Source organism: Nothobranchius furzeri, unplaced genomic scaffold, assembly GCF_043380555.1.
Source record: "Nothobranchius furzeri strain GRZ-AD unplaced genomic scaffold, NfurGRZ-RIMD1 Scf024, whole genome shotgun sequence".
Taxonomy (NCBI): domain Eukaryota; kingdom Metazoa; phylum Chordata; class Actinopteri; order Cyprinodontiformes; family Nothobranchiidae; genus Nothobranchius; species Nothobranchius furzeri.
In genome coordinates, this window is record NW_027223041.1 from 536,011 (window position 1) to 608,099 (window position 72,089).

Genomic DNA, 72,089 nt, shown 5'->3' on the forward strand with positions numbered 1-72,089 from the left:
TGATGATATCACTTTCCTAAGGGGGTCAAACCATGTCCCAAAGGTCACCGGATCTTGTGTCAATTTAAAGAAGTAGTCCAGTTACACATTTGTGAGCTTATAACTTGGCTTCTGAATTTCCTAGAGAGATCAGGTTTGTTTTAGTGTACTCCAATCAACAGCCCCTACAACCACAAAAAGGAAGGGAGTCATTAGCACTTATGGTTTGTAAATGGCAGCCAGAATTATGTTGCACGGAGCACAATTTCACATCATTCTGGGTCCATTTGTGTGAAAACAAGGTCCAATCAGGCTGAAACGTTACAAGAAGGTAGAATCTATTGAGTTGTAAGTGATCTGAACGTTTCAAGATGATTGCACATTACTATAGGTGGTCAAACCATGTCCCAAAGGTCACCGGGCCTGGTGTCACTTTAAAGAAGTAGTCCAGTTACACATTTGTGGGCTTATAACTTTTCTTCTGAATGTCCTAGAGAGGTCAGGTTTGTTTTAGAGTACTTCAATTAATAGCTCCTACAACCACAAAAAGGAATGGAGTCATTAGCACTTATGGTTCTTAAATGGCACCCAGAATTATGTTGCACGAAGCACAATTTCACATCATTCTGGGTTCATTTGTGTGAAAACAAGGTCCAATCAGGCTGAAACGTTACAAGAAGGTAGAATCTATTGAGTTGTAAGTGATCTGAACGTTTCATGATGATCGCACATTCCTATTGGGGGTCAAACCATGTCCCAAAGGTCACCGGATCTGGTGTCACTTTAAAGAAGTAGTCCAGTTACACATTTGTGGGCTTATAACTTGGCTTCTGAATATCCTAGAGAGGTCAGGTTTGTTTTAGAGTATTCCAATTAACAGCCCCTACAACCACAAAAAGGAATGGAGTCATTAGCACTTATGGTTTTTAAATGGCACCCAGAATTATGTTGCACGAAGCACAATTTCACATCATTCTGGGTTCAATTGTGTGAAAACAAGGTCCAATCAGGCTGAAACGTTACAGGAAGGTAGAATCTATTGAGTTGTAAGTGATCTGAACGTTTCATGATGATATCACTTTCCTAAGGGGGTCAAACCATGTCCCAAAGGTCACCGGATCTTGTGTCAATTTAAAGAAGTAGTCCAGTTACACATTTGTGAGCTTATAACTTGGCTTCTGAATTTCCTAGAGAGATCAGGTTTGTTTTAGTGTACTCCAATCAACAGCCCCTACAACCACAAAAAGGAAGGGAGTCATTAGCACTTATGGTTTGTAAATGGCAGCCAGAATTATGTTGCACGGAGCACAATTTCACATCATTCTGGGTCCATTTGTGTGAAAACAAGGTCCAATCAGGCTGAAACGTTACAAGAAGGTAGAATCTATTGAGTTGTAAGTGATCTGAACGTTTCAAGATGATTGCACATTACTATAGGTGGTCAAACCATGTCCCAAAGGTCACCGGGCCTGGTGTCACTTTAAAGAAGTAGTCCAGTTACACATTTGTGGGCTTATAACTTTTCTTCTGAATGTCCTAGAGAGGTCAGGTTTGTTTTAGAGTACTTCAATTAATAGCTCCTACAACCACAAAAAGGAATGGAGTCATTAGCACTTATGGTTCTTAAATGGCACCCAGAATTATGTTGCACGAAGCACAATTTCACATCATTCTGGGTTCATTTGTGTGAAAACAAGGTCCAATCAGGCTGAAACGTTACAGGAAGTTAGAATCTATTGAGTTGTAAGTGATCTGAACGTTTCATGATGATAGCACTTTCCTAAGGGGGTCAAACCATGTCCCAAAGGTCACCGGATCTGGTGTCAATTTAAAGAAGTATTCCAGTTACACATTTGTGAGCTTATAACTTGGCTTCTGAATTTCCTAGAGAGATCAGGTTTGTTTTAGTGTACTCCAATCAACAGCCCCTACAACCACAAAAAGGAAGGGAGTCATTAGCACTTATGGTTTGTAAATGGCACCCAGAATTATGTTGCACGAAGCACAATTTCACATCATTCTGGGTCCATTTGTGTGAAAACAAGGTCCAATCAGGCTGAAACTTTACAGGAAGGTAGAATCTATTGAGTTGTAAGTGATCTGAACGTTTCATGATGATCGCACATTCCTATAGGGGGTCAAACCATGTCCCAAAGGTCACCGGGCCTGGTGTCACTTTAAAGAAGTAGTCCAGTTACACCTTTTTCGGCTTATAACTTTTCTTCTGAATGTCCTAGAGAGGTCAGGTTTGTTTTAGAGTACTTCAATTAATAGCTCCTACAACCACAAAAAGAAGGGAGTCATTAGCACTTATGGTTTGTAAATGGCACCCAGAATTATGTTGCACGAAGCACAATTTCACATCATTCTGGGTCCATTTGTGTGAAAACAAGGTCCAATCAGGCTGAAACGTTACAAGAAGGTAGAATCTATTGAGTTGTAAGTGATCTGAACGTTTCAAGATGATTTCACATTACTATAGGTGGTCAAACCATGTCCCAAAGGTCACCGGGCCTGGTGTCACTTTAAAGAAGTAGTCCAGTTACACATTTGTGGGCTTATAACTTTTCTTCTGAATGTCCTAGAGAGGTCAGGTTTGTTTTAGAGTACTTCAATTAATAGCTCCTACAACCACAAAAAGGAATGGAGTCATTAGCACTTATGGTTCTTAAATGGCACCCAGAATTATGTTGCACGAAGCACAATTTCACATCATTCTGGGTTCATTTGTGTGAAAACAAGGTCCAATCAGGCTGAAACGTTGCAGGAAGGTAGAATCTATTGAGTTGTAAGTGATCTGAACGTTTCATGATGATAGAACTTTCCTAAGGGGGTCAAACCATGTCCCAAAGGTCACCGGATCTGGTGTCAATTTAAAGAAGTAGTCCAGTTACACATTTGTGGGCTTATAACTTGGCTTCTGAATGTCCTAGAGAGATCAGGTTTGTTTTAGTGTACTCCATCCAACAGCCCCTACAACCACAAAAAGGAATGGAGTCATTAGCACTTATGGTTTGTAAATGGCACCCAGAATTATGTTGCACGAAGCACAATTTCACATCATTCTGGGTCCATTTGTGTGAACACAAGGTCCAATCAGGCTGAAACGTTACAAGAAGGTAGAATCTATTGAGTTGTAAGTGATCTGAACGTTTCATGATGATCGCACATTCCTATTGGGGGTCAAACCATGTCCCAAAGGTCACCGGATCTGGTGTCACTTTAAAGAAGTAGTCCAGTTACACATTTGTGGGCTTATAACTTGGCTTCTGAATATCCTAGAGAGGTCAGGTTTGTTTTAGAGTATTCCAATTAACAGCCCCTACAACCACAAAAAGGAATGGAGTCATTAGCACTTATGGTTTGTAAATGGCACCCAGAATTATGTTGCACGAAGCACAATTTCACATCATTCTGGGTTCAATTGTGTGAAAACAAGGTCCAATCAGGCTGAAACGTTACAGGAAGTTAGAATCTATTGAGTTGTAAGTGATCTGAACATTTCATGATGATAGCACTTTCCTAAGGGGGTCAAACCATGTCCCAAAGGTCACCAGATCTGGTGTCAATTTAAAGAAGTAGTCCAGTTACACATTTGTGGGCTTATAACTTGGCTTCTGAATGTCCTAGAGAGGTCATGTTTGTTTTAGTGTACTCCAACCAACAGCCCCTACAACCACAAAAAGGAATGGAGTCATTAGCACTTATGGTTTGTAAATGGCACCCAGAATTATGCTGCACGAAGCACAATTTCACATCATTCTGGGTCCATTTGTGTGAAAACAAGGTCCAATCAGGCTGAAACGTTACAAGAAGGTAGAATCTATTGAGTTGTAAGTGATCTGAACGTTTCATGATGATCGCACATTCCTATAGGGGGTCAAACCATGTCCCAAAGGTCACCGGGCCTGGTGTCACTTTAAAGAAGTAGTCCAGTTACACCTTTTTCGGCTTATAACTTTTCTTCTGAATGTCCTAGAGAGGTCAGGTTTGTTTTAGAGTACTTCAATTAATAGCTCCTACAACCACAAAAAGAAGGGAGTCATTAGCACTTATGGTTTGTAAATGGCACCCAGAATTATGTTGCACGAAGCACAATTTCACATCATTCTGGGTCCATTTGTGTGAAAACAAGGTCCAATCAGGCTGAAACGTTACAAGAAGGTAGAATCTATTGAGTTGTAAGTGATCTGAACGTTTCAAGATGATTTCACATTACTATAGGTGGTCAAACCATGTCCCAAAGGTCACCGGGCCTGGTGTCACTTTAAAGAAGTAGTCCAGTTACACATTTGTGGGCTTATAACTTTTCTTCTGAATGTCCTAGAGAGGTCAGGTTTGTTTTAGAGTACTTCAATTAATAGCTCCTACAACCACAAAAAGGAATGGAGTCATTAGCACTTATGGTTCTTAAATGGCACCCAGAATTATGTTGCACGAAGCACAATTTCACATCATTCTGGGTTCATTTGTGTGAAAACAAGGTCCAATCAGGCTGAAACGTTGCAGGAAGGTAGAATCTATTGAGTTGTAAGTGATCTGAACGTTTCATGATGATAGCACTTTCCTAAGGGGGTCAAACCATGTCCCAAAGGTCACCGGATCTGGTGTCACTTTAAAGAAGTAGTCCAGTTACACATTTGTGGGCTTATAACTTGGCTTCTGAATATCCTAGAGAGGTCAGGTTTGTTTTAGAGTATTCCAATTAACATCCCCTACAACCACAAAAAGGAATGGAGTCATTAGCACTTATGGTTTTTAAATGGCACCCAGAATTATGTTGCACGAAGCACAATTTCACATCATTCTGGGTTCATTTGTGTGAAAACAAGGTCCAATCAGGCTGAAACGTTACAAGAAGGTAGAATCTATTGAGTTGTAAGTGATCTGAACATTTCAAGATGATTGCACATTACTATAGGTGGTCAAACCATGTCCCAAAGGTCACCGGGCCTGGTGTCACTTTAAAGAAGTAGTCCAGTTACACCTTTGTCGGCTTATAACTTTTCTTCTGAATGTCCTAGAGAGGTCAGGTTTGTTTTAGAGTACTTCAATTAATAGCTCCTACAACCACAAAAAGGAATGGAGTCATTAGCACTTATGGTTTGTAAATGGCAGCCAGAATTATGATGCACGGAGCACAATTTCACATCATTCTGGGTCCATTTGTGTGAAAACAAGGTCCAATCAGGCTGAAACGTTACAAGAAGGTAGAATCTATTGAGTTGTAAGTGATCTGAACGTTTCATGATGATAGCACTTTCCTAAGGGGGTCAAACCATGTCCCAAAGGTCACCGGGCCTGGTGTCACTTTAAAAAAGTAGTCCAGTTACAACTTTGTGGGCTTATAACTTGGCTTCTGAATATCCTCAAGAGGTCAGGTTTGTTTTAGTGTACTCCAATCAACAGCCCCTACAACCACAAAAAGGACTGGAGTCATTAGCACTTATGGTTTTTAAATGGCACCCAGAATTATGTTGCACGAAGCACAATTTCACATCATTCTGGGTTCATTTGTGTGAAAACAAGGTCCAATCGGGCTGAAACGTTACAGGAAGGTAGAATCTATTGAGTTGTAAGTGATCTGAACGTTTCATGATGATAGCACTTTCCTAAGGGGGTCAAACCATGTCCCAAAGGTCACCAGATCTGGTGTCAATTTAAAGAAGTAGTCCAGTTACACATTTGTGGGCTTATAACTTGGCTTCTGAATGTCCTAGAGAGGTCATGTTTGTTTTAGTGTACTCCAACCAACAGCCCCTACAACCACAAAAAGGAATGGAGTCATTAGCACTTATGGTTTGTAAATGGCACCCAGAATTATGCTGCACGAAGCACAATTTCACATCATTCTGGGTCCATTTGTGTGAAAACAAGGTCCAATCAGGCTGAAACGTTACAAGAAGGTAGAATCTATTGAGTTGTAAGTGATCTGAACGTTTCATGATGATCGCACATTCCTATAGGGGGTCAAACCATGTCCCAAAGGTCACCGGGCCTGGTGTCACTTTAAAGAAGTAGTCCAGTTACACCTTTGTGGGCTTATAACTTGGCTTCTGAATATCCTAAAGAGGTCAGGTTTGTTTTAGTGTACTCCAATCAACAGCCTCTACAACCACAAAAAGGAATGGAGTCATTAGCACTTATGGTTTGTAAATGGCACCCAGAATTATGTTGCACGAAGCACAATTTCACATCATTCTCGGTCCATTTGTGTGAAAACAAGGTCCAATCAGGCTGAAACGTTACAAGAAGGTAGAATCTATTGAGTTGTAAGTGATCTGAACGTTTCAAGATGATTGCACATTACTATAGGTGGTCAAACCATGTCCCAAAGGTCACCGGGCCTGGTGTCACTTTAAAGAAGTAGTCCAGTTACACATTTGTGGGCTTATAACTTTTCTTCTGAATGTCCTAGAGAGGTCAGGTTTGTTTTAGAGTACTTCAATTAATAGCTCCTAAAACCACAAAAAGGAATGGAGTCATTAGCACTTATGGTTCTTAAATGGCACCCAGAATTATGTTGCACGAAGCACAATTTCACATCATTCTGGGTTCAATTGTGTGAAAACAAGGTCCAATCAGGCTGAAACGTTACAGGAAGGTAGAATCTATTGAGTTGTAAGTGATCTGAACATTTCATGATGATATCACTTTCCTAAGGGGGTCAAACCATGTCCCAAAGGTCACCGGATCTTGTGTCAATTTAAAGAAGTAGTCCAGTTACACATTTGTGAGCTTATAACTTGGCTTCTGAATTTCCTAGAGAGATCAGGTTTGTTTTAGTGTACTCCAATCAACAGCCCCTACAACCACAAAAAGGAAGGGAGTCATTAGCACTTATGGTTTGTAAATGGCAGCCAGAATTATGTTGCACGGAGCACAATTTCACATCATTCTGGGTCCATTTGTGTGAAAACAAGGTCCAATCAGGCTGAAACGTTACAAGAAGGTAGAATCTATTGAGTTGTAAGTGATCTGAACGTTTCAAGATGATTGCACATTACTATAGGTGGTCAAACCATGTCCCAAAGGTCACCGGGCCTGGTGTCACTTTAAAGAAGTAGTCCAGTTACACATTTGTGGGCTTATAACTTTTCTTCTGAATGTCCTAGAGAGGTCAGGTTTGTTTTAGAGTACTTCAATTAATAGCTCCTACAACCACAAAAAGGAATGGAGTCATTAGCACTTATGGTTCTTAAATGGCACCCAGAATTATGTTGCACGAAGCACAATTTCACATCATTCTGGGTTCATTTGTGTGAAAACAAGGTCCAATCAGGCTGAAACGTTACAGGAAGTTAGAATCTATTGAGTTGTAAGTGATCTGAACGTTTCATGATGATAGCACTTTCCTAAGGGGGTCAAACCATGTCCCAAAGGTCACCGGATCTGGTGTCAATTTAAAGAAGTATTCCAGTTACACATTTGTGAGCTTATAACTTGGCTTCTGAATTTCCTAGAGAGATCAGGTTTGTTTTAGTGTACTCCAATCAACAGCCCCTACAACCACAAAAAGGAAGGGAGTCATTAGCACTTATGGTTTGTAAATGGCAGCCAGAATTATGTTGCACGGAGCACAATTTCACATCATTCTGGGTCCATTTGTGTGAAAACAAGGTCCAATCAGGCTGAAACGTTACAAGAAGGTAGAATCTATTGAGTTGTAAGTGATCTGAACGTTTCAAGATGATTGCACATTACTATAGGTGGTCAAACCATGTCCCAAAGGTCACCGGGCCTGGTGTCACTTTAAAGAAGTAGTCCAGTTACACATTTGTGGGCTTATAACTTTTCTTCTGAATGTCCTAGAGAGGTCAGGTTTGTTTTAGAGTACTTCAATTAATAGCTCCTACAACCACAAAAAGGAATGGAGTCATTAGCACTTATGGTTCTTAAATGGCACCCAGAATTATGTTGCACGAAGCACAATTTCACATCATTCTGGGTTCATTTGTGTGAAAACAAGGTCCAATCAGGCTGAAACGTTACAGGAAGTTAGAATCTATTGAGTTGTAAGTGATCTGAACGTTTCATAATGATAGCACTTTCCTAAGGGGGTCAAACCATGTCCCAAAGGTCACCGGATCTGGTGTCAATTTAAAGAAGTATTCCAGTTACACATTTGTGAGCTTATAACTTGGCTTCTGAATTTCCTAGAGAGATCAGGTTTGTTTTAGTGTACTCCAATCAACAGCCCCTACAACCACAAAAAGGAAGGGAGTCATTAGCACTTATGGTTTGTAAATGGCACCCAGAATTATGTTGCACGAAGCACAATTTCACATCATTCTGGGTCCATTTGTGTGAAAACAAGGTCCAATCAGGCTGAAACTTTACATGAAGGTAGAATCTATTGAGTTGTAAGTGATCTGAACGTTTCATGATGATCGCACATTCCTATAGGGGGTCAAACCATGTCCCAAAGGTCACCGGGCCTGGTGTCACTTTAAAGAAGTAGTCCAGTTACACCTTTTTCGGCTTATAACTTTTCTTCTGAATGTCCTAGAGAGGTCAGGTTTGTTTTAGAGTACTTCAATTAATAGCTCCTACAACCACAAAAAGAAGGGAGTCATTAGCACTTATGGTTTGTAAATGGCACCCAGAATTATGTTGCACGAAGCACAATTTCACATCATTCTGGGTCCATTTGTGTGAAAACAAGGTCCAATCAGGCTGAAACGTTACAAGAAGGTAGAATCTATTGAGTTGTAAGTGATCTGAACGTTTCAAGATGATTTCACATTACTATAGGTGGTCAAACCATGTCCCAAAGGTCACCGGGCCTGGTGTCACTTTAAAGAAGTAGTCCAGTTACACATTTGTGGGCTTATAACTTTTCTTCTGAATGTCCTAGAGAGGTCAGGTTTGTTTTAGAGTACTTCAATTAATAGCTCCTACAACCACAAAAAGGAATGGAGTCATTAGCACTTATGGTTCTTAAATGGCACCCAGAATTATGTTGCACGAAGCACAATTTCACATCATTCTGGGTTCATTTGTGTGAAAACAAGGTCCAATCAGGCTGAAACGTTGCAGGAAGGTAGAATCTATTGAGTTGTAAGTGATCTGAACGTTTCATGATGATAGAACTTTCCTAAGGGGGTCAAACCATGTCCCAAAGGTCACCGGATCTGGTGTCAATTTAAAGAAGTAGTCCAGTTACACATTTGTGGGCTTATAACTTGGCTTCTGAATGTCCTAGAGAGATCAGGTTTGTTTTAGTGTACTCCATCCAACAGCCCCTACAACCACAAAAAGGAATGGAGTCATTAGCACTTATGGTTTGTAAATGGCACCCAGAATTATGTTGCACGAAGCACAATTTCACATCATTCTGGGTCCATTTGTGTGAACACAAGGTCCAATCAGGCTGAAACGTTACAAGAAGGTAGAATCTATTGAGTTGTAAGTGATCTGAACGTTTCATGATGATCGCACATTCCTATTGGGGGTCAAACCATGTCCCAAAGGTCACCGGATCTGGTGTCACTTTAAAGAAGTAGTCCAGTTACACATTTGTGGGCTTATAACTTGGCTTCTGAATATCCTAGAGAGGTCAGGTTTGTTTTAGAGTATTCCAATTAACAGCCCCTACAACCACAAAAAGGAATGGAGTCATTAGCACTTATGGTTTTTAAATGGCACCCAGAATTATGTTGCACGAAGCACAATTTCACATCATTCTGGGTTCAATTGTGTGAAAACAAGGTCCAATCAGGCTGAAACGTTACAGGAAGTTAGAATCTATTGAGTTGTAAGTGATCTGAACATTTCATGATGATAGCACTTTCCTAAGGGGGTCAAATCATGTCCCAAAGGTCACCGGATCTGGTGTCAATTTAAAGAAGTAGTCCAGTTACACATTTGTGGGCTTATAACTTGGCTTCTGAATGTCCTAGTGAGATCAGGTTTGTTTTAGTGTACTCCAGTCAACAGCCCCTACAACCACAAAAAGGAATGGAGTCATTAGCACTTATGGTTTTTAAATGACACCCAGAATAATGTTGCACGAAGCACAATTTCACATCATTCTGGGTCCATTTGTGTGAAAACAAGGTCCAATCAGGCTGAAACGTTACAGGAAGGTAGAATCTATTGAGTTGTAAGTGATCTGAACATTTCATGATGATAGCACTTTCCTAAGGGGGTCAAACCATGTCCCAAAATGTCACCGGATCTGGTGTCAATTTAAAGAAGTAGTCCAATTACACATTTGTGGGCTTATAACTTGGCTTCTGAATGTCCTAGAGAAGTCAAGCTTGTTTTAGTGTACTCCAATCAACAGCCCCTACAACCACAAAAAGGAATGGAGTCATTAGCTTTTATGGTTTGTAAATGGCACCCAGAATTATGTTGCACGAAGCACAATTTCACATCATTCTGGGTCCATTTGTGTGAAAACAAGGTCCAATCAGGCTGAAACGTTACAAGAAGGTAGAATCTATTGAGTTGTAAGTGATCTGAACTTTTCATGATGATCGCACAATCCTATAGGGGGTCAAACCATGTCCCAAAGGTCACTGGGCCTGGTGTCACTTTAAAGAAGTAGTCCAGTTACACTTTTGTGGGCTTATAACTTGGCTTCTGAATATCCTAAAGAGGTCAGGTTTGTTTTAGAGTACTCCAGTTAACAGCCCCCATTACCCCAAAAAGGAATGGAGTCATAAGCACTTATGGTTTTTAAATGGAACCCAGAATTATGTTGCACGAAGCACAATTTCACATAATTCTGGGTTCATTTGTGTGAAAACAAGGTCCAATCAGGCTGAAACGTTACAAGACGGTAGAATCTAGTGAGTTGTAAGTGATCTGAACATTTCATGATGATAGCACTTTCCTAAGGGGGTCAAATCATGTCCCAAAGGTCACCGGATCTGGTGTCAATTTAAAGAAGTAGTCCAGTTACACATTTGTGGGCTTATAACTTGGCTTCTGAATGTCCTAGTGAGATCAGGTTTGTTTTAGTGTACTCCAATCAACAGCCCCTACAACCACAAAAAGGAATGGAGTCATTAGCACTTATGGTTTTTAAATGGCACCCAGAATAATGTTGCACGAAGCACAATTTCACATCATTCTGGGTTCATTTGTGTGAAAACAAGGTCCAATCAGGCTGAAACGTTACAGGAAGGTAGAATCTATTGAGTTGTAAGTGATCTGAACGTTTCATGATGATAGCACTTTCCTAAGGGGGTCAAACCATGTCCCAAAGGTCACCGGATCTGGTGTCAATTTAAAGAAGTAGTCCAGTTACACATTTGTGGGCTTATAACTTGGCTTCTGAATTTCCTAGAGAGATCAGGTTTGTTTTAGTGTACTCCAATCAACAGCCCCTACAACCACAAAAAGGAAGGGAGTCATTAGCACTTATGGTTTGTAAATGGCACCCAGAATTATGTTGCACGAAGCACAATTTCACATCATTCTGGGTCCATTTGTGTGAAAACAAGGTCCAATCAGGCTGAAACGTTACAAGAAGGTAGAATCTATTGAGTTGTAAGTGATCTGAACGTTTCATGATGATCGCACATTCCTATTGGGGGTCAAACCATGTCCCAAAGGTCACCGGATCTGGTGTCACTTTAAAGAAGTAGTCCAGTTACACATTTGTAGGCTTATAACTTGGCTTCTGAATATCCTAGAGAGGTCAGGTTTGTTTTAGAGAACTCCAATTAACAGCCCCTACAACCACAAAAAGGAATGGAGTCATTAGCACTTATTGTTTGTAAATGGCACCCAGAATTATGTTGCACGAAGCACAATTTCACTTCATTCTGGGTCCATTTGTGTGAAAACAAGGTCCAATCATGCTGAAACATTACAGGAAGGTAGAATCTATTGAGTTGTAAATGATCTGAACGTTTCATGATGATAGCACTTTCCTAAGGGGGTCAAACCATGTCCCAAAGGTCACCGGGCCTGGTGTCACTTTAAAGAAGTAGTCCAGTTACACCTTTGTGGGCTTATAACTTGGCTTCTGAATGGCCTAGAGAGGTTAGGTTTGTTTTAGTGTACTCCAATCAACAGCCCCTACAACCACAAAAGGAATGGAGTCATTAGCACTTATGGTTTTTAAATGGCACCCAGAATTATGTTGCACAAAGCACAATTTCACATCATTCCGGGTCCATTTCAAAGAAAACAGCTTCAATCAGGCTGAAATGTCACAGAAAAGTAGAATCTATTGAGTTGTAAATGATTCCTGTGTTTCATGATGATAGCAGATTCCTAAGGGCATCAAATCAGGTCATAAAGGTCACCGGATCACTTGTTCCTTGAAGGCGGGGTTCCAAACACACATTTGGGGGCTTATTACTTAGCTTCTGAATGTCTCAGAGAGGTCAGGTTTGTCTTAGTGTACTCCAATCAACAGCCCTTATTACCCCAAAAAGGAATGGAGTCATTAGCACTTATGGTTTTTAAATGGCACCCAGAATTATGTTGCACGAAGCACAATTTCACATCATTCTGGGTTCATTTGTGTGAAAACAAGGTCCAATCAGGCTGAAACGTTACAGAACGGTAGAATCTATGGAGTTGTAAGTGATCTGAACGTTTGATGATGATAGCACTTTCCTAAGGGGGTCAAACCATGTCCCAAAGGTCACCGGATCTGGTGTCAATTTAAAGAAGTAGTCCAGTTACACATTTGTGGGCTTATAACTTGGCTTCTGAATGTCCTAGAGAGATCAGGTTTGTTTTAGTGTAGTCCAACCAACATCCCCTACAACCACAAAAAGGAATGGAGTCATTAGCAATTATGGTTTGTAAATGGCACCCAGAATTATGTTGCACGAAGCACAATTTCACATCATTCTGGGTCCATTTGTGTGTAAACAAGGTCCAATCAGGCTGAAACGCTACAAGAAGGTAGAATCTATTGAGTTGTAAGTGATCTGAACGTTTCATGATGATCGCACTTTCTTATAGGGGGTCAAACCATTTCCAAAAAGGTCAACGGGCCTGGTGTCACTTTAAAGAAGTAGTCCAGTTACACCTTTGTGGGCTTATAACTTGGCTTCTGAATATCTTAAAGAGGTCAGGTTTGTTTTAGTGTACTCCAATCAACAGCTCCTACAACCACAAAAAGGAATGGAGTCATTAGCACTTATGGTTTTTAAATGGCACCCAGAATTATGTTGCACGAAGCACAATTTCACATCATTCTGGGTTCATTTGTGTGAAAACAAGGTCCAATCAGGCTGAAACGTTACAGGAAGGTAGAACCTATTGAGTTGTAAGTGATCTGAACGTTTCATGATGATAGCACTTTCCTAAGGGGGTCAAACCATGTCCCAAAGGTCACCGGATCTGGTGTCAATTTAAAGAAGTAGTCCAGTTACACATTTGTGGGCTTATAACTTGGCTTCTGAATGTCCTAGAGAGATCAGGTTTGTTTTAGTGTACTCCAACCAACAGCCCCTACAACCACAAAAAGGAATGGAGTCATTAGCACTTATGGTTTTTAAATGGCACCCAGAATTATGTTGCACGAAGCACAATTTCACATCATTCTGGGTTCATTTGTGTGAAAACAAGGTCCAATCAGGCTGAAACGTTACAGGAAGGTAGAATCTATTGAGTTGTAAGTGATCTGAACGTTTCATGATGATAGCACTTTCCTAAGGGGGTCAAACCATGTCCCAAAGGTCACCGGATCTGGTGTCAATTTAAAGAAGTAGTCCAGTTACACATTTGTGGGCTTATAACTTGGCTTCTGAATGTCCTAGAGAGATCAGGTTTGTTTTAGTGTACTCCAATCAACAGCCCCTACAACCACAAAAAGGAAGGGAGTCATTAGCACTTATGGTTTATAAATGGCACCCAGAATTATGTTGCACGAAGCACAATTTCACATCATTCTGGGTCCATTTGTGTGAAAAAAAGGTCCAATCAGGCTGAAACGTTACAAGAAGGTAGAATATATTGAGTTGTAAGTGATCTGAACATTTCATGATGATCGCACATTCCTATTGGGGGTCAAACCATGTCCCAAAGGTCACCGGATCTGGTGTCACTTTAAAGAAGTAGTCCAGTTACACATTTGTGGGCTTATAACTTGGCTTCTGAATATCCTAGAGAGGTCAGGTTTGTTTTAGAGTACTCCAATTAACAGCCCCTACAACAACAAAAAGGAATGGAGTCATTAGCACTTATGGTTTTTAAATGGCACCCAGAATTATGTTGCACGAAGCACAATTTCACATCATTCTGGGTTCATTAGTGTGAAAACAAGGTCCAATCAGGCTGAAACGTTACAGGAAGGTAGAATCTATTGAGTTGTTAGTGATCTGAACGTTTCATGATGATAGCACTTTCCTAAGGTGGTCAAACCATGTCCCAAAATGTCACCAGATCTGGTGTCAATTTAAAGAAGTAGTCCAGTTACACATTTGTGGGCTTATAACTTGGCTTCTGAATGTCCTAGAGGGATCAGGTTTGGTTTAGTGTACTCCAATCAACAGCCCCTACAACCACAAAAAGAAATGGAGTCATTAGCACTTATGGTTTGTAAATGGCACCCAGAATTATGTTGCACGAAGCACAATTTCACATCATTCTGGGTCCATTTGTGTGAAAACAAGGTCCAATCAGGCTGAAACGTTACAAGAAGGTAGAATCTATTGAGTTGTAAGTGATCTGAACGTTTCATGACGATCGCACATTCCTATAGGGGGTAAAACCATGTCCCAAAGGTCACCGGGCCTGGTGTCACTTTAAAGAAGTAGTCCAGTTACACTTTTGTGGGCTTATAACTTTTCTTCTGAATGTCCTAGAGAGGTCAGGTTTGTTTTAGAGTACTTCAATTAATAGCTCCTACAACCACAAAAAGGAATGGAGTCATTAGCACTTATGGTTTGTAAATGGCATCCAGAATTATGTTGTACGAAGCACAATTTCAAATCATTCTGGGTCCATTTGTGTGAAAACAAGGTCCAATCAGGCTGAAACATTACAGGAAGGTAGAATCTATTGAGTTGTAAGTGATCTGAACGTTTCATGCTGATAGCACTTTCCTAAGGAGGTCAAACTATGTCCCAAAGGTCACCGGATCTGGTGTCAATTTAAAGAAGTAGTCCAGTTACACATTTGTGGGCTTATAACTTGGCTTCTGAATGTCCTAGAGAGATCAGGTTTAATTTAGTGTACTCCAATAAACAGCCCCTACAACCACAAAAAGGAATGGAGTCATTAGCACTTATGGTTTGTAAATGGCACCCAGAATTATGTTGCACGAAGCACAATTTCACATCTATCTGGGTTCATTTGTGTGAAAACAAGGTCCAATCATGCTGAAACGTTACAGGAAGGTAGAATCTATTGAGTTGTAAGTGATCTGAACGTTTCATGATGATAGCACTTTCCTAAGGGGGTCAAACCATGTCCCAAAGGTCACCGGATCTGGTGTCAATTTAAAGAAGTAGTCCAGTTACACATTTGTGGGCTTATAACTTGGCTTCTGAATGTCCTAGAGAAGTCAAGCTTGTTTTAGTGTACTCCAATCAACAGCCCCTACAACCACAAAAAGGAATGGAGTCATTAGCACTTATGGTTTGTAAATGGCACCCAGAATTATGTTGCACGAAGCACAATTTCACTTCATTCTGGGTCCATTTGTGTGAAAACAAGGTCCAATCATGCTGAAACGTTACAGGAAGGTAGAATCTATTGAGTTGTAAATGATCTGAACGTTTCATGATGATAGCACTTTCCTAAGGGGGTCAAACCATGTCCCAAAGGTCACCGGGCCTGGTGTCACTTTAAAGAAGTAGTCCAGTTACACCTTTGTGGGCTTATAACTTGGCTTCTGAATGGCCTAGAGAGGTTAGGTTTGTTTTAGTGTACTCCAATCAACAGCCCCTACAACCACAAAAGGAATGGAGTCATTAGCACTTATGGTTTTTAAATGGCACCCAGAATTATGTTGCACAAAGCACAATTTCACATCATTCCGGGTCCATTTCAAAGAAAACAGCTTCAATCAGGCTGAAATGTCACAGAAAAGTAGAATCTATTGAGTTGTAAATGATTCCTGTGTTTCATGATGATAGCAGATTCCTAAGGGCATCAAATCAGGTCATAAAGGTCCCCGGATCACTTGTTCCTTGAAGGCGGGGTTCCAAACACACATTTGGGGGCTTATTACTTAGCTTCTGAATGTCTCAGAGAGGTCAGGTTTGTCTTAGTGTACTCCAATCAACAGCCCTTATTACCCCAAAAAGGAATGGAGTCATTAGCACTTATGGTTTTTAAATGGCACCCAGAATTATGTTGCACGAAGCACAATTTCACATCATTCTGGGTTCATTTGTGTGAAAACAAGGTCCAATCAGGCTGAAACGTTACAGAACGGTAGAATCTATGGAGTTGTAAGTGATCTGAACGTTTGATGATGATAGCACTTTCCTAAGGGGGTCAAACCATGTCCCAAAGGTCACCGGATCTGGTGTCAATTTAAAGAAGTAGTCCAGTTACACATTTGTGGGCTTATAACTTGGCTTCTGAATGTCCTAGAGAGATCAGGTTTGTTTTAGTGTACTCCAACCAACAGCCCCTACAACCACAAAAAGGAATGGAGTCATTAGCAATTATGGTTTGTAAATGGCACCCAGAATTATGTTGCACGAAGCACAATTTCACATCATTCTGGGTCCATTTGTGTGTAAACAAGGTCCAATCAGGCTGAAACGCTACAAGAAGGTAGAATCTATTGAGTTGTAAGTGATCTGAACGTTTCATGATGATCGCACTTTCTTATAGGGGGTCAAACCATTTCCAAAAAGGTCAACGGGCCTGGTGTCACTTTAAAGAAGTAGTCCAGTTACACCTTTGTGGGCTTATAACTTGGCTTCTGAATATCTTAAAGAGGTCAGGTTTGTTTTAGTGTACTCCAATCAACAGCTCCTACAACCACAAAAAGGAATGGAGTCATTAGCACTTATGGTTTTTAAATGGCACCCAGAATTATGTTGCACGAAGCACAATTTCACATCATTCTGGGTTCATTTGTGTGAAAACAAGGTCCAATCAGGCTGAAACGTTACAGGAAGGTAGAACCTATTGAGTTGTAAGTGATCTGAACGTTTCATGATGATAGCACTTTCCTAAGGGGGTCAAACCATGTCCCAAAGGTCACCGGATCTGGTGTCAATTTAAAGAAGTAGTCCAGTTACACATTTGTGGGCTTATAACTTGGCTTCTGAATGTCCTAGAGAGATCAGGTTTGTTTTAGTGTACTCCAACCAACAGCCCCTACAACCACAAAAAGGAATGGAGTCATTAGCACTTATGGTTTTTAAATTGCACCCAGAATTATGTTGCACGAAGCACAATTTCACATCATTCTTGGTTCATTTGTGTGAAAACAAGGTCCAATCAGGCTGAAACGTTACAGGAAGGTAGAATCTATTGAGTTGTAAGTGATCTGAACGTTTCATGATGATAGCACTTTCCTAAGGGGGTCAAACCATGTCCCAAAGGTCACCGGATCTGGTGTCAATTTAAAGAAGTAGTCCAGTTACACATTTGTGGGCTTATAACTTGGCTTCTGAATGTCCTAGAGAGATCAGGTTTGTTTTAGTGTACTCCAATCAACAGCCCCTACAACCACAAAAAGGAAGGGAGTCATTAGCACTTATGGTTTATAAATGGCACCCAGAATTATGTTGCACGAAGCACAATTTCACATCATTCTGGGTCCATTTGTGTGAAAAAAAGGTCCAATCAGGCTGAAACGTTACAAGAAGGTAGAATATATTGAGTTGTAAGTGATCTGAACATTTCATGATGATCGCACATTCCTATTGGGGGTCAAACCATGTCCCAAAGGTCACCGGATCTGGTGTCACTTTAAAGAAGTAGTCCAGTTACACATTTGTGGGCTTATAACTTGGCTTCTGAATATCCTAGAGAGGTCAGGTTTGTTTTAGAGTACTCCAATTAACAGCCCCTACAACAACAAAAAGGAATGGAGTCATTAGCACTTATGGTTTTTAAATGGCACCCAGAATTATGTTGCACGAAGCACAATTTCACATCATTCTGGGTTCATTAGTGTGAAAACAAGGTCCAATCAGGCTGAAACGTTACAGGAAGGTAGAATCTATTGAGTTGTTAGTGATCTGAACGTTTCATGATGATAGCACTTTCCTAAGGTGGTCAAACCATGTCCCAAAATGTCACCAGATCTGGTGTCAATTTAAAGAAGTAGTCCAGTTACACATTTGTGGGCTTATAACTTGGCTTCTGAATGTCCTAGAGGGATCAGGTTTGGTTTAGTGTACTCCAATCAACAGCCCCTACAACCACAAAAAGAAATGGAGTCATTAGCACTTATGGTTTGTAAATGGCACCCAGAATTATGTTGCACGAAGCACAATTTCACATCATTCTGGGTCCATTTGTGTGAAAACAAGGTCCAATCAGGCTGAAACGTTACAAGAAGGTAGAATCTATTGAGTTGTAAGTGATCTGAACGTTTCATGACGATCGCACATTCCTATAGGGGGTAAAACCATGTCCCAAAGGTCACCGGGCCTGGTGTCACTTTAAAGAAGTAGTCCAGTTACACTTTTGTGGGCTTATAACTTTTCTTCTGAATGTCCTAGAGAGGTCAGGTTTGTTTTAGAGTACTTCAATTAATAGCTCCTACAACCACAAAAAGGAATGGAGTCATTAGCACTTATGGTTTGTAAATGGCATCCAGAATTATGTTGTACGAAGCACAATTTCAAATCATTCTGGGTCCATTTGTGTGAAAACAAGGTCCAATCAGGCTGAAACATTACAGGAAGGTAGAATCTATTGAGTTGTAAATGATCTGAACGTTTCATGCTGATAGCACTTTCCTAAGGAGGTCAAACTATGTCCCAAAGGTCACCGGATCTGGTGTCAATTTAAAGAAGTAGTCCAGTTACACATTTGTGGGCTTATAACTTGGCTTCTGAATGTCCTAGAGAGATCAGGTTTAATTTAGTGTACTCCAATAAACAGCCCCTACAACCACAAAAAGGAATGGAGTCATTAGCACTTATGGTTTGTAAATGGCACCCAGAATTATGTTGCACGAAGCACAATTTCACATCATTCTGGGTTCATTTGTATGAAAACAAGGTCCAATCATGCTGAAACGTTACAGGAAGGTAGAATCTATTGAGTTGTAAGTGATCTGAACGTTTCATGATGATAGCACTTTCCTAAGGGGGTCAAACCATGTCCCAAAGGTCACCGGATCTGGTGTCAATTTAAAGAAGTAGTCCAGTTACACATTTGTGGGCTTATAACTTGGCTTCTGAATGTCCTAGAGAAGTCAAGCTTGTTTTAGTGTACTCCAATCAACAGCCCCTACAACCACAAAAAGGAATGGAGTCATTAGCACTTATGGTTTGTAAATGGCACCCAGAATAATGTTGCACGAAGCACAATTTCACATCATTCTGGGTCCATTTGTGTGAAAACAAGGTCCAATCAGGCTGAAACGTTACAGGAAGGTAGAATCTATTGAGTTGTAAGTGATCTGAACATTTCATGATGATAGCACTTTCCTAAGGGGGTCAAACCATGTCCCAAAATGTCACCGGATCTGGTGTCAATTTAAAGAAGTAGTCCAATTACACATTTGTGGGCTTATAACTTGGCTTCTGAATGTCCTAGAGAAGTCAAGCTTGTTTTAGTGTACTCCAATCAACAGCCCCTACAACCACAAAAAGGAATGGAGTCATTAGCACTTATGGTTTGTAAATGGCACCCAGAATTATGTTGCACGAAGCACAATTTCACATCATTCTGGGTCCATTTGTGTGAAAACAAGGTCCAATCAGGCTGAAACGTTACAAGAAGGTAGAATCTATTGAGTTGTAAGTGATCTGAACTTTTCATGATGATCGCACAATCCTATAGGGGGTCAAACCATGTCCCAAAGGTCACCGGGCCTGGTGTCACTTTAAAGAAGTAGTCCAGTTACACTTTTGTGGGCTTATAACTTGGCTTCTGAATATCCTAAAGAGGTCAGGTTTGTTTTAGAGTACTCCAGTTAACAGCCCCCATTACCCCAAAAAGGAATGGAGTCATAAGCACTTATGGTTTTTAAATGGAACCCAGAATTATGTTGCACGAAGCACAATTTCACATAATTCTGGGTTCATTTGTGTGAAAACAAGGTCCAATCAGGCTGAAACGTTACAAGACGGTAGAATCTAGTGAGTTGTAAGTGATCTGAACATTTCATGATGATAGCACTTTCCTAAGGGGGTCAAATCATGTCCCAAAGGTCACCGGATCTGGTGTCAATTTAAAGAAGTAGTCCAGTTACACATTTGTGGGCTTATAACTTGGCTTCTGAATGTCCTAGTGAGATCAGGTTTGTTTTAGTGTACTCCAATCAACAGCCCCTACAACCACAAAAAGGAATGGAGTCATTAGCACTTATGGTTTTTAAATGGCACCCAGAATAATGTTGCACGAAGCACAATTTCACATCATTCTGGGTTCATTTGTGTGAAAACAAGGTCCAATCAGGCTGAAACGTTACAGGAAGGTAGAATCTATTGAGTTGTAAGTGATCTGAACGTTTCATGATGATAGCACTTTCCTAAGGGGGTCAAACCATGTCCCAAAGGTCACCGGATCTGGTGTCAATTTAAAGGAGACATAACATGAAAAACCCACCTTTTTATCCATTAACACGGTGTGTTTCACATTTTAAGTGTCTAAGTGAGCAAAAAGGCTTATATTATTCACTGGAGTTGCTATTTAGATATTTAATAATTAAGTTTTGGGCATATTTGTCCACCCGTTCAGTTTTTACATTATCTATTACATCAGTAATTAATTTAGTGAGGATAACTACCAAATATGGTAATGGCCCTCGGCTAAACACAGAGCCAATCCGCCATTTTTTCTTCTCGCTAAGATTTTTTGTAGTCCTATTGGAAAAATGCAGAATGTCTGGTTATTTTAGCCACACACAGCTCAAAACTATTCCTCGTTTTAAGGAAGGGTCCCTGCTGGAAAAACCAGCATAGACCAGCATGGCTTCCTTGCTGGTCTTTGCTGGTTTTTGCTGGTCCATGCTGGTTTGGTGCTGGTTTAGCTGGTTTATGCTGGTGGACCAGCATAAACCAGCAACGACCAGCATGGCTTCCTTGCTGGTCTTTGCTGGTCCATGCTGGTTTAGCTGGTATATGCTGGTCCACCAGCATAAACCAGCTAAACCAGCTTCCTTGCTGGTCATTGCTGGTTTATCCACCAGCAATGTCTGCTGGTGGCCAAAGTTGATCCAGGGTTTGAATTCCAGCCCCATATCTTTAGCCGCATTTCTCCCTCCTCTCTCCCAAGGTTTCCTGCTTCCTTGCAGTGTGAAAAACTGCCAGTAGTGCCCAAAAAATTGAGACCAGTAATGTTTAGATTGCTTTGGGGAATGTGTTTTAAAGTGCTTAGCTTGATACTGTTAATATGGTTAATTCTCTCTCTGATTACAATTCTAAAACTATAGTTTTCAATCACTTTCAGTTTTGATGTTTTGGATGAATCTATGAAAGCACTTTAATAAAAACATTCCTCCATCAGACACAAGCCACACTGAAGACAAGAGCATACATATTTTAGTACATTTAATATTAGGAAAAATAAGTAAATAAATAAAATAAACAGATTCTAAGATTAAAAAAATGGATCTATGAATAATTACACAATAGTCAATATTATCTTTATATACATTTATTATATAAAACAAACAAATTGTAATTGTTTCAGCAAATGTTAAACATCATAAACATTAAAATCTTAAGGGAATTTTTATTGCTATTTAAAGTGGCTTTAGCAACTAATCAAGATTACATCACTTTTGTTCACATTTTAACATTGCAGTTTTTCGATAAAATAGTAATATTTTTCCATCCATCAATAAACACTGTGTACATAAAGTAAAAACAAAACTTAAAGATTTGAGCAGATTAAAAAAGGTGAACACTTAAAGCATGGATCTTTGGTGTGTTCTTGCTGTGTTCTGTTTCTAATTCAATTTCTAGTTCTTTTTAAAACACAGGAAAGGTTTTTGCTTTACCTGCTAACGTTTCGTTTGTGACTAAAAACATCCTCAGAGCTGACGCCAATGGTGGTGTCACTTCCTTCTCTGTGTATCCGCGGGCAGCAGAGGATGTTGTCGCCCTCTGCTGCCCGCTCTCCCCTCTCCGATGATGCAGTCCCATGTGCGATCCAACTCCATCGTCCCTGTTCATGGTCCCACATCCACGTCTCCTCATCTCGATAGCTTCTTTTATCCATCTTTTGTACTTCTGTTGCTCAGTTTTTATGATCCTTGTGTTGTCCCAGTCCATTATATGGTTTTCTCTTGTGCAGTGATCTGTTACGGCTGACTTCTTTATAGTGCTTCGTCGCCAACTCAACACACGAACAATAGAACACAGAAAGGAGTGCGAGAAAGAAACAAGTCGAAAACACACAAGAGCAGTGAAGCAAGAAGCAGAAAGCACAATAAAGAAATCGGCCGTAACAGATCACTGCACAAGAGAAAACCACATAATGGACTGGGACACAAGGATAAACAGCGAACAATAGAAATACAAAAGATGGATCAAAGAAGCTATAGAGATAAGGAGAAGTGGATGTGGGACCATGAACAGAGACAATGGAGTCTACACATTGGATCGTGCATGGGACTACATCAACGGAGAGGGGAGAGCGGGCAGCAGAGGGCGACAACGTCCTCTGCTGCCCGGGGATAAATGGAGTAGGAAGTGACGCCACCATCAGTGTCAGCTCTGAGGATGTTTGTAGTCACAAACGAAATGTTAGCAGGTAAAGAAAAAACTTCCTGTGTTTTAAAAAGAACTAGAAATGGAATTAAAGCATGCACACTAAAAAAGAAAAGTGCACAGGCAAAGAAATGCTCTTTGTAGTTGGGGTGCTTTACAAAAAGACTATTTTCTCAGTGACACCGAGCATTTCTAATGTTTAAAAGAAATTGATCAAAGTTTCATCTTGTGCATGCTAAAAATACTACAGCCATCAAGAAAGGTTTTGGAACAAGACCACTTGACCACTAGAGTTTGCAATTTTTCAGAACAGTTGTGGTTATTTTTAGTACATGTGTCAGTGATGTTAAAAATGAACCCATCAGAGGGAAGTCAATGCAGTTCTTTGTCTTCACCACCAACTGTCAAAAGCCAGCTTGATTTGTGGGAGCAAAATTCTACTTCAAGGCTGCAGCTTTCCAAAAGGCATCGTGCAGATAGAACCAAGTCTAGCACACCCACAGCAGGTTGGCCACACACGTGAGCTGGCCCTCTCTCGAAGAAGGTGCATGCTTGGAGTGGACTTTCAGCATGCGCAATGTTGAGGAAACTGGTCAAATGAGTGCATTTTATGCAAGCGCGGAAAAGGAAGTTGGTCTCCCCACTTATGGCACAAATCAAACCCCATATTGTGTTGTTTCCCTGTCCCCTCTGAAGAAGGACCTTCCACAAATACAAAATCCTGGTGTTCTCCAGTACAGTGAGGAATGCTCAGAACTGTAAATCAGGAAAACAAAGAAGCCAGTTCAGACACATGGCACAGCACACAAAGTCCACTCTCCTGGGCAGAAATCTGAATCAGCCAGAACTGATCAAGAGAAGTTGTGAAACACAAGAGAAAAATGTTACCTACAGAACGACAACCAAAGACTAGTCTCTTTCATGTTGGTTTGGAAAGTCACAAATGAAAGTCTCATCACCAGTTTTCAGGACCAGACATTTCTGCTCTAACCTGTCTACTGGAATCAGATCCACAGTAGGTCCCCTACTTATAAGTCTAATATGTGACTCAAATCTGTACCCTTGTGGTAAAGGGAATGATGCTTGTGTATGAAACTTTTGGAAAAGTACAGCAATTTCTGTACCACACTCTGAGGGAAAAGATATAATGCTTCGAATCTCTCCACAAACACCATCACTCAACTTTCCATAACAATCCCTTCTTCTCTTACTGAGGCTGTAGCTTTTGCTGGTATAAACCAGTCCTTTGTGCACCATTCTCTTGTGTACCACCATTTCATCTGGTGGAACTTTTTCTGCAGAAATGAAGGCACTTTTCTCTTCCTCAGTTGTCTCAGTAACCCTGCCATTATCCAGAACAGTTGTGTCTTGATATCTAATGAAGGACTTTACTCTTGAGTTATTTGTGAGCTCCAAACAGAAGTTCTTTACTTGCTCACTAACTGCAAACCTTGTACTGAAAAGCGGAACCGTTCTATGCAACAAGAATTTGTTTACAATCTGCAAAGCTACACATTTTGTTCCGTGAAACAGTTTCAACAGACCACCATTTGCATTTTCAAATACAAATGCTGAGTGTGCCCAGAGCGGCCCCCACAGTTTCACAGACTTGGACAGGTGCGTTAGCAAGTGTACATTGAATGTCATAGATGCTTCTCCATACAACAGTTGAAACCTTGCCACGAACTCGAACAGCATCTCATCTGCTTTGTTGATCTCTTCGAATGTGACATTCTCCTTCAAAAGCAGAAATACTGCAAACACCAGCAGGGATAGGTGCTTCACATAACGTGACTGAAGCACCCCATTCAGGACTGGCAAACTGTAAAACAGGAGCCAAGCTCGCCACTCTGAGGCTTTCCAGTACTTGAACTCTGCAATGGGTCTGGGAAGTCGTGTAATAAGGTGTGGTGGCTTGATTTCCTTGATCCTGTTTTCTAGCACCCTCATTGTATTTGGACTGCCGATATAGTAGGGTTGATCACTGCCACTCAACAGAAGCTCTGTCAGCTGTCTAATGACACCAAGCAAGACAGCATGCATATAGTCTGGAACAAACCCCCAAACAATGTCAAAATAAGGCATGTTTATCAGTGGTGATGGACCTTTCACCCCTCTGACACTTCTGTGTTGTTCTACGGCATGCTCCATATCTGCAATCATTTTATTAGCCTCTCTATCAGGGTATTCTGTGGCAGTCACAGTATACTTCACCTGTTTTTCAACGAGAGTCCCAGGGTGTAAACAGAAGCCACAACCAAAATACCCATTAAACTGGGTGGTGTTTTGCATAGCTGGTCTTGCCTTTGAGTCCACACAACAACAGAGTCCAACAATTTTGCTGTTCACCAGAGCTCCACATTTTCTCCAGGACACACCTTTGGATGCCAGTGTTTTTGCCTGATCAACAAATAGTTTTAGAAAAATTGGCATGACTGGCTCTTGAGCACCAAACCAAAGACCTGCAAGCATTACATTCTGGAATCTCAATTTGGGAGGGAGTTCATTTAAATGCAGCTGGATGGGCCATATTGAAAATTTGGAAGACTTGTAGACAGGTGAACCATCAGAATTAAAATTAAATGACAAATTGGCCGGATCTGACAGAATGCCACCTGGTTTTGACAGGTTTTGATACATTTCACCATCATATATGTCAGAGATAACATGTTCATTCTGTTGCCTTTGGTATCTGTAGTTCATGCTGTTTTGAATTTGAGGGTTTTCCATCAGTGTCTGAATTTGAGGTGCAATTGGTATGCTTATGAAAAAGCTTGCACTGTTCAATGTGCTAATTTCAATGGGAGCACTACAAATTGTACACTGAACAATGTTTTTTTCTTTTATGTCTTCTTGTTTGCCAATGTATAATTTGCAGGTTTTGCAGTAGAAGTGAAATTCCACTATGTCAGAAGAGTTCTTAAACACTTTGTTGAACAAATATTTGGATCTCGGTAAAACCTCTTTGCCAAACAGTGCATTTATAAGCTTTAACAAATCATCAAGTTGTGTTCCTGTTATGTTATGTCTTGCTGCATGACTCATTACCATGAGCAGTGCTTCAGCCCTTGTTGTTGTACCCCCTGAAATTAGTGCAGAATCCATGTCAGTGTCAAATCCTATCTGTCCAAATGGGTCGTCCTCTGGAAGGTCTTCAATGTTTGAATCAACTTGAGGATCACTTTCAGGTGAGGAATCGCACTCAAACTCCTGGCTGACGTCACTTGATTGCAGCACAGATAAGCCACCAGAAGAAGTTGTGGGCTGTAGGGTGACAATAAACACACATTATTGCATGTATCTACCAGCAAAAACAAATGATAAAAGCAACTGATCGGGTGACTGTATCGGATCGATTCCCCTCTTTACTTGGTGCTAAATTATTTTTTCGGTTGTTTGGACAAATCTTGTTTAGAGATCAGGAAACCGATTTATTCATTATTTATTTATTATTAAAGAGGCCATTTCATTCTGACCTGAATTGGAATGTTTATTATGTGAAGTGCCTTGAGACGACTCTTGTCGTGATTTGGCGCTATATAAATAAACTTGAATTGAACTGAATTGAATTGAATTCTAATTTCAGGACTTTGTGGTTATTTCTTAAGTATTAACCAGTAATATGAAACATTTTACATCTAAAAAACGTTACGAAATACTGATTAACAGACCATTCAATCGGTCTGGGTCAATATTCAGGTGGTTCCGGCTTGTTCCATCAGGCAGCTTCGGCTGCTGCTCGTTCATACTCATTATTTGAATTTGCTAGCCTCAGATTGGCTAACAAACTAGCCTATGAGAGCAAGATATATCGTTTCCTGCCCCGCTGCTCATTGTTAACACCGGGCGTTCTCTCTTCCTGTTTGGTATGCTACAGCTTTTAGCATGCAGCATGCTAGGCGTGGTTTCAACTGCGAGAGCTACCGAATACTAACAAACAAAGGAGTTGTGACAAATCAAATACAGGCCATTGGAACTCGCATTTTATCAACACCTGCATAGTTTGGGATTGTGTTTTTTGGTTTGGGAGACGAACCCCTCCTCCGTAACCAGGTTATTTGTACGGAAGCCCGGAAAGGTAAAAAATCCTCAAATGTATTTTTTCCCTACTGGCGGATAAAAATGTATTGAATAGAACAGAATAGATTTATTAATCCTACAGTGGGGACATTCACTCATTACAGCAGCACACACACTTAGAGAAGAAAAATAAGATTACAGGTAAAACTGATTCCAGCCATGTTTGCTTTCATAACTTCAACAACATCATGCTGATGACCCACATGAACATAATCCTCTGTTAGTCGATGCAGTTACATCACAAAGTTAGCTTAACATGATAAGATTACTTTTGCTTGGCAAAATACAACAACAGGTAATATTACGAATGACCCTAGATGGAATTTAAATCCTTTTACATTAATCATAACTAAAAGTTCCTGGGAGACATTTGTGACATGTAGCTGTAACTCTTTACTGCTGACAGATGATGTGAGTCCTTGTAAACCACCCCACGATGGGACGCACCCAAAGCACCACATATACCAAATAACACCCAAGAACATACAGTCCGATGTCTCAGAACGACCGTCTTAGTACGTCTATGCACCCCCGCTCCAACGGTGCCGAAAAAGTCAGCAAGTCCGGGTAAACTGGACGCTGCTGCCAACATGAAACACAACAGAGACGCTCTTTTCACGACTAAAATGCTAGATTTTAAACGTTTTTGAATTGTAAACAATTTGGTACGCTTAACATGATTAATCATTTTTAAATTAATCGGCACACCCCTTGATTCAATGAATTCTTTTTATTTAGTTTTTCTTAGGTTATTTCCATCAGAAATGACGTTTTTTTTCTGGTCTTTGATGCTGATTTCCATATTAGTTTCCTCTTTTATTGATCAGCCCTAATTTACTCTGCAGTATTAATTAATTTCTTTATCCCTAGTTTTATGGGTTAATTTTAGTTTGATCTATATAGCTTTTCTAGTGTTCACTAGCCCGTATGTTACCCCTTATATCTGTTGCACTCTTTTTGTGGATTTTTAGCGCCTTTCCATTTTGCCAATGTCCTGTTTGTGGTTTTGAAGGCACTGTTACGTTAGATCTTTTTTTTCCTGGTTTAGGTCTCTTTATACTGTAATTTCTTGGACCATTGCAGATGTTCTCCCTCTTTTTAGTCCAGCATTTAGAATACTTTTTCTCTACATGATATCTATTTGTTTTTACTTTCCCAGAAATGTCACTTATGTCACTCACCTGTGCTGCTTGATCATTATCATGAGATACACATGCTGTCTCTCCAATTTCCGTTATTACAGTTTTTCAGTTAATTACCGGATCCTCTGATCTGTTCAGTTTTTCGCTCATTCTGTTTTTGCCAACTTCATGTCGAGCCTTCTGTTTTATTTAATGTTTCTTGAATAGACCTTGTAATTTATTTTTTTTATTAACTCACTACAATGCCTCACTTCAGTGGACTGCTGTTTAACACTTATAATAAACAGCAAAGATAATAGAAAAACATTGCTTGTGTATAAAAATAAGAATTGCAGGTATTGTTGTGTGATTTGGTTAAAAGCTTACCAGGTTGAATGTCTCATCTGAATCAGACTCCAGACAGCCACATGGAGACATGGTCTGAAGAGAATGTAGAAAAGGCACAAACACAGTAAGAAACAGAAATGTGTAATAATATTATCTTGCCTCACATATTAGTCAATCACCTCAACATCTGCAGCATCTTCTCTGCCACATTCAGTGTAGGGCAAGGTCTAGAGACAAAAGAAATTATTTGAAAAGATTTTTAGTTCATTTCTTTGTACATTCAGTTTGTAAATATCACAAACTTGCACATGAGGTTTGGTAAAAGAACTTACAAGGTTGATTGTGTCATCTGGATATTCCGGGAAATCAAAATGACCAGATGAAGACGTGGTCTTCAGAGGAGGTAGAAAAGATGTTACTAAGTAAGAAAGTACCACAACACTTTGTGCAGGGCAGCACAGTGTGAAATCATGTTTCTATCAATTTAAGAATACATGTAACCCTCACCTCAAAATCTGCAGAATATGGACCAGAAGTCACTTGGTCACAGCTTTCACTGCTCAAGGGAGAAGTCTGAAAATATTTACAAAACCATATTCCCTATTTAGTGTCTTCAAACATCAGCAAAGGCAATGTGATAGATCTGTTAAAGAAAAAAAAAAGTCAAATTTCATTACTGCATTACAAAAGGGTTATTGTAGGTTTCAGAAAGTTACAATTAAGACCTTTTAAGACCGCTATGAACAAAATGTTAGACCAGCATGACACATTAACACAAAGTCACACATTAACAAAGTCTGTTTGAGTTGGAACATCTCAGAAGCATCTGATGGCAGATGTTTTGTTATCCAGTCAATCAAAAGAACTGACCTGTTTAAACCTAAGACATAGTAGGGCTGCACGATTCTGGATAAAATAATCCCAATTATTTTTTGCTCATATTTAGATCATGATTCTCTCACAATTTTTTCCCCAATTTAAATAGTTATTGCACGTATTAACTGCAAATCAGCTTTGTAACAGCTGACACTGAAAATAAAAACAATAAATAAAGGCTACTGTTGTTTTATCCTGCCAGCTCGCTTCTGCATCACATGGTATAAGGCTCCGCCATTATCAATTGTTGAGGGAAAAAGAGGGAGCACTTTTTTTCATGCAGATTATGTCCAGGTTTAAAATGCGGTACAATGATTGTGTTTTTTTTTTCCCTTTTTCATTTTAATTGTCATTTCAGAATGAGTTTGCTTACAAGCATGAATTGAAATCACAACCTTTTAACGATTAATTGTGCAGTCCTAAGACATAGAACAAAAAACTGGGTGGGCGTTGTTCAGACTTAAGTCCTTGAATTTAAAGTTATGTATTTTAGACTTTTTTTAAGACCATTTAAGACCCTGCAAGAACTCTGATACATCTTTCATGAGCTAACTTACATCCAAAGTCTCTCTGTTCCATCTTGCAGAGGGTAACTTGATGGTACTGTTTGGTTCCAGGTACAATTTGTACTTGCGCTTTGGCATTCTAAAACAAAAATGAACATCGATATCAGTAACAGACATGATTCGTGAATAAAACCATGGTAAATTTAAACAGTTACACTGGTGAAATTCAGCTCACTTAAGAAATACCATTATTTGAAAGTATTAGTCAAGTCACCATTTCAAAAGTCCAAGTCACACTCAAGTCCTTAGTGCAGGGGTCGGCAACCTGTTCCCATCAAAGAGCCATTATTACCCGTTTCCCACGGTAAAGAAAACACTGGGAGCCACAGCAGCTGTGGCGTTGTGGGCGGGGCCTACACTCAGACAGCAGAGAGCTGCTTTAACAGATCACAACAGGTGACAGCAACCAATACCAGTCGCTCATGTACCTCAAAGTTATCTTTCAACAGAAGATTATTAATAAAACAGTTTGTTTCAAATTGATCCAAAAAAAATGTAGCCCGTCTGCGCTACAATATTTTGATATTTTTCACCCTTCTAGTGGTTTTAATAGCTGAGCAGGTGACGCTTCTTGAGGCGTCACACATAACTGCTCTGTCTCGTTGGACTGTTGTAATTAAACATTGTACTGAACTAAACTTTGCATTAATCATTGTTGAAAAGGATCCAATCAGGTAGTTTTTTTCCCTCATTTACACTGACGGAGGTAACGGCACAGTGTGCATGGCTCTGGTGTTCATCCGGTTTAATGTTTCTGTTTGCAACAATTTTCACAAGAAGGTAAAACAGTTAAATGACAGGATTCGCACTGACCGGATATTTCCCGTGTTTGACTGTTTATTTTGATGGAGAAATCTCAAACCTGCAGATGCGCTGATATTTTAATCGTTATGCACATCGTAGAGGTAGCTACATCAATCAGGAAAAGATTCCCATCAGAACATCTGAGATGGACACTGAGCTCAGCGCAGCTCGCTGTCAGCGCATGCGTATGGTGGACAGCAAGATGAAGATGTGTAGATCGGGGGCTTGGAGCGCATCGCATAACCAGAACCATGCAGGAAGATTCAGTGTTTTCTAAACACGGTCTCTCAGAGACTTAAAAAATGTCCCCTGATTATGAATCTTTGGCTGAATAGCACTTGTTCCTGTCTCCAACACATCAATGAGCCTGTCTGAAGAACAGTCCAGAATCTCATATCCTCTTCAGCTCAGAAAGCGCCTATAGACTTATTTGATTATGCACAAACAGTTGACCTGTTCAGGTTTACGCAGACAATCTTTAACTATTCATTAGTTAGTTTACAAGCAGAGAGCCACATCAGATGGATGAAAGAGCCGCATGCGGCTCCAGAGCCGCGGGTTGCCGACCCTTGCCTTACCCCGGGTTTCCACAGGAGCCGTCAGCAGCACGTTACTGCAGCAGCACGTTTTGCTCGCGTAAGCTGCTGCTTGGCCCTTCCCACGAGACGCAAAGCAGCAGGGGAGCAGCTGTCACCGACAGGGCACGAAGTCACACGAGTGACTTCGTCAGTAAACACAACAACAAGCAGGAGAAAACTACAACATGGTTTGTGTTTTATGTTCTGTCCGTTTTATAATCGCCAATACGGACCTGAAAAACAAAGGAGACCGCTAGCTAGGTGATAACTTCTCACGGGGCCGCACAGTTAGTAACTTTTTCTTTAAAGTAAAGCAACCGGAAGGCAGTACGTTCTTTATTCTGAAAATCTCGGGAGCTTCTCTCCATTTCCGCGTCCGATTTCCTGTCTTTCCTTCCCCAAAAATGTCGAACTTGACCCGTTTCAGAGGCGTCGCGCGTAGAAAATAGAACCGGCGCGTAAAGGCCGCGACATGCTGCTCCTGAGACGTGGCCGACTCGCGCTGCTGACGGCTCCAGTGGAAACGGTTCTGTTGACCACACGGTTCCTATCAGCAGCTATGACGTGCTGCTGCAGTAACGTGCTGCTGACGGCTCCAGTGGAAAGCCGGGGTTAGTGTGCAAGTCCAAGTCTCATAGGATTAATCCAAGTCAAGTCACTGGACCCTACTGGGCAAGTGTGAGTCCAAGTCCCTAAAATAATCTTCCAGTCCAGGTCAAGTCATTATCACCTTTGAGCAAATCACCAATCTGAGAGAGTTTATAACTACAATAATGGCAGCTATACATGGTTTATTTTAAAATAAATTGTACTCATATCAGGCGAGTCTTTCATCATGAATGGTCATCATGTGGTGGAAACAATAGCTAGAAAATTACATTAGAAGAACAAAATTCTGTGCAAACATCTCCCTTTAACAAGAACTGTAGATGTTTGTTTTCTGCATTTTTAGTTAATGTTTTTTTGTATTCACTGAAGTTACTCGTTGGTTACAGTATTCAGAAATGTTAGTCAAATAAGAGTAATTGTGAACTACTAAACACTTTGAATAAATTATTTAAATCTTAAATTTAATTTTAAAGTACTCAATTAAATGAAATCATTAAATTTAAATTAAATAAAAATTTACTAATTATTTAATTTTATTAGTTTATTTTATTTCATTAATTTATTTTATTAAAATTATTTAATTATAAAATTGAATTAAATGAATATGCAACATTTTATTCGAGTAGAAATGATAAAGTAAAACTACCCGTAAAAAGTATTTTTCCCCCATAAAGTTACTAAAGGAAATTGGCGGAGTGAATGTAACAAGTCCCTACCCACCTCTGGTGGATAATAAGTAATAATAAATCACTTTTTTTTTCTAGATGGATTGTAGTTTCAAAAAATGTCAATGTTTACATTTAAGAAATATTTCAGATATAGTGTCTGCAATTAGCTATTAACATTTAATGAGTCATGGGTCACTTATTCTCCCTTAAAATAAAAAATAATTGGTTGTAATCAAATCCCCACTATGAATTGAGAGGGGGAACTGGGAACTACAGCATCCTCTGCTCAGTGCTCACGCGCTTCCCGCCGTTGAAGTCAAAGCTAGCTGGAGGGGCGTATCTCAACATTAGCATTAGGACCAAGATCAAGAGCAAATTAAGTTGCGGCGTCACGATTTAAAAACTAAAATATTTTAGACCTTATTTCTTTTTAGACAACAGTTATATTTAACTAATTCGAATTTAGGAAACTAATTTTGTTTGCCTTAAAAAATGTTTGCTTATGTTAGGTATATAGACGACGGCTGTAAAGAAATCGTTCCAACAACCTTTATCAAAGATTTTGACAGCCAGAAGGATACCAGCAAAATTTACTGGGTTCGCTGGCAAGACAGTTTTTTCAAAGCTCAAATATTAATGCTGAAGGGTAAGTCACGATCTCACAAACAGTTTTACTTATTAATAAGGTCGACCTAGGATGTGTAGTTAACTTGACTGGCTGAAATCTCTGTCTACCGCTCTAGTCGAGCTAGCTAGTGTGCTATTAGCTTTTAGCTAGTTACGATAGTGTAGCGTTGCTAAGGTTAGCGTTCCTTAAGAACAGAGCGAATAATGAAATAACTACATAAAATTATGTACAGTATAGCCGATGCAGTCAAATACTTACATGAAGTGCTGTTTATATTCCAGACACCAAAGAGGACATCGAAGAGGAGCTGTCAACGGGGAGGGTCCGTGTTAAAAAAGTCATGGATCCCAGCACTTCACCGCTACCTTCTGAGGCGGAGGAAGCCAGGACAAAAAAAGTATATTCTACTAGCATGTTGGCAAACATTAGGCAATGTTCATTAACCACTCAATACTCACCAATGATGAATAAATGGGCCCAACGTTGGTAAAACAAAAATGAAAAGACAAATCTTCACAACTTTCCAACACACAAATGCGCAGCTGCTTCCGATCTTCTGTTTTTTCTTCTTCTCCTTTCTTGAGGGGTTTTACGGCGGTTGGCAGCCAACTGGGAGTTGCAGTTTTTATCTTTACCTTTACTTTTTACCGCCCCTACTGCTCCGGAGTGTGCATCAGCGATTACATTTTATTTATAAATCCAGTGTAATCCGAATTTTTTTAGAATTATAAACTAAAATCTTTATATTAAATTGTTAACCATCTTCCTTAACCTTTCAATCAATCATGATCTATATTATATAGACAACAAATAAAAATAATGTACATATGCATATCTGTCAATGGAACATACTCAGTTTAAATTAAAATGGAACATACTCAGTTTAAATTAAACACCCAATTCTAATTTTCTACTGAAAAGGTCATTATATTACTTACTGACACCCAAATTGTGTGGATAGATATATTTCATATAAGAAAACTCCCAAATAACCAAGTTTTTCTCCAACATATTTCATTAAATAAGTTTGTTCCATGCAGATTCCATCTCCATGCAGCAAGTTTCAGCTGTCTGGCTCATAGTATCTCTTTGAATTATTTTTATTTTATTTTTGTGTTTTACAGCTACTACTCAAAACGGGGTCTGAGTTTCTTATATATATATAAATTTGTAAATCAGCCTAGTTTGAAATAATTAGTTTTAGGCTTAAAGGAATAGAATCCATAACATAACAATCAAGGAGTCAAGTCAAGTTTTAAACCCAGAAAGGAATTCTACATATGTAAAAGTTAGACCATCGTTGTTAAAAAGTTGTTTAATGAGAAGAATATTATAATCAATCCAGTTCTGTAAAAACAATGTCACATCTAAATAAATATCCTGGTTATTGCAAATACTGTATAACACTTAGGGAGAGAAATTATGCTTTAAAAATGTAATCAGATCTTTTCAAAAAATTTCACAAATACCGTTAGAGATCTCAAGGGCTGAGCTTGTATTTACTAATCGAGAAAGACCCTCAGCTTTGGGAATTAACACACGTCCAGGTATAGTTAAGTCCTTCTGTAACCATAAATTGCATTTGTGTTACAAAGACGATATTAGTAGATCACCATTTTCACTTATTTCCACTGTTTGATCCTTTTCTGCTGCATAGACAATAAAGAATAAACCCATTCTTACATATTTATTTCACACCAATCAAAATATTTCAGGCAAATTTACCGAAATGTTAAGAAGTCAATGTAAAATTAATCATTGGTCTTTTTTGGTCTAATTAGAATTTTAATGTTCACAAGTTAAAAAATGTTATAGTTAATGTGTTTTTTAAAGTAGCTCAGTGCATGCTCTTAAATGGAGAATAAGGTTAGAAAATAAACACAAAATGACAAAAAAAAAGTTATGGCACTAATATTAAGAAAGAGAAGAAGTCGTCTGAGCAAATTCGATATTAACAACACAAAACGAATACATGTAATGTGGGTCTAGACAAAGAAGTCACTTATCAGCTATTTTGGGAAGACATGGTCTATTTCAATGAAAAAAAAACATCACAACAAAAAACGCATTAATAAGGAATCAGCAAGAGAAAGTTGTTTTGTCATTGTAAGCTACAAATGTCATTTACAAGAATATGCAAACTCAGTCCTTTCTGAGCAGATCTGTGTCCAAAAGTGTATTGTTACTGGAGTGAATAAAGCCAACATCAGGCCATGACATTAGGTTAAAAATTATTTCCAGTAATATTGCACTTGCTTTGAGTAGCATTGCTTAGTTTGTTAGTATGTGAGTTTGCTAACTTTAAATCTTATGAAAGTCATACTGTAATTTTAAGTTGTGCTTTTTTAATGTTTACAGACAACTCAGAAAAAGGCCGCAGAGGAAGCAAAAGATGTTAACCTACTGGCCATTCTGCAGGAAAGAAAAAACAGAAAGAGGAACTCTCCACTCTGCCCTACCAGTACCAAAAAAATCAGAGAAGATATCCTCAGCGATTCCCTCTTTGAAGATGATACTGAGGATGACGATAATGATGGTGGTGTTGTCCCACAGAAACTTTATGAGGAGGCAATAAAAAAACAACGCTTTTATCAGAAAAAGTATAGTTGCATGTGTCTACAGCAGCAGGAAATGGAAAAAAGGTAAGTTTTGAATAGCCTTGAAAAATAATTTTGTATTATTGTTAATGTGTCCTAACAATATACTGTAAATCTACCTTTAAGCTCTAGTTGGATTCAGTCTTGTTATTGTCCTTGCCAAAAGTAGATGGGTGTGTAGAATATTGTGAATAGCAATAGCATTATTTGGTCCTGTTGAAATAGGCTGGGTACTTTGATCAAAAATATGTTTTTAATTATTGAGCCTTATTATTGAATCTTTATATTTCAAAGGTGTGTTTATACTTTTAAATTGATATATTTGGTAATATAATATTTTGCTACTTGTTTTTGTCACACAACTACCACATACTGTCCAGATTTGGCCTTTCTGAATGCTGTGCACATGTGCAGCACTACCCATCTGCACTATAGGCAGCTAGATAATTTCACAGATAATAATTAACAATTTTTTTATCATTTCCTAATAATATAGTCATTACATATTTTCTTCTGTTTAAGAATGCAGGAGCAAGAAAAGAGTCTTTCAACAATGGAGTCTGAAAATAAAACTCTCCGAGAGCTGAACATAGAGCTGCAACAGCATCTAATGAAGGCGCTGAAGTCAACCTCCTCCAAGAGCAGTGGTGAGGACAGATCATTTCCCCTAAGTCTCTTTACTAATGCAGTTGTACCTAAAACTGAAATGTGTTGTGGGTATTTTTTAATGTATACTTCTGTGCTTAATGTAAATTATCCCATATAAGGAAATGTTTCCCTCTGGGCTGGCAGTCCCAAACCCCTCTTATCTTGTTGAAATGTTTTTGGGCAAAACACTGAACTTAGACAGTTATGCACCCATTTGTTTGTGAATAGGGAAAAAGATAGAAAAGCAATATATATTGTAGCTCACTTAACTTTTACAGTTGCCTGACGCTCAGAAACAAACATTTTAACAAGGATATAAGGACAGAATATATACATTTATCAAGTAGCTGAAGGTAGCAAACATCAAAAACACTTTGGAAGTGACCATTAGTTGCAGTACTTCAGCTGTGAGCTTAGGTATCACTAACCTAATAAGGTTTGGGAAACATATTCTTTGTTGTTGTGTTTTCCATTATTTCCTGTGTTCATGATATGCTTATTTTCTCTCTAACTGTTAAAGATCCTGCCACCCAAAACTCAAAGACTTTATACAGTAAGTGCAACCAAAATTTATCAACATTTAGAATACAATTTTTTTTTTAAATTTACATTGTTAAAATAGATTTCTACACTTGCAGTACCAACTTGATATAAGTGAAATCAGAATTGCGAACTAATTTTACATTTTCAAAAGCCCCCTTAATTTAGTCAAAGTGGTCTCATGTTTGGTTTTACATGTTTGTCAATCTTAAATGTTTCATTTCATCACACAAATGTAAATTTTACTCAAAGACAACACAAACACAAAATGGAAGTTTTAAATCAAGGTTTTTATCAAGGGAGAACTGAAAATCTACACAGCCCTGGGTGAGTAAATGATTGCGCCCTCAGCTGAAACTAGTGCTGTGTTGAAACATTTTGAAAAATTGATTCTGAATCAATTCTTCTAAGAAACAAATCGTATCAATTAAAAAGTCCAAGAATCGTTTGGTTTAACATTGTTTGCCTTTTCTTTAAAACTAATGAAAAGTAAGGTCTGAAAGGGTTAACACAATTTTTTCAGGTGAATTGTTACTCAGTGTTGCATCATTTCATTTCAGCAATATAATTAAGGTAACAGCTCACAGAAAAGTTTTCAAAAGCAGTGACCCATGTTGAATTGGAACAGACTGGGTTGAATCGAATTTTGTCGATTCTAACTCTTGAGAATCAAAATCAAATTTATTCTTGAAATGAACCAATACCCAGCTTTAGCTGAAACATAACTTAACAGCGGCTCATCACACCCGACTTCTGTTTGTCCTGCCGCACAGAGGCCTGATTCCTACCACACCTGTTCTCAGTAAAGAAATCAATCCTGTCAGACTTTCCTGAAACAGTGAAGTAGATCAAAATATCCTCAACATCATGCAGAGATTCCAAGACATTCAGCAACAAATGGGATGACTTGTCGTAATTTGGCGCTATATAAATCAACTTGAATTGAATTGAATTGAAGCTGCTAAGGGCAGCCCAATCGAGGTAATTGGGTTTCGGGGCAATCACTTTGTCACACTGGGCCATGGAAGTTTTGGATTTTTCTTCTCCCTTACTCATAATAACCCTCATTTAAAAATGGCCTTTTGTGTTTGTACTTGTGTTGATTTTGATTTAAAGTGAGACAGTTTTGGAAAAAAATTATCCATTCTCCACTTACACCATGTGGCTTCTTGCTTGGTTTAAGCAAGACACAAATGCTGAATATTTTAACATTCTTTTCATAGTTGCAGAGTCTGGCAGTGAAGATGGAGTGGAGACACCTAGGTGTCCAGAAGGAGAGGAGGTACTGTACTTCCCCTGCATACAGTATTCAAATACACACCACAAGTGTAGCAACACAACTCATATATGGGGTGCCATTTGTAATGTTACACAGTAAAAAATTATCAGCAAAATTTTTAATCATTTATCTTGTAATCAGAGAAAAAAACTAGGTTTCATTTTTAAGCACTTATTTTCACCTTGTCATTCATGTATTTATAAATGTTAAGTTTCCTAGCTAAATATTTAGTTAGCAAGTTAAATAAAGCCCCAGAGTGTGATATTTTTACCTGTTTACTATCAAATCCTGCGTTTCCAGTTCACAAACTTGTCCATCCATCCGTCTATCCATTTTCTGAACCCGCTTTGTCAATGCGGGGGGGGGGGGGGGGGGGGGGGGGGGGGGCTGGTGCCTAACTCCAGCAGCCAACGGGCAATCAGGCGGGGTTCACCCTGGACAGAGAGCTAGTCCATTGCAGGGCAACACAGACACACAGGACAATCAATCATGCACACACACACTCACACCTAAGGACAATTTGGACAGACCGATCAACCTAACAGTCATGTTTTTGGCAGATTTAAATTCAAATACAGTGCAGAATTTTTCCCTGACGACGGCGCAACACTGACAGTTTTAGGCAGAATATTTGAATTTTAACCACGATGCACTGAACTGCCAAATTATTGACTGCACGTGTCTGTAGCATGATTAGACACTCCTTTATATAGTTTATCAGCAAAAAAAAAGTGATTTGGGGGTGACTTGCTCTTTAAAAACTAGACATTTAGCCTGTAAAAAAATGTTTAAAAACAAAATATTTGATTTGAAAAATAGATATTAAATTAGGAAGCTAAATATTTTGTTCCAAACTAAATGTTTAATTTTCACAATAAATATTTTGTTTTTAAAATATATATTTAACTTGTTAACTAAATATTTAGCTAGGAAACTTAACATTTATAAATACTTGAATGACAAGGTGAAAATAAGTGTTTAAAAAATGAAACCTACTTTTTTGCTCTGATTATGAGATAAATAATTAAAAATATTGCTGTTAATTTTTGACTGTGTAACATTACAAATGGCACCCCATACTCAAATAGCAAAATGTGTTTTCATATGTAGAACTATGAAGAACACCTCTCCATCATTTGTTCACAAGCCAACTAACTTTTCAGTGTATTTGTTTTAGACTTGTGTGGGTGTTTATTTTTATTTTTATTTTTGTCAGATTCACCTGGGAGGAGGAGTCTACATCCGGAGAGAGGCCTGGTCAAGGATTAAAAACCAATCAAAGGATTCTTTGTTTGTGAAGGAGCTTGCAGTGGCAATCTGGGGAACAAAGACCCTAGGCCAGAAAAGCCTTACAGGGAAGGCGTGTCCTACAACTAAGAGCACCAGGCAGCCTTTAACCCCAAAGAAGCTGGAAACATTGAGAGGTATGGTATTTTTAGTTGGATTTGCAAAATGTTCTTGAGTGTTGACAAGTATGAAGGAGTAAAAGTGCACAAATAATTAAATATATCAATAGACAAATGCTTTAATGTCAATAATAGATAAAATTGAATTTAAACTAGGGTGGTCATATTTCCATTTCCCAAAAAGAAATCACACTAGGGCTGGGCTATATGGCCTAAAATCAACATCACGATATATTGAGGATTTAACCTCGATAACAATTTGTTTGATGCCGTTTTACCTTGGCCCCCAAAATGCATTGAAACAGCCCTGGCTGTGTGACTGAATTTGAAGGTGATCTGAATTGTATCAAATGTATAAATATTACATGTGTATAACTTATTGTTTTATTCAACGTGTAGTGGAGATAAATCTACCTATATTTTACTTTCAAACACTTTGCTTTGTTTTCTTGTTGCTTTGTTTTCTGTCCCATCTCTCATCTTCCTGCATCTCCTCTAAACTCTCCAGAAAAACTACTACTTGGCTTCTTACTTTTTCACCTCATCAGTTACTTTTGAGCAGATCAAAGGGATCTCCTGACCGCAAAGTGTAGTAGGCGTTTCAATGCTGCGTCGGTGAGGTGAAACACCGCAGCACACGGATAGCGGAGCGCGTCAAGCCATGTGTTGTAGTGCAACACATGGCTTTTACAAACATATACAGTACCGGATAAAGGACACATCCTTTTATGGAGTAGTTTTTCTTCGTGGTGTTTCTTTTCTTTGGACCTCTTTTCTACATTGTAGATTAATTGACATTTGCTATATTTTGTTTGCTACACATTTCCATATGTTTTCATTCATTGTTTGATATTTTCAATTTTAATTCATACTATAGAAGAAAATGAAAAAAATATCTATATTTTTTGTTTTCAAACTTTTGACTGATACCCAATACTCAAGTAACAATGAAGCAAACATTGTTGATAATATATTGCTTGTAGGAAACCCTGTTCATGCTTATGTGAATGATTTTTTCAAGACTTAATACTTAGGTTCTTGTCTATTTGTATTTCATTTCAGCCTGCTTCAAAGAGTGGCTCATCAACAAAAAGTTGGAGGAGCCCGAGCTGCAAGCAAGATGGGTAAAAGCAGGGCAATACCTTACAGAAAAAATTATGGACATTAATAAACAAAAAAACAAAACCCCCAAGGACTGAAATGTGGCATTTTTTATGTTTTATGTTTTCATAAGGTAAGTTAAATTAGTTACTTGTTATTAGTGTTTGTTCTTATTTGTTATTAGTTTGTTTTTTAAATGATTTGTATGCATTTTGTTACCACGTTCTTTGTTACACAAACGTAATAAATGTACATACTGACTTGAAAACCTTACCTTGTCTTTATTGTAGTAGTTACAGTATGTAATATTTTCCAATATTCTGTCTTATTGTAACAAAATTCAGTGTGGTTGTTCAGTACACTCGTATCCTCTGGGAGAATTTGTACTGCTAATCAGCATCCCATGCATGGACCACCATTGAATGCTGCTCCAATAACATGGACCAACAATCAATAGTGGTCCATGCTGGTCTATGCTGGTTCAGCTGGTAACCAGATCCATGCTGATTACCAGCTGAACCAGCATAGACCAGCATGGACCAGCTAGATCAGCATAAACCAGCTAGACCAGCATGGACCAACATGGACCAGCATGGACCAGCTAGACCAGCATGGACAAGCAAGACCAGCTAGACCAGCATGGACAAGCAAGACCAGCTAGACCAGCATGGACAAGCAAGACCAGCTAGACCAGCATGGACAAGCAAGACCAGCATGGACAAGCTAGACCAGCAAGACCAGCTTGACCAGCATGGACCAGCTTGACCAGCTAGACCAGCACCAAAACACAACATATGCTGGTTACCAGCTATGCTGGTCTATGCTGGTTTTTCCAGCAGGGTCTTCCCCGTTGACAGCTCCTCTTCGATGTCCTCTTTGGTGTCTGGAATATAAACAGCACTTCATGTAAGTATTTGACTGCATCGGCTATACTGTACATAATTTTATGTAGTTATTTCATTATTCGCTCTGTTCTTAAGGAACGCTAACCTTAGCAACGCTACACTATCGTAACTAGCTAAAAGCTAATAGCACACTAGCTAGCTCGACTAGAGCGGTAGACAGAGATTTCAGCCAGTCAAGTTAACTACACATCCTAGGTCGACCTTATTAATAAGTAAAACTGTTTGTGAGATCGTGACTTACCCTTCAGCATTAATATTTGAGCTTTGAAAAAACTGTCTTGCCAGCGAACCCAGTAAATTTTGCTGGTATCCTTCTGGCTGTCAAAATCTTTGATAAAGGTTGTTGGAACGATTTCTTTACAGCCGTCGTCTATATACCTAACATAAGCAAACATTTTTTAAGGCAAACAAAATTAGTTTCCTAAATTCGAATTAGTTAAATATAACTGTTGTCTAAAAAGAAATAAGGTCTAAAATATTTTAGTTTTTAAATCGTGACGCCGCAACTTAATTTGCTCTTGATCTTGGTCCTAATGCTAATGTTGAGATACGCCCCTCCAGCTAGCTTTGACTTCAACGGCGGGAAGCGCGTGAGCACTGAGCAGAGGATGCTGTAGTTCCCAGTTCCCCCTCTCAATTCATAGTGGGGATTTGATTACAACCAATTATTTTTTATTTTAAGGGAGAATAAGTGACCCATGACTCATTAAATGTTAATAGCTAATTGCAGACACTATATCTGAAATATTTCTTAAATGTAAACATTGACATTTTTTGAAACTACAATCCATCTAGAAAAAAAAAGTGATTTATTATTACTTATTATCCACCAGAGGTGGGTAGGGACTTGTTACATTCACTCCGCCAATTTCCTTTAGTAACTTTATGGGGGAAAAATACTTTTTACGGGTAGTTTTACTTTATCATTTCTACTCGAATAAAATGTTGCATATTCATTTAATTCAATTTTATAATTAAATAATTTTAATAAAATAAATTAATGAAATAAAATAAACTAATAAAATTAAATAATTAGTAAATTTTTATTTAATTTAAATTTAATGATTTCATTTAATTGAGTACTTTAAAATTAAATTTAAGATTTAAATAATTTATTCAAAGTGTTTAGTAGTTCACAATTACTCTTATTTGACTAACATTTCTGAATACTGTAACCAACGAGTAACTTCAGTGAATACAAAAAAACATTAACTAAAAATGCAGAAAACAAACATCTACAGTTCTTGTTAAAGGGAGATGTTTGCACAGAATTTTGTTCTTCTAATGTAATTTTCTAGCTATTGTTTCCACCACATGATGACCATTCATGATGAAAGACTCGCCTGATATGAGTACAATTTATTTTAAAATAAACCATGTATAGCTGCCATTATTGTAGTTATAAACTCTCTCAGATTGGTGATTTGCTCAAAGGTGATAATGACTTGACCTGGACTGGAAGATTATTTTAGGGACTTGGACTCACACTTGCCCAGTAGGGTCCAGTGACTTGACTTGGATTAATCCTATGAGACTTGGACTTGCACACTAACCCCGGCTTTCCACTGGAGCCGTCAGCAGCACGTTACTGCAGCAGCACGTCATAGCTGCTGATAGGAACCGTGTGGTCAACAGAACCGTTTCCACTGGAGCCGTCAGCAGCGCGAGTCGGCCACGTCTCAGGAGCAGCATGTCGCGGCCTTTACGCGCCGGTTCTATTTTCTACGCGCGACGCCTCTGAAACGGGTCAAGTTCGACATTTTTGGGGAAGGAAAGACAGGAAATCGGACGCGGAAATGGAGAGAAGCTCCCGAGATTTTCAGAATAAAGAACGTACTGCCTTCCGGTTGCTTTACTTTAAAGAAAAAGTTACTAACTGTGCGGCCCCGTGAGAAGTTATCACCTAGCTAGCGGTCTCCTTTGTTTTTCAGGTCCGTATTGGCGATTATAAAACGGACAGAACATAAAACACAAACCATGTTGTAGTTTTCTCCTGCTTGTTGTTGTGTTTACTGACGAAGTCACTCGTGTGACTTCGTGCCCTGTCGGTGACAGCTGCTCCCCTGCTGCTTTGCGTCTCGTGGGAAGGGCCAAGCAGCAGCTTACGCGAGCAAAACGTGCTGCTGCAGTAACGTGCTGCTGACGGCTCCTGTGGAAACCCGGGGTAAGGCAAGGGTCGGCAACCCGCGGCTCTGGAGCCGCATGCGGCTCTTTCATCCATCTGATGTGGCTCTCTGCTTGTAAACTAACTAATGAATAGTTAAAGATTGTCTGCGTAAACCTGAACAGGTCAACTGTTTGTGCATAATCAAATAAGTCTATAGGCGCTTTCTGAGCTGAAGAGGATATGAGATTCTGGACTGTTCTTCAGACAGGCTCATTGATGTGTTGGAGACAGGAACAAGTGCTATTCAGCCAAAGATTCATAATCAGGGGACATTTTTTAAGTCTCTGAGAGACCGTGTTTAGAAAACACTGAATCTTCCTGCATGGTTCTGGTTATGCGATGCGCTCCAAGCCCCCGATCTACACATCTTCATCTTGCTGTCCACCATACGCATGCGCTGACAGCGAGCTGCGCTGAGCTCAGTGTCCATCTCAGATGTTCTGATGGGAATCTTTTCCTGATTGATGTAGCTACCTCTACGATGTGCATAACGATTAAAATATCAGCGCATCTGCAGGTTTGAGATTTCTCCATCAAAATAAACAGTCAAACACGGGAAATATCCGGTCAGTGCGAATCCTGTCATTTAACTGTTTTACCTTCTTGTGAAAATTGTTGCAAACAGAAACATTAAACCGGATGAACACCAGAGCCATGCACACTGTGCCGTTACCTCCGTCAGTGTAAATGAGGGAAAAAAACTACCTGATTGGATCCTTTTCAACAATGATTAATGCAAAGTTTAGTTCAGTACAATGTTTAATTACAACAGTCCAACGAGACAGAGCAGTTATGTGTGACGCCTCAAGAAGCGTCACCTGCTCAGCTATTAAAACCACTAGAAGGGTGAAAAATATCAAAATATTGTAGCGCAGACGGGCTACATTTTTTTTGGATCAATTTGAAACAAACTGTTTTATTAATAATCTTCTGTTGAAAGATAACTTTGAGGTACATGAGCGACTGGTATTGGTTGCTGTCACCTGTTGTGATCTGTTAAAGCAGCTCTCTGCTGTCTGAGTGTAGGCCCCGCCCACAACGCCACAGCTGCTGTGGCTCCCAGTGTTTTCTTTACCGTGGGAAACGGGTAATAATGGCTCTTTGATGGGAACAGGTTGCCGACCCCTGCACTAAGGACTTGAGTGTGACTTGGACTTTTGAAATGGTGACTTGACTAATACTTTCAAATAATGGTATTTCTTAAGTGAGCTGAATTTCACCAGTGTAACTGTTTAAATTTACCATGGTTTTATTCACGAATCATGTCTGTTACTGATATCGATGTTCATTTTTGTTTTAGAATGCCAAAGCGCAAGTACAAATTGTACCTGGAACCAAACAGTACCATCAAGTTACCCTCTGCAAGATGGAACAGAGAGACTTTGGATGTAAGTTAGCTCATGAAAGATGTATCAGAGTTCTTGCAGGGTCTTAAATGGTCTTAAAAAAAGTCTAAAATACATAACTTTAAATTCAAGGACTTAAGTCTGAACAACGCCCACCCAGTTTTTTGTTCTATGTCTTAGGACTGCACAATTAATCGTTAAAAGGTTGTGATTTCAATTCATGCTTGTAAGCAAACTCATTCTGAAATGACAATTAAAATGAAAAAGGGAAAAAAAAAACACAATCATTGTACCGCATTTTAAACCTGGACATAATCTGCATGAAAAAAAGTGCTCCCTCTTTTTCCCTCAACAATTGATAATGGCGGAGCCTTATACCATGTGATGCAGAAGCGAGCTGGCAGGATAAAACAACAGTAGCCTTTATTTATTGTTTTTATTTTCAGTGTCAGCTGTTACAAAGCTGATTTGCAGTTAATACGTGCAATAACTATTTAAATTGGGGAAAAAATTGTGAGAGAATCATGATCTAAATATGAGCAAAAAATAATTGGGATTATTTTATCCAGAATCGTGCAGCCCTACTATGTCTTAGGTTTAAACAGGTCAGTTCTTTTGATTGACTGGATAACAAAACATCTGCCATCAGATGCTTCTGAGATGTTCCAACTCAAACAGACTTTGTTAATGTGTGACTTTGTGTTAATGTGTCATGCTGGTCTAACATTTTGTTCATAGCGGTCTTAAAAGGTCTTAATTGTAACTTTCTGAAACCTACAATAACCCTTTTGTAATGCAGTAATGAAATTTGACTTTTTTTTTTCTTTAACAGATCTATCACATTGCCTTTGCTGATGTTTGAAGACACTAAATAGGGAATATGGTTTTGTAAATATTTTCAGACTTCTCCCTTGAGCAGTGAAAGCTGTGACCAAGTGACTTCTGGTCCATATTCTGCAGATTTTGAGGTGAGGGTTACATGTATTCTTAAATTGATAGAAACATGATTTCACACTGTGCTGCCCTGCACAAAGTGTTGTGGTACTTTCTTACTTAGTAACATCTTTTCTACCTCCTCTGAAGACCACGTCTTCATCTGGTCATTTTGATTTCCCGGAATATCCAGATGACACAATCAACCTTGTAAGTTCTTTTACCAAACCTCATGTGCAAGTTTGTGATATTTACAAACTGAATGTACAAAGAAATGAACTAAAAATCTTTTCAAATAATTTCTTTTGTCTCTAGACCTTGCCCTACACTGAATGTGGCAGAGAAGATGCTGCAGATGTTGAGGTGATTGACTAATATGTGAGGCAAGATAATATTATTACACATTTCTGTTTCTTACTGTGTTTGTGCCTTTTCTACATTCTCTTCAGACCATGTCTCCATGTGGCTGTCTGGAGTCTGATTCAGATGAGACATTCAACCTGGTAAGCTTTTAACCAAATCACACAACAATACCTGCAATTCTTATTTTTATACACAAGCAATGTTTTTCTATTATCTTTGCTGTTTATTATAAGTGTTAAACAGCAGTCCACTGAAGTGAGGCATTGTAGTGAGTTAATAAAAAAAATAAATTACAAGGTCTATTCAAGAAACATTAAATAAAACAGAAGGCTCGACATGAAGTTGGCAAAAACAGAATGAGCGAAAAACTGAACAGATCAGAGGATCCGGTAATTAACTGAAAAACTGTAATAACGGAAATTGGAGAGACAGCATGTGTATCTCATGATAATGATCAAGCAGCACAGGTGAGTGACATAAGTGACATTTCTGGGAAAGTAAAAACAAATAGATATCATGTAGAGAAAAAGTATTCTAAATGCTGGACTAAAAAGAGGGAGAACATCTGCAATGGTCCAAGAAATTACAGTATAAAGAGACCTAAACCAGGAAAAAAAAGATCTAACGTAACAGTGCCTTCAAAACCACAAACAGGACATTGGCAAAATGGAAAGGCGCTAAAAATCCACAAAAAGAGTGCAACAGATATAAGGGGTAACATACGGGCTAGTGAACACTAGAAAAGCTATATAGATCAAACTAAAATTAACCCATAAAACTAGGGATAAAGAAATTAATTAATACTGCAGAGTAAATTAGGGCTGATCAATAAAAGAGGAAACTAATATGGAAATCAGCATCAAAGACCAGAAAAAAAAACGTCATTTCTGATGGAAATAACCTAAGAAAAACTAAATAAAAAGAATTCATTGAATCAAGGGGTGTGCCGATTAATTAAAAAATGATTAATCATGTTAAGCGTACCAAATTGTTTACAATTCAAAAACGTTTAAAATCTAGCATTTTAGTCGTGAAAAGAGCGTCTCTGTTGTGTTTCATGTTGGCAGCAGCGTCCAGTTTACCCGGACTTGCTGACTTTTTCGGCACCGTTGGAGCGGGGGTGCATAGACGTACTAAGACGGTCGTTCTGAGACATCGGACTGTATGTTCTTGGGTGTTATTTGGTATATGTGGTGCTTTGGGTGCGTCCCATCGTGGGGTGGTTTACAAGGACTCACATCATCTGTCAGCAGTAAAGAGTTACAGCTACATGTCACAAATGTCTCCCAGGAACTTTTAGTTATGATTAATGTAAAAGGATTTAAATTCCATCTAGGGTCATTCGTAATATTACCTGTTGTTGTATTTTGCCAAGCAAAAGTAATCTTATCATGTTAAGCTAACTTTGTGATGTAACTGCATCGACTAACAGAGGATTATGTTCATGTGGGTCATCAGCATGATGTTGTTGAAGTTATGAAAGCAAACATGGCTGGAATCAGTTTTACCTGTAATCTTATTTTTCTTCTCTAAGTGTGTGTGCTGCTGTAATGAGTGAATGTCCCCACTGTAGGATTAATAAATCTATTCTGTTCTATTCAATACATTTTTATCCGCCAGTAGGGAAAAAATACATTTGAGGATTTTTTACCTTTCCGGGCTTCCGTACAAATAACCTGGTTACGGAGGAGGGGTTCGTCTCCCAAACCAAAAAACACAATCCCAAACTATGCAGGTGTTGATAAAATGCGAGTTCCAATGGCCTGTATTTGATTTGTCACAACTCCTTTGTTTGTTAGTATTCGGTAGCTCTCGCAGTTGAAACCACGCCTAGCATGCTGCATGCTAAAAGCTGTAGCATACCAAACAGGAAGAGAGAACGCCCGGTGTTAACAATGAGCAGCGGGGCAGGAAACGATATATCTTGCTCTCATAGGCTAGTTTGTTAGCCAATCTGAGGCTAGCAAATTCAAATAATGAGTATGAACGAGCAGCAGCCGAAGCTGCCTGATGGAACAAGCCGGAACCACCTGAATATTGACCCAGACCGATTGAATGGTCTGTTAATCAGTATTTCGTAACGTTTTTTAGATGTAAAATGTTTCATATTACTGGTTAATACTTAAGAAATAACCACAAAGTCCTGAAATTAGAATTCAATTCAATTCAGTTCAATTCAAGTTTATTTATATAGCGCCAAATCACGACAAGAGTCGTCTCAAGGCACTTCACATAATAAACATTCCAATTCAGGTCAGAATGAAATGGCCTCTTTAATAATAAATAAATAATGAATAAATCGGTTTCCTGATCTCTAAACAAGATTTGTCCAAACAACCGAAAAAATAATTTAGCACCAAGTAAAGAGGGGAATCGATCCGATACAGTCACCCGATCAGTTGCTTTTATCATTTGTTTTTGCTGGTAGATACATGCAATAATGTGTGTTTATTGTCACCCTACAGCCCACAACTTCTTCTGGTGGCTTATCTGTGCTGCAATCAAGTGACGTCAGCCAGGAGTTTGAGTGCGATTCCTCACCTGAAAGTGATCCTCAAGTTGATTCAAACATTGAAGACCTTCCAGAGGACGACCCATTTGGACAGATAGGATTTGACACTGACATGGATTCTGCACTAATTTCAGGGGGTACAACAACAAGGGCTGAAGCACTGCTCATGGTAATGAGTCATGCAGCAAGACATAACATAACAGGAACACAACTTGATGATTTGTTAAAGCTTATAAATGCACTGTTTGGCAAAGAGGTTTTACCGAGATCCAAATATTTGTTCAACAAAGTGTGTAAGAACTCTTCTGACATAGTGGAATTTCACTTCTACTGCAAAACCTGCAAATTATACATTGGCAAACAAGAAGACATAAAAGAAAAAAACATTGTTCAGTGTACAATTTGTAGTGCTCCCATTGAAATTAGCACATTGAACAGTGCAAGCTTTTTCATAAGCATACCAATTGCACCTCAAATTCAGACACTGATGGAAAACCCTCAAATTCAAAACAGCATGAACTACAGATACCAAAGGCAACAGAATGAACATGTTATCTCTGACATATATGATGGTGAAATGTATCAAAACCTGTCAAAACCAGGTGGCATTCTGTCAGATCCGGCCAATTTGTCATTTAATTTTAATTCTGATGGTTCACCTGTCTACAAGTCTTCCAAATTTTCAATATGGCCCATCCAGCTGCATTTAAATGAACTCCCTCCCAAATTGAGATTCCAGAATGTAATGCTTGCAGGTCTTTGGTTTGGTGCTCAAGAGCCAGTCATGCCAATTTTTCTAAAACTATTTGTTGATCAGGCAAAAACACTGGCATCCAAAGGTGTGTCCTGGAGAAAATGTGGAGCTCTGGTGAACAGCAAAATTGTTGGACTCTGTTGTTGTGTGGACTCAAAGGCAAGACCAGCTATGCAAAACACCACCCAGTTTAATGGGTATTTTGGTTGTGGCTTCTGTTTACACCCTGGGACTCTCGTTGAAAAACAGGTGAAGTATACTGTGACTGCCACAGAATACCCTGATAGAGAGGCTAATAAAATGATTGCAGATATGGAGCATGCCGTAGAACAACACAGAAGTGTCAGAGGGGTGAAAGGTCCATCACCACTGATAAACATGCCTTATTTTGACATTGTTTGGGGGTTTGTTCCAGACTATATGCATGCTGTCTTGCTTGGTGTCATTAGACAGCTGACAGAGCTTCTGTTGAGTGGCAGTGATCAACCCTACTATATCGGCAGTCCAAATACAATGAGGGTGCTAGAAAACAGGATCAAGGAAATCAAGCCACCACACCTTATTACATGACTTCCCAGACCCATTGCAGAGTTCAAGTACTGGAAAGCCTCAGAGTGGCGAGCTTGGCTCCTGTTTTACAGTTTGCCAGTCCTGAATGGGGTGCTTCAGTCACGTTATGTGAAGCACCTATCCCTGCTGGTGTTTGCAGTATTTCTGCTTTTGAAGGAGAATGTCACATTCGAAGAGATCAACAAAGCAGATGAGATGCTGTTCGAGTTCGTGGCAAGGTTTCAACTGTTGTATGGAGAAGCATCTATGACATTCAATGTACACTTGCTAACGCACCTGTCCAAGTCTGTGAAACTGTGGGGGCCGCTCTGGGCACACTCAGCATTTGTATTTGAAAATGCAAATGGTGGTCTGTTGAAACTGTTTCACGGAACAAAATGTGTAGCTTTGCAGATTGTAAACAAATTCTTGTTGCATAGAACGGTTCCGCTTTTCAGTACAAGGTTTGCAGTTAGTGAGCAAGTAAAGAACTTCTGTTTGGAGCTCACAAATAACTCAAGAGTAAAGTCCTTCATTAGATATCAAGACACAACTGTTCTGGATAATGGCAGGGTTACTGAGACAACTGAGGAAGAGAAAAGTGCCTTCATTTCTGCAGAAAAAGTTCCACCAGATGAAATGGTGGTACACAAGAGAATGGTGCACAAAGGACTGGTTTATACCAGCAAAAGCTACAGCCTCAGTAAGAGAAGAAGGGATTGTTATGGAAAGTTGAGTGATGGTGTTTGTGGAGAGATTCGAAGCATTATATCTTTTCCCTCAGAGTGTGGTACAGAAATTGCTGTACTTTTCCAAAAGTTTCATACACAAGCATCATTCCCTTTACCACAAGGGTACAGATTTGAGTCACATATTAGACTTATAAGTAGGGGACCTACTGTGGATCTGATTCCAGTAGACAGGTTAGAGCAGAAATGTCTGGTCCTGAAAACTGGTGATGAGACTTTCATTTGTGACTTTCCAAACCAACATGAAAGAGACTAGTCTTTGGTTGTCGTTCTGTAGGTAACATTTTTCTCTTGTGTTTCACAACTTCTCTTGATCAGTTCTGGCTGATTCAGATTTCTGCCCAGGAGAGTGGACTTTGTGTGCTGTGCCATGTGTCTGAACTGGCTTCTTTGTTTTCCTGATTTACAGTTCTGAGCATTCCTCACTGTACTGGAGAACACCAGGATTTTGTATTTGTGGAAGGTCCTTCTTCAGAGGGGACAGGGAAACAACACAATATGGGGTTTGATTTGTGCCATAAGTGGGGAGACCAACTTCCTTTTCCGCGCTTGCATAAAATGCACTCATTTGACCAGTTTCCTCAACATTGCGCATGCTGAAAGTCCACTCCAAGCATGCACCTTCTTCGAGAGAGGGCCAGCTCACGTGTGTGGCCAACCTGCTGTGGGTGTGCTAGACTTGGTTCTATCTGCACGATGCCTTTTGGAAAGCTGCAGCCTTGAAGTAGAATTTTGCTCCCACAAATCAAGCTGGCTTTTGACAGTTGGTGGTGAAGACAAAGAACTGCATTGACTTCCCTCTGATGGGTTCATTTTTAACATCACTGACACATGTACTAAAAATAACCACAACTGTTCTGAAAAATTGCAAACTCTAGTGGTCAAGTGGTCTTGTTCCAAAACCTTTCTTGATGGCTGTAGTATTTTTAGCATGCACAAGATGAAACTTTGATCAATTTCTTTTAAACATTAGAAATGCTCGGTGTCACTGAGAAAATAGTCTTTTTGTAAAGCACCCCAACTACAAAGAGCATTTCTTTGCCTGTGCACTTTTCTTTTTTAGTGTGCATGCTTTAATTCCATTTCTAGTTCTTTTTAAAACACAGGAAGTTTTTTCTTTACCTGCTAACATTTCGTTTGTGACTACAAACATCCTCAGAGCTGACACTGATGGTGGCGTCACTTCCTACTCCATTTATCCCCGGGCAGCAGAGGACGTTGTCGCCCTCTGCTGCCCGCTCTCCCCTCTCCGTTGATGTAGTCCCATGCACGATCCAATGTGTAGACTCCATTGTCTCTGTTCATGGTCCCACATCCACTTCTCCTTATCTCTATAGCTTCTTTGATCCATCTTTTGTATTTCTATTGTTCGCTGTTTATCCTTGTGTCCCAGTCCATTATGTGGTTTTCTCTTGTGCAGTGATCTGTTACGGCCGATTTCTTTATTGTGCTTTCTGCTTCTTGCTTCACTGCTCTTGTGTGTTTTCGACTTGTTTCTTTCTCGCACTCCTTTCTGTGTTCTATTGTTCGTGTGTTGAGTTGGCGACGAAGCACTATAAAGAAGTCAGCCGTAACAGATCACTGCACAAGAGAAAACCATATAATGGACTGGGACAACACAAGGATCATAAAAACTGAGCAACAGAAGTACAAAAGATGGATAAAAGAAGCTATCGAGATGAGGAGACGTGGATGTGGGACCATGAACAGGGACAATGGAGTTGGATCGCACATGGGACTGCATCATCGGAGAGGGGAGAGCGGGCAGCAGAGGGCGACAACATCCTCTGCTGCCCGCGGATACACAGAGAAGGAAGTGACACCACCATTGGCGTCAGCTCTGAGGATGTTTTTAGTCACAAACGAAACGTTAGCAGGTAAAGCAAAAACCTTTCCTGTGTTTTAAAAAGAACTAGAAATTGAATTAGAAACAGAACACAGCAAGAACACACCAAAGATCCATGCTTTAAGTGTTCACCTTTTTTAGTCTGCTCAAATCTTTAAGTTTTGTTTTTACTTTATGTACACAGTGTTTATTGATGGATGGAAAAATATTACTATTTTATCGAAAAACTGCAATGTTAAAATGTGAACAAAAGTGATGTAATCTTGATTAGTTGCTAAAGCCACTTTAAATAGCAATAAAAATTCCCTTAAGATTTTAATGTTTATGATGTTTAACATTTGCTGAAACAATTACAATTTGTTTGTTTTATATAATAAATGTATATAAAGATAATATTGACTATTGTGTAATTATTCATAGATCCATTTTTTTAATCTTAGAATCTGTTTATTTTATTTATTTACTTATTTTTCCTAATATTAAATGTACTAAAATATGTATGCTCTTGTCTTCAGTGTGGCTTGTGTCTGATGGAGGAATGTTTTTATTAAAGTGCTTTCATAGATTCATCCAAAACATCAAAACTGAAAGTGATTGAAAACTATAGTTTTAGAATTGTAATCAGAGAGAGAATTAACCATATTAACAGTATCAAGCTAAGCACTTTAAAACACATTCCCCAAAGCAATCTAAACATTACTGGTCTCAATTTTTTGGGCACTACTGGCAGTTTTTCACACTGCAAGGAAGCAGGAAACCTTGGGAGAGAGGAGGGAGAAATGCGGCTAAAGATATGGGGCTGGAATTCAAACCCTGGATCAACTTTGGCCACCAGCAGACATTGCTGGTGGATAAACCAGCAATGACCAGCAAGGAAGCTGGTTTAGCTGGTTTATGCTGGTGGACCAGCATATACCAGCTAAACCAGCATGGACCAGCAAAGACCAGCAAGGAAGCCATGCTGGTCGTTGCTGGTTTATGCTGGTCCACCAGCATAAACCAGCTAAACCAGCACCAAACCAGCATGGACCAGCAAAAACCAGCAAAGACCAGCAAGGAAGCCATGCTGGTCTATGCTGGTTTTTCCAGCAGGGACCCTTCCTTAAAACGAGGAATAGTTTTGAGCTGTGTGTGGCTAAAATAACCAGACATTCTGCATTTTTCCAATAGGACTACAAAAAATCTTAGCGAGAAGAAAAAATGGCGGATTGGCTCTGTGTTTAGCCGAGGGCCATTACCATATTTGGTAGTTATCCTCACTAAATTAATTACTGATGTAATAGATAATGTAAAAACTGAACGGGTGGACAAATATGCCCAAAACTTAATTATTAAATATCTAAATAGCAACTCCAGTGAATAATATAAGCCTTTTTGCTCACTTAGACACTTAAAATGTGAAACACACCGTGTTAATGGATAAAAAGGTGGGTTTTTCATGTTATGTCTCCTTTAAATTGACACCAGATCCGGTGACCTTTGGGACATGGTTTGACCCCCTTAGGAAAGTGCTATCATCATGAAACGTTCAGATCACTTACAACTCAATAGATTCTACCTTCCTGTAACGTTTCAGCCTGATTGGACCTTGTTTTCACACAAATGAACCCAGAATGATGTGAAATTGTGCTTCGTGCAACATTATTCTGGGTGCCATTTAAAAACCATAAGTGCTAATGACTCCATTCCTTTTTGTGGTTGTAGGGGCTGTTGATTGGAGTACACTAAAACAAACCTGATCTCACTAGGACATTCAGAAGCCAAGTTATAAGCCCACAAATGTGTAACTGGACTACTTCTTTAAATTGACACCAGATCCGGTGACCTTTGGGACATGATTTGACCCCCTTAGGAAAGTGCTATCATCATGAAATGTTCAGATCACTTACAACTCACTAGATTCTACCGTCTTGTAACGTTTCAGCCTGATTGGACCTTGTTTTCACACAAATGAACCCAGAATTATGTGAAATTGTGCTTCGTGCAACATAATTCTGGGTTCCATTTAAAAACCATAAGTGCTTATGACTCCATTCCTTTTTGGGGTAATGGGGGCTGTTAACTGGAGTACTCTAAAACAAACCTGACCTCTTTAGGATATTCAGAAGCCAAGTTATAAGCCCACAAAAGTGTAACTGGACTACTTCTTTAAAGTGACACCAGGCCCGGTGACCTTTGGGACATGGTTTGACCCCCTATAGGATTGTGCGATCATCATGAAAAGTTCAGATCACTTACAACTCAATAGATTCTACCTTCTTGTAACGTTTCAGCCTGATTGGACCTTGTTTTCACACAAATGGACCCAGAATGATGTGAAATTGTGCTTCGTGCAACATAATTCTGGGTGCCATTTACAAACCATAAGTGCTAATGACTCCATTCCTTTTTGTGGTTGTAGGGGCTGTTGATTGGAGTACACTAAAACAAGCTTGACTTCTCTAGGACATTCAGAAGCCAAGTTATAAGCCCACAAATGTGTAATTGGACTACTTCTTTAAATTGACACCAGATCCGGTGACATTTTGGGACATGGTTTGACCCCCTTAGGAAAGTGCTATCATCATGAAATGTTCAGATCACTTACAACTCAATAGATTCTACCTTCCTGTAACGTTTCAGCCTGATTGGACCTTGTTTTCACACAAATGGACCCAGAATGATGTGAAATTGTGCTTCGTGCAACATTATTCTGGGTGCCATTTACAAACCATAAGTGCTAATGACTCCATTCCTTTTTGTGGTTGTAGGGGCTGTTGATTGGAGTACACTAAAACAAGCTTGACTTCTCTAGGACATTCAGAAGCCAAGTTATAAGCCCACAAATGTGTAACTGGACTACTTCTTTAAATTGACACCAGATCCGGTGACCTTTGGGACATGGTTTGACCCCCTTAGGAAAGTGCTATCATCATGAAACGTTCAGATCACTTACAACTCAATAGATTCTACCTTCCTGTAACGTTTCAGCATGATTGGACCTTGTTTTCACACAAATGAACCCAGAATGATGTGAAATTGTGCTTCGTGCAACATAATTCTGGGTGCCATTTACAAACCATAAGTGCTAATGACTCCATTCCTTTTTGTGGTTGTAGGGGCTGTTTATTGGAGTACACTAAATTAAACCTGATCTCTCTAGGACATTCAGAAGCCAAGTTATAAGCCCACAAATGTGTAACTGGACTACTTCTTTAAATTGACACCAGATCCGGTGACCTTTGGGACATAGTTTGACCTCCTTAGGAAAGTGCTATCAGCATGAAACGTTCAGATCATTTACAACTCAATAGATTCTACCTTCCTGTAATGTTTCAGCCTGATTGGACCTTGTTTTCACACAAATGGACCCAGAATGATTTGAAATTGTGCTTCGTACAACATAATTCTGGATGCCATTTACAAACCATAAGTGCTAATGACTCCATTCCTTTTTGTGGTTGTAGGAGCTATTAATTGAAGTACTCTAAAACAAACCTGACCTCTCTAGGACATTCAGAAGAAAAGTTATAAGCCCACAAAAGTGTAACTGGACTACTTCTTTAAAGTGACACCAGGCCCGGTGACCTTTGGGACATGGTTTTACCCCCTATAGGAATGTGCGATCGTCATGAAACGTTCAGATCACTTACAACTCAATAGATTCTACCTTCTTGTAACGTTTCAGCCTGATTGGACCTTGTTTTCACACAAATGGACCCAGAATGATGTGAAATTGTGCTTCGTGCAACATAATTCTGGGTGCCATTTACAAACCATAAGTGCTAATGACTCCATTTCTTTTTGTGGTTGTAGGGGCTGTTGATTGGAGTACACTAAACCAAACCTGATCCCTCTAGGACATTCAGAAGCCAAGTTATAAGCCCACAAATGTGTAACTGGACTACTTCTTTAAATTGACACCAGATCTGGTGACATTTTGGGACATGGTTTGACCCCCTTAGGAAAGTGCTATCATCATGAAACGTTCAGGTCACTTACAACTCAATAGATTCTACCTTCCTGTAACGTTTCAGCCTGATTGGACCTTGTTTTCACACAAATGAACCCAGAATGATGTGAAATTGTGCTTCGTGCAACATAATTCTGGGTGCCATTTACAAACCATAAGTGCTAATGTCTCCATTCCTTTTTGTGGTTGTAGGGGCTGTTGATTGGAGTACACTAAAACAAACCTGACCTCTCCAGGACATTCAGAAGCCAAGTTATAAGCCCACAAATGTGTAACTGGACTACTTCTTTAAAGTGACACCAGATCCGGTGACCTTTGGGACATGGTTTGACCCCCTATAGGAAAGTTCTATCATCATGAAACGTTCAGATCACTTACAACTCAATAGATTCTACCTTCCTGTAACGTTTCAGCCTGATTGGACCTTGTTTTCACACAAATGAACCCAGAATGATGTGAAATTGTGCTTCGTGCAAAATAATTCTGGGTGCCATTTAAAATCCATAAGTGCTAATGTCTCCATTCCTTTTTGTGGTTGTAGGGGCTGTTGATTGTAGTACACTAAAACAAACCTGATCGCTCTAGGACATTCAGAAGCCAAGTTATAAGCCCACAAATGTGTAACTGGACTACTTCTTTGAATTGACACCAGATCCGGTGACCTTTGGGACATGGTTTGACCCCCTTAGGAAAGTGCTATCATCATGAAACGTTCAGATCACTTACAACTCAATAGATTCTACCTTCCTGTAACGTTTCAGCCTGATTGGACCTTGTTTTCACACAAATGAACCCAGAATGATGTGAAATAATGCTTCGTGCAACATAATTCTGGGTGCCATTTAAAAACCATAAGTGCTAATGACTCCATTCATTTTTGTGGTTGTAGGGGCTGTTGATTGGAGTATACTAAAACAAACCTGATCTCTCTAGGACATTCAGAAGCCAAGTTATAAGCCCACAAATGTGTAACTGGACTACTTCTTTAAATTGACACCAGATCCGGTGACCTTTGGGACATGGTTTGACCCCCTTAGGAAGGTGCTATCATCATGAAACGTTCAGATCACTTACAACTCAATAGATTCTACCTTCCTGTAACGTTTCAGCCTGATTGGACCTTGTTTTCACACAAATGAACCCAGAATGATGTGAAATTGTGCTTCGTGCAACATAATTCTGGGTGCCATTTAAAAACCATAAGTGCTAATGACTCCGTTCCTTTTAGTGGTAATGGGGGCTGCTAATTGGAGTACTCTAAAACAAACCTGACCTCTCTAGGATATTCAGAAGCCAAGTTATAATCCCACAAAGGTGTAACAAGACTACTTCTTTAAAGTTACACCAGGCCCGGTGACCTTTGGGACAATGTTTGACCCCCAATAGGAATGTGCGATCATCATGAAACGTTCAGATCACTTACAACTCAATAGATTCTACCTTCTTGTAAAGTTTCAGCCTGATTGGACCTTGTTTTCACACAAATGGACCCAGAATGATGTGAAATTGTGCTTCGTGCAACATAATTCTGGGTGCCATTTAAAAACCATAAGTGCTAATGACTCCATTCCTTTTTGAGGTTGTAGGGGCTGTTGATTGGAGTACACTAAAACAAACCTGATCTCTCTAGGACATTCAGAAACCAAGTTATAAGCCCTCAAAGGTGTAATTGGACTACTTCTTTAAAGTGACACCAGGCCCGGTGACCTTTGGGACATGGTTTGACCCCCTATAGGAATGTGCGATCATCATGAAACGTTCAGTTCACTTACAACTCAATAGATTCTACCTTCTTGTAACGTTTCAGCCTGATTGGACCTTGTTTTCACACAAATGGACCCAGAATGATGTGAAATTGTGCTTCGTGCAACATAATCTTGGGTGCCATTTACAAACCATAAGTGCTAATGACTCCATTCCTTTTTTGTGGTTGTAGGGGCTGTTGATTGGAGTACATTAAAACAAACCTGATCTCTCTAGGACATTCAGAAGCCAAGTTATAAGCCCACAAATGTGTAACTGGACTACTTCTTTAAATTGACACCAGATCCGGTGACATTTGGGACATGGTTTGATCCCCTTAGGAAAGTACTATCATCATGAAACGTTCAGATAACTTACAACTCAATAGATTCTACCTTCCTGTAACGTTTCAGCTTGATTGGACCTTGTTTTCACACAAATGAACCCAGAATGATGTGAAATTGTGCTTCGTACCACATAATTCTGGGTGCCATTTAAAAACCACAAGTGCTAATGACTCCATTCCTTTTTGTGGTTGTAGGGGCTGTTGATTGGAGTATACTAAAACAAACCTGATCTCTCTAGGACATTCAGAAGCCAAGTTATAAACCCACAAATGTGTAACTGGACTACTTCTTTAAATTGACACCAGATCCGGTGACCTTTGGGACATGGTTTGACCCCCTTAGGAAAGTGCTATCATCATGAAACGTTCAGATCACTTACAACTCAATAGATTCTACCTTCCTGTAATGTTACAGCCTGATTGTACCTTGTTTTCACACAAATGAACCCAGAATGATGTGAAATTGTGCTTCGTGCAATTTAATTCTGGGTGCCATTTACAAACCATAAGTGCTAATGACTCCATTTCTTTTTGTGGTTGTAGGGGCTGTTGGTTGGAGTACATTAAAACAAACCTGATCTCTCTAGGACATTCAGAAGCCAAGTTATAAGCCCACAAATGTGTAACTGGACTACTTCTTTAAATTGACACCAGATGCGGTGACCTTTGGGACATAGTTTGACCCCCTATAGGAATGTGCTATCATCATGAAACGTTCAGATCACTTACAACTCAATAGATTCTACCTTCCTGTAACGTTTCAGCCTGATTGGACCTTGTTTTGACACAAATGGACCCAGAATGATGTGAAATTGTGCTTCGTGCAACATAATTCTGGGTGCCATTTACAAACCATAAGTGCTAATGACTCCATTCCTTTTTGTGGTTGTAGAGGCTGTTGATTGGAGTACACTAAAACAAACCTGGCCTCTTCAGGATATTCAGAAGCCAAGTTATTAGCTCACAAAGGTGTAACTGGACTACTTCTTTAAAGTGACACCAGGCCCGGTGACCTTTGGGACATGGTTTGACCCCCTATAGGAACGTGCGATCATCATGAAACGTTCAGATCACTTACAACTCAATAGATTCTACGTTCCTGTAACGTTTCAGCCTGATTGGACCTTGTCTTCACACAAATGGACCCAGAATGTTGTGAAATTGTGCTTCGTGCAGCATAATTCTGGGTGCCATTTACAAACCATAAGTGCTAATGACTCCATTCCTTTTTGTGGTTGTAGGGGCTGTTGATTGGAGTACACTAAAACAAACCTGATCTCTCTAGGACATTCAGAAGCCAAGTTATAAGCCCACAAATGTGTAACTGGACTACTTCTTTAAATTGACACCAGATCCGGTGACCTTTGGGACATGGTTTGATCCCCTTAGGAAAGTACTATCATCATGAAACGTTCAGATAACTTACAACTCAATAGATTCTACCTTCCTGTAACGTTTCAGCTTGATTGGACCTTGTTTTCACACAAATGAACCCAGAATGATGTGAAATTGTGCTTCGTACCACATAATTCTGGGTGCCATTTAAAAACCACAAGTGCTAATGACTCCATTCCTTTTTGTGGTTGTAGGGGCTGTTGATTGGAGTATACTAAAACAAACCTGATCTCTCTAGGACATTCAGAAGCCAAGTTATAAGCCCACAAATGTGTAACTGGACTACTTCTTTAAATTGACACAAGATCCGGTGACCTTTGGGACATGGTTTCACCCCCTTAGGAAAGTGCTATCATCATGAAACGTTCAGATCACTTACAACTCAATAGATTCTACCTTCCTGTAACGTTTCAGCCTGATTGTACCTTGTTTTCACACAAATGAACCCAGAATGATGTGAAATTGTGCTTCGTGCAACATAATTCTGGGTGCCATTTAAAAACCATAAGTGCTAATGACTCCATTCCTTTTTGTGGTTGTAGGGGCTGTTGATTGGAGTATACTAAAACAAACCTGATCTCTCTAGGACATTCAGAAACCAAGTTATAAGCCCTCAAAGGTGTAATTGGACGACTTCTTTAAAGTGACACCAGGCCCGGTGACTTTTGGGACATGGTTTGACCCCCTATAGGAATGTGCGATCATCATGAAACGTTCAGATCACTTACAACTCAATAGATTCTACCTTCTTCTAACGTTTCAGCCTGATTGTACCTTGTTTTCACACAAATGGACCCAGAATGATGTGAAATTGTGCTTCGTGCAATATAATTCTGGGTGCCATTTACAAACCATAAGTGCTAATGACTCCATTTCTTTTTGTGGTTGTAGGGGCTGTTGGTTGGAGTACATTAAAACAAACCTGATCTCTCTAGGACATTCAGAAGCCAAGTTATAAGCCCACAAATGTGTAACTGGACTACTTCTTTAAATTGACACCAGATCCGGTGACCTTTGGGACATAGTTTGACCCCCTATAGGAATGTGCTATCATCATGAAACGTTCAGATCACTTACAACTCAATAGATTCTACCTTCCTGTAACGTTTCAGCCTGATTGGACCTTGTTTTGACACAAATGGACCCAGAATTATGTGAAATTGTGCTTCGTGCAACATAATTCTGGGTGCCATTTACAAACCATAAGTGCTAATGACTCCATTCCTTTTTGTGGTTGTAGAGGCTGTTGATTGGAGTACGCTAAAACAAACCTGGCCTCTTTAGGATATTCAGAAGCCAAGTTATTAGCTCACAAAGGTGTAACTGGACTACTTCTTTAAAGTGACACCAGGCCCGGTGACCTTTGGGACATGGTTTGACCCCCTATAGGAATGTGCGATCATCATGAAACGTTCAGATCACTTACAACTCAATAGATTCTACGTTCCTGTAACGTTTCAGCCTGATTGGACCTTGTTTTCACACAAATGGACCCAGAATGTTGTGAAATTGTGCTTCGTGCAGCATAATTCTGGGTGCCATTTACAAACCATAAGTGCTAATGACTCCATTCCTTTTTGTGGTTGTAGGGGCTGTTGATTGGAGTACACTAAAACAAACCTGATCTCTCTAGGACATTCAGAAGCCAAGTTATAAGCCCACAAATGTGTAACTGGACTACTTCTGTAAATTGACACCAGATCCGGTGACCTTTGGGACATGGTTTGACCCGCTTAGGAAAGTGCTATCATCATGAAACGTTCAGATCACTTACAACTCAATAGATTCTACCTTCCTGTAACGTTTCAGCCTGATTGGACCTTGTTTTCACACAAATGAACCCAGAATGATGTGAAATTATTTTTCGTGCAACATAATTCTGGGTGCCTTTTAAAAACCATAAGTGCTAATGACTCCAGTCCTTTTTGTGGTTGTAGGGGCTGTTGATTGGAGTACACTAAAACAAACCTGACCTCTTTATGATATTCAGAAGCCAAGTTATAAGCCCACAAAGTTGTAACTGGACTACTTCTTTAAAGTGACACCAGGCCCGGTGACCTTTGGGACATGGTTTGACCCCCTATAGGAATGTGCGATCATCATGAAACGTTCAGATCACTTACAACTCAATAGATTCTACCTTCTTGTAACGTTTCAGCCTGATTGGACCTTGTTTTCACACAAATGGACCCAGAATGATGTGAAATTGTGCTTCGTGCAACATAATTCTGGGTGCCATTTAAAAACCATAAGTGCTAATGACTCCATTCCTTTTTGTAGTTGTAGGGGCTGTTGACTGGAGTACACTAAAACAAGCCTGACCTCTCTAGGACATTCAGAAGCCAAGTTATAAGCCCACAAACGTTGGTACTGGACTACTTCTTTAAATTGACACCAGATCCGGTGACCTTTGGGACATGGTTTGACCCCCTTAGGAAAGTGCTATCATCATGAAACGTTCAGATCACTTACAACTCAATAGATTCTACCTTCCTGTAACGTTTCAGCCTGATTGGACCTTGTTTTCACACAAATGAACCCAGAATTATGTGAAATTGTGCTTCGTGCAACATAATTCTGGGTGCCATTTAAAAACCATAAGTGCTAATGACTCCATTCCTTTTTGGGGTAATGGGGGCTGTTAACTGGAGTACTCTAAAACAAACCTGACCTCTTTAGGATATTCAGAAGCCAAGTTATAAGCCCACAAAGGTGTAACTGGACTACTTCTTTAAAGTGACACCAGGCCCGGTGACCTTTGGGACATGGTTTGACCCCCTATAGGAATGTGCGATCATCATGAAACGTTCAGATCACTTACAACTCAATAGATTCTACCTTCTTGTAACGTTTCAGCCTGATTGGACCTTGTTTTCACACAAATGGACCCAGAATGATGTGAAATTTTGCTTCGTGCAACATAATTCTGGGTGCCATTTACAAACCATAAGTGCTAATGACTCCATTCCTTTTTGTGGTTGTAGGGGCTGTTGATTGGAGTACACTAAAACAAGCCTGACCTCTCTAGGACATTCAGAAGCCAAGTTATAATCCCACAAAGGTGTAACTGGACTACTTCTTTAAATTGACACCAGATCCGGTGACCTTTGGGACATGGTTTCACCCCCTTAGGAAAGTGCTATCATCATGAAACGTTCAGATCACTTACAACTAAATAGATTCTACCTTCCTGTAACGTTTCAGCCTGATTGTACCTTGTTTTCACACAAATGAACCCAGAATGATGTGAAATTGTGATTTGTGCAACATAATTCTGGGTGCCATTTACAAACCATAAGTGCTAATGACTCCATTCCTTTTTGTGGTTGTAGGGGCTGTTTATTGGAGTACACTAAATTAAACCTGATCTCTCTAGGACATTCAGAAGCCAAGTTATAAGCCCACAAATGTGTAACTGGACTACTTCTTTAAATTGACACCAGATCCGGTGACCTTTGGGACATAGTTTGACCTCCTTAGGAAAGTGCTATCAGCATGAAACATTCAGATCACTTACAACTCAATAGATTCTACCTTCCTGTAACGTTTCAGCCTTATTGGACCTTGTTTTCACACAAATGGACCCAGAATGATTTGAAATTGTACTTCGTACAACTTAATTCTGGATGCCATTTACAAACCATAAGTGCTAATGACTCCATTCCTTTTTGTAGTTGTAGGGGCTGTTGACTGGAGTACAATAAAACAAGCCTGACCTCTCTAGGACATTCAGAAGCCAAGTTATAAGCCCACAAATGTTGCTACTGGACTACTTCTTTAAATTGACACCAGATCCGGTGACCTTTGGGACATGGTTTGACCCCCTTAGGAAAGTGCTATCATCATGAAACGTTCAGATCACTTACAACTCAATAGATTCTACCTTCCTGTAACGTTTCAGCCTGATTGGACCTTGTTTTCACACAAATGAACCCAGAATGATGTGAAATTTGCTTCGTGCAACATAATTCTGGGTGCCATTTACAAACCATAAGTGCTAATGACTCCATTCCTTTTTGTGGTTGTAGGGGCTGTTGATTGGAGTACACTTAAACAAACCTGATCACTCTAGGACATTCAGAAGCCAAGTTATAAGCCCACAAATGTGTAACTGGACTACTTCTTTAAATTGACACCAGATCCGGTGACCTTTGGGACATGATTTGACCCCCTTAGGAAAGTGCTATCATCATGAAACGTTCAGATCACTTACAACTCAATAGATTCTACCTTCCTGTAACGTTTCAGCCTGATTGGACCTTGTTTTCACACAAATGAACCCAGAATGATGTGAAATTAGGCTTCGTGCAACATAATTCTGGGTGCCATTTACAAACCATAAGTGCTAATGACTCCATTCCTTTTTGTGGTTGTAGGGGCTGTTGATTGGAGTATACTAAAACAAACCTGATCTCTCTAGGACATTCAGAAGCCAAGTTATAAGCCCACAAATGTGTAACTGGACTACTTCTTTAAATTGACACCAGATCCGGTGACCTTTGGGACATGGTTTGACCCCCTATAGGAATGTGCTATCATCATGAAACGTTCAGATCACTTACAACTCAATAGAATATACCTTCCTGTAATGTTTCAGCCTGATTGGACCTTGTTTTCACACAAATGAACCCAGAATGATGTGAAATTGTGCTTCGTGCAACATAATTCTGGGTGCCATTTACAAACCATAAGTGCTAATGACTCCATTCCTTTTTGTGGTTGTAGGGGCTGTTCATTGGAGTACACTTAAACAAACCTGATCGCTCTAGGACATTCAGAAGCCAAGTTATAAGCCCACAAATGTGTAACTGGACTACTTCTTTAAATTGACACCAGATCCGGTGACCTTTGGGACATGATTTGACCCCCTTAGGAAAGTGCTATCATCATGAAACGTTCAGATCACTTACAACTCAATAGATTCTACCTTCCTGTAACGTTTCAGCCTGATTGGACCTTGTTTTCACACAAATGAACCCAGAATGATGTGAAATTGTGCTTCGTGCAACATAATTCTGGGTGCCATTTACAAACCATAAGTGCTAATGACTCCATTCCTTTTTGTGGTTGTAGGGGCTGTTGATTGGAGTATACTAAAACAAACCTGATCTCTCTAGGACATTCAGAAGCCAAGTTATAAGCCCACAAATGTGTAACTGGACTACTTCTTTAAATTGACACCAGATCCGGTGACCTTTGGGACATGGTTTGACCCCCTATAGGAATGTGCTATCATCATGAAACGTTCAGATCACTTACAACTCAATAGAATATACCTTCCTGTAACGTTTCAGCCTGATTGGACCTTGTTTTCACACAAATGGACCCAGAATGATGTGAAATTGTGCTTCGTGCAACATAATTCTGGGTGCCATTTACAAACCATAAGTGCTAATGACTCCATTCCTTTTTGTGGTTGTAGAGGCTGTCTATTGGAGTACACTAAAACAAACCTGACCTCTTTAGGATATTCAGAAGCCAAGTTATTAGCTCACAAAGGTGTAACTGGACTACTTCTTTAAAGTGACACCAGGCCCGGTGACCTTTGGGTCATGGTTTGACCCCCTATAGGAATGTGCGATCATCATGAAACGTTCAGATAACTTACAACTCAATAGATTCTACCTTCTTGTAACGTTTCAGCCTGATTGGACCTTGTTTTCACACAAATGGACCCAGAATGTTGTGAAATTGTGCTTCGTGCAGCATAAATCTGGGTGCCATTTACAAACCATAAGTGCTAATGACTCCATTCCTTTTTGTGGTTGTAGGGGCTGATGATTGGAGTACACTAAAACAAACCTGATCTCTCTAGGACATTCAGAAGCCAAGTTATAAGCCCACAAATGTGTAACTGGACTACTTCTTTAAATTGACACCAGATCCGGTGACCTTTGGGACATGGTTTGAGCCCCTTAGGAAAGTGCTATCATCATGAAACGTTCAGATCACTTACAACTCAATAGATTCTACCTTCCTGTAACGTTTCAGCCTGATTGGACCTTGTTTTCACACAAATGAACCCAGAATGATGTGAAATTGTGCTTCGTGCAACATAATTCTGGGTGCCATTTAAAAACCATAAGTGCTAATGACTCCATTACGTTTTGGGGTAATGGGGGCTGTTAACTGAAGTACACTAAAACAAGCCTGACCTCTCTAGGACATTCAGAAGCCAAGTTATAAGCCCACAAATGTTGGTACTGGACTACGTCTTTAAATTGACACCAGATCCGGTGACCTTTGGGACATGGTTTGACCCCCTTAGGAAAGTGCTATCATCATGAAACGTTCAGATAACTTACAACTCAATAGATTCTACCTTCCTGTAACGTTTCAGCCTGATTGGACCTAGTTTTCACACAAATGAACCCAGAATGATGTGAAATTGTGCTTCGTGCAACATAAATCTGGGTGCCATTTACAAACCATAAGTGCTAATGACTCCATTCCTTTTTGTGGTTGTAGGGGCTGTTGATTGGAGTATACTAAAACAAACCTGATCTCTCTAGGACATTCAGAAGCCAAGTTATAAGCCCACAAATGTGTAACTGGACTACTTCTTTAAATTGACACCAGATCCGGTGACCTTTGGGACATGGTTTGACCCCCTATAGGAATGTGCTATCATCATGAAACGTTCAGATCACTTACAACTCAATAGAATATACCTTCCTGTAACGTTTCAGCCTGATTGGACCTTGTTTTCACACAAATGGACCCAGAATGATGTGAAATTGTGCTTCGTGCAACATAATTCTGGGTGCCATTTACAAACCATAAGTGCTAATGACTCCATTCCTTTTTGTGGTTGTAGAGGCTGTCTATTGGAGTACACTAAAACAAACCTGACCTCTTTAGGATATTCAGAAGCCAAGTTATTAGCTCACAAAGGTGTAACTGGACTACTTCTTTAAAGTGACACCAAGCCCGGTGAACTTTGGGTCATGGTTTGACCCCCTATAGGAATGTGCGATCATCATGAAACGTTCAGATCTCTTACAACTCAATAGATTCTACCTTCTGGTAACGTTTCAGCCTGATTGGACCTTGTTTTCACACAAATGGACCCAGAATGTTGTGAAATTGTGCTTCGTGCAGCATAATTCTGGGTGCCATTTACAAACCATAAGTGCTAATGACCCCATTCCTTTTTGTGGTTGTAGGGGCTGTTGATTGGAGTACACTAAAACAAACCTGATCTCTCTAGGACATTCAGAAGCCAAGTTATAAGCCCACAAATGTGTAACTGGACTACTTCTTTAAATTGACACCAGATCCGGTGACCTTTGGGACATGGTTTGACCCCCTTAGGAAAGTGCTATCATCATGAAACGTTCAGATCACTTACAACTCAATAGATTCTACCTTCCTGTAACGTTTCAGCCTGATTGGACCTTGTTTTCACACAAATGAACCCAGAATGATGTGAAATTGTGCTTCGTGCAACATAATTCTGGGTGCCATTTACAAACCATAAGTGCTAATGACTCCATTCCTTTTTGTGGTTGTAGGGGCTGTTGATTGGAGTATATTAAAACAAACCTGATCTCTCTAGGACATTCAGAAGCCAAGTTATAAGCCCACAAATGTGTAACTGGACTACTTCTTTAAATTGACACCAGATCCGGTGACCTTTGGGACATGGTTTGACCCCCTATAGGAATGTGCTATCATCATGAAACGTTCAGATCACTTACAACTCAATAGAATATACCTTCCTGTAACGTTTCAGCCTGATTGGACCTTGTTTTCACACAAATGAACCCAGAATGATGTGAAATTGTGCTTTGTGCAACATAATTCTGGGTGCCATTTAAAAACCATAAGTGGTAATGACTCCATTCCTTTTTGTGGTTGTAGGCGCTGTTGATTGGAGTACACTAAAACAAACCTGATCTCTCTAGGACATTCAGAAGCCAAGTTATAAGCCCACAAATGTGTAACTGGACTACTTCTTTAAATTGACACCAGATCCGGTGACCTTTGGGACATGGTTTGACCCCCTTAGGAAAGTGCTATCATCATGAAACGTTCAGATCACTTACAACTCAATAGATTCTACCTTCCTGTAACGTTTCAGCCTGACTGGACCTTGTTTTCACACAAATGGACCCAGAATGAAGTGAAATTGTGCTTCGTGCAACATAATTCTGGGTGCCATTTACAAACCAAAAAAGCTAATGACTCCATTCCTTTTTGTGGTTGTAGAGGCTGTCTATTGGAGTACACTAAAACAAACCTGACCTCTTTAGGATATTCAGAAGCCAAGTTATTAGCTCACAAAGGTGTAACTGGACTACTTCTTTAAAGTGACACCAGGCCCGGTGACCTTTGGGTCATGGTTTGACCCCCTATAGGAATGTGCGATCATCATGAAACGTTCAGATAACTTACAACTCAATAGATTCTACCTTCCTGTAACGTTTCAGCCTGATTGGACCTTGTTTTCACACAAATGAACCCAGAATGATGTGAAATTGTGCTTCGTGCAACATAATTCTGGGTGCCATTTAAAAACCATAAGTGCTAATGACTCCATTACGTTTTGGGGTAATGGGGGCTGTTAACTGGAGTACACTAAAACAAGCCTGACCTCTCTAGGACATTCAGAAGCCAAGTTATAAGCCCACAAATGTTGGTACTGGACTACGTCTTTAAATTGACACCAGATCCGGTGACCTTTGGGACATGGTTTGACCCCCTTAGGAAAGTGCTATCATCATGAAACGTTCAGATCACTTACAGCTCAATAGATTCTACCTTCCTGTAACGTTTCAGCCTGATTGGACCTAGTTTTCACACAAATGAACCCAGAATGATGTGAAATTGTGCTTCGTGCAACATAAATCTGGGTGCCATTTACAAACCATAAGTGCTAATGACTCCATTCCTTTTTGTGGTTGTAGGGGCTGTTGATTGGAGTATACTAAAACAAACCTGATCTCTCTAGGACATTCAGAAGCCAAGTTATAAGCCCACAAATGTGTAACTGGACTACTTCTTTAAATTGACACCAGATCCGGTGACCTTTGGGACATGGTTTGACCCCCTATAGGAATGTGCTATCATCATGAAACGTTCAGATCACTTACAACTCAATAGAATATACCTTCCTGTAACGTTTCAGCCTGATTGGACCTTGTTTTCACACAAATGGACCCAGAATGATGTGAAATTGTGCTTCGTGCAACATATTTCTGGGTGCCATTTACAAACCATAAGTGCTAATGACTCCATTCCTTTTTGTGGTTGTAGAGGCTGTCTATTGGAGTACACTAAAACAAACCTGACCTCTTTAGGATATTCAGAAGCCAAGTTATTAGCTCACAAAGGTGTAACTGGACTACTTCTTTAAAGTGACACCAAGCCCGGTGACCTTTGGGTCATGGTTTGACCCCCTATAGGAATGTGCGATCATCATGAAACGTTCAGATCACTTACAACTCAATAGATTCTACCTTCTTGTAACGTTTCAGCCTGATTGGACCATGTTTTCACACAAATGGACCCAGAATGTTGCGAAATTGTGCTTCGTGCAGCATAATTCTGGGTGCCATTTACAAACCATAAGTGCTAATGACCCCATTCCTTTTTGTGGTTGTAGGGGCTGTTGATTGGAGTACACTAAAACAAACCTGATCTCTCTAGGACATTCAGAAGCCAAGTTATAAGCCCACAAATGTGTAACTGGACTACTTCTTTAAATTGACACCAGATCCGGTGACCTTTGGGACATGGTTTGACCCCCTTAGGAAAGTGCTATCATCATGAAACGTTCAGATCACTTACAACTCAATAGATTCTACCTTCCTGTAACGTTTCAGCCTGATTGGACCTTGTTTTCACACAAATGAACCCAGAATGATGTGAAATTGTGCTTCGTGCAACATAATTCTGGGTGCCATTTACAAACCATAAGTGCTAATGACTCCATTCCTTTTTGTGGTTGTAGGGGCTGTTGATTGGAGTATACTAAAACAAACCTGATCTCTCTAGGACATTCAGAAGCCAAGTTATAAGCCCACAAATGTGTAACTGGACTACTTCTTTAAATTGACACCAGATCCGGTGACCTTTGGGACATGGTTTGACCCCCTTAGGAAAGTGCTATCATCATGAATGTTCAGATCACTTACAACTCAATAGATTCTACCTTCCTGTAACGTTTCAGCCTGACTGGACCTTGTTTTCACACAAATGGACCCAGAATGAAGTGAAATTGTGCTTCGTGCAACATAATTCTGGGTGCCATTTACAAACCAAAAAAGCTAATGACTCCATTCCTTTTTGTGGTTGTAGGGGCTGTTGATTGGAGTACACTAAAACAAACCTAACCTCTCTAGGACATTCAGAAGCCAAGTTATAAGCCCACAAAGGTGTAACTGGACTACTTCTTTAAAGTCACACCAGGCCCGGTGACCTTTGGGACATGGTATTACCCCCTATAGGAATGTGCGATCATCTTGAAACGTTCAGATAACTTACAGCTCAATAGATTCTACCTTCATGTAGCGTTTCAGCCTGATTGGACCTTGTTTTCACACAAATGAACCCAGAATGATGTGAAATTGTGCTTCGTGCAACAGAATTCTGGGTGCCATTTAAAAACCATAAGGGCTAATGACTCCATTCCTTTTTGTGGTTGTAGGGGCTGTTGATTGGAGTACACTAAAACAAACCTGATCTCTCTAGGACATTCAGAAGCCAAGTTATAAGCCCACAAATGTGTAACTGGACTACTTATTTAAATTGACACCAGATCCGGTGACCTTTGGGACATGGTTTGACCCCCTTAGGAAAGTGCTATCATCATGAAACGTTCAGATCACTTACAACTCAGTAGATTCTACCTTCCTGTAACGTTTCAGCCTGATTGGACCTTGTTTTCACACAAATGAACCCAGAATGATGTGAAATTGTGCTTCGTGCAACATAATTCTGGGTGCCATTTACAAACCATAAGTGCTAATGTCTCCATTCCTTTTTGTGGTTGTAGGGGCTGTTGATTGGAGTACACTAAAACAAACCTGATCGCTCTAGGACATTCAGAAGCCAAGTTATAAGCCCACTAATGTGTAACTGGACTACTTCTTTAAATTGACACCAGATCCGGTGACCTTTGGGACATGGTTTGACCCCCTTAGGAAAGTGCTATCATCATGAAACGTTCAGATCACTTACAACTCAATAGATTCTACCTTCCTGTAACGTTTCAGCCTGAATGGACCTTGTTTTCACACAAATGAACCCAGAATGATGTGAAATTGTGCTTCGTGCAACATAATTCTGGGTGCCATTTACAAACCATAAGTGCTAATGTCTCCATTCCTTTTTGTGGTTGTAGGGGCTGTTGATTGGAGTACACTAAAACAAACCTGACCTCTCCAGGACATTCAGAAGCCAAGTTATAAGCCCACAAATGTGTAACTGGACTACTTCTTTAAAGTGACACCAGATCCGGTGACCTTTGGGACATGGTTTGACCCCCTATAGGAAAGTTCTATCATCATGAAACGTTCAGATCACTTACAACTCAATAGATTCTACCTTCCTGTAACGTTTCAGCCTGATTGGACCTTGTTTTCACACAAATGAACCCAGAATGATGTGAAATTGTGCTTCGTGCAACATAATTCTGGGTGCCATTTAAAAACCATAAGTGCTAATGTCTCCATTCCTTTTTGTGGTTGTAGGGGCTGTTGATTGTAGTACACTAAAACAAACCTGATCGCTCTAGGACATTCAGAAGCCAAGTTATAAGCCCACAAATGTGTAACTGGACTACTTCTTTAAATTGACACCAGATCCGGTGACCTTTGGGACATGGTTTGACCCCCTTAGGAAAGTGCTATCATCATGAAACGTTCAGATCACTTACAACTCAATAGATTCTACCTTCCTGTAACGTTTCAGCCTGATT

At 39.6% G+C, this 72,089-nt stretch overlaps 3 protein-coding genes across 6 annotated transcripts; 2 read left to right on the forward strand and 1 right to left on the reverse strand.

Annotated features, from left to right (window-relative positions):
- Nucleotides 1–21,317: 21,317 nt before the first annotated feature.
- LOC139064407 (uncharacterized) lies at nt 21,318–35,271 on the reverse strand. 3 transcript variants are annotated; one of them, XM_070547743.1, is made up of 8 exons: nt 33,494–35,271; nt 33,294–33,342; nt 29,740–29,827; nt 28,814–28,879; nt 28,639–28,698; nt 28,486–28,533; nt 28,346–28,399; nt 21,318–26,021 (listed from the first exon to the last, which is right to left on the reverse strand). In XM_070547743.1, exons 3-8 carry the CDS (start codon nt 29,824–29,826, stop codon nt 23,667–23,669), a joined length of 2,670 nt encoding a protein of 889 aa, XP_070403844.1. In that variant the 5' UTR covers nt 29,827; nt 33,294–33,342; nt 33,494–35,271; the 3' UTR covers nt 21,318–23,666. The 3 variants fall into 3 exon arrangements, with proteins under 3 accessions (XP_070403844.1, XP_070403843.1, XP_070403842.1); XM_070547742.1 differs by lacking the exon at nt 33,494–35,271 and having other exon boundaries at nt 33,294–33,359; XM_070547741.1 differs by lacking the exons at nt 33,294–33,342; nt 33,494–35,271 and having other exon boundaries at nt 29,740–32,224.
- LOC139064411 (BEN domain-containing protein 5-like) lies at nt 32,340–41,233 on the forward strand. The gene is made up of 8 exons (XM_070547752.1): nt 32,340–33,053; nt 33,317–33,432; nt 35,394–35,677; nt 36,155–36,279; nt 36,801–36,833; nt 38,044–38,102; nt 39,316–39,523; nt 40,568–41,233. The coding sequence occupies exons 1-8, from the start codon at nt 32,900–32,902 to the stop codon at nt 40,702–40,704; spliced, it is 1,116 nt and encodes a 371-aa protein (XP_070403853.1). The 5' UTR covers nt 32,340–32,899; the 3' UTR covers nt 40,705–41,233.
- A 1,329-nt stretch (nt 41,234–42,562) lies between these two features.
- Nucleotides 42,563–51,957, forward strand: LOC139064409 (uncharacterized). 2 transcript variants are annotated; one of them, XM_070547750.1, is made up of 7 exons: nt 42,563–45,066; nt 45,927–45,992; nt 46,108–46,167; nt 46,273–46,320; nt 46,407–46,460; nt 48,786–49,001; nt 51,294–51,957. In XM_070547750.1, exons 1-7 carry the CDS (start codon nt 44,941–44,943, stop codon nt 51,297–51,299), a joined length of 576 nt encoding a protein of 191 aa, XP_070403851.1. In that variant the 5' UTR covers nt 42,563–44,940; the 3' UTR covers nt 51,300–51,957. The 2 variants fall into 2 exon arrangements, with proteins under 2 accessions (XP_070403851.1, XP_070403850.1); XM_070547749.1 differs by having other exon boundaries at nt 42,569–45,066; nt 48,786–51,957.
- The last annotated feature ends 20,132 nt before the right edge of the window (nt 51,958–72,089 follow it).

Coding starts and splice junctions, on each gene's coding strand:
- LOC139064409 (XM_070547749.1), top strand. CDS start 44,941: ATGTCTGTTACTGATATCGATGTTCATTTTTGTTTTAGAATGCCAAAG. Junction 46,321..46,406: donor AAGATGCTGCAGATGTTGAG/GTGATTGACTAA, acceptor CATTCTCTTCAG/ACCATGTCTCCATGTGGCTG. Junction 46,461..48,785: donor CAGATGAGACATTCAACCTG/GTAAGCTTTTAA, acceptor GTCACCCTACAG/CCCACAACTTCTTCTGGTGG.
- LOC139064407 (XM_070547741.1), bottom strand. CDS start 29,865: ATGTCTGTTACTGATATCGATGTTCATTTTTGTTTTAGAATGCCAAAG. Junction 28,534..28,638: donor CAGATGACACAATCAACCTT/GTAAGTTCTTTT, acceptor TTTTGTCTCTAG/ACCTTGCCCTACACTGAATG. Junction 28,400..28,485: donor AAGATGCTGCAGATGTTGAG/GTGATTGACTAA, acceptor CATTCTCTTCAG/ACCATGTCTCCATGTGGCTG.
- LOC139064411 (XM_070547752.1), top strand. CDS start 32,900: ATGTTTGCTTATGTTAGGTATATAGACGACGGCTGTAAAGAAATCGTT. Junction 33,433..35,393: donor AGGAAGCCAGGACAAAAAAA/GTATATTCTACT, acceptor TAATGTTTACAG/ACAACTCAGAAAAAGGCCGC. Junction 36,280..36,800: donor AACCTCCTCCAAGAGCAGTG/GTGAGGACAGAT, acceptor TAACTGTTAAAG/ATCCTGCCACCCAAAACTCA.